General features: G+C 39.8%; 1 protein-coding gene across 1 annotated transcript; it reads left to right on the forward strand.

The window, feature by feature from the left end:
* The first annotated feature begins 1435 nt into the window (after positions 1 to 1435).
* Positions 1436 to 58542, forward strand: LOC140190420 (claspin). Its single transcript, XM_072246981.1, has 26 exons — positions 1436 to 1622; positions 5260 to 5371; positions 11819 to 12300; positions 12429 to 12596; positions 16854 to 16922; positions 23072 to 23153; positions 25058 to 25166; positions 29028 to 29644; positions 30564 to 30755; positions 31734 to 31906; positions 33709 to 33787; positions 34230 to 34329; positions 35695 to 35765; positions 39997 to 40214; positions 40633 to 40784; positions 41114 to 41337; positions 41961 to 42078; positions 42214 to 42280; positions 42405 to 42499; positions 42818 to 42979; positions 48457 to 48578; positions 50586 to 50713; positions 51702 to 51792; positions 53239 to 53312; positions 54322 to 54486; positions 58315 to 58542. Exons 1-26 carry the CDS (start codon positions 1596 to 1598, stop codon positions 58429 to 58431), a joined length of 4014 nt encoding a protein of 1337 aa, XP_072103082.1. The 5' UTR covers positions 1436 to 1595; the 3' UTR covers positions 58432 to 58542.
* Positions 58543 to 72089: the final 13547 nt, after the last annotated feature.

The raw sequence follows: 72089 nt of genomic DNA on the forward strand, positions 1-72089 counted from the left end.
TGATGCTTTGTCTGATAAACTTTTAATAGTCACCAGAAATTTTGCAACAGAAACAGAAACACATGTATGACCTGTCACTGGATCTTTTGCACCATCTGTGCAGATATGTAGGAATCCATAATATCTGCCTTGCATAATTTGCTGAACTTCCTGTGCCAATGATAAACAATCAGTCCTCATCTTGATCTTTCCTTGAAAGCCCAAATCAACCAGAGGCAAAGGGAAAATCCATGGTGGAGTGACAGAAAGGGTACACCAGGACCATAATCCACATTAAACAACTCATGGTTTTGTGCCCATTCACACAAAACTTGTGAATACAGTGCTCCCAACATTCTACTAATGTTGGGTGACCAACTTTATTTCATCTTATGTTAACCCAATAAACCATCGCTAAATGTAACTTACGTAGATTTCTACCAGTTTGCTGAAATTGGGTGTAAAAATGGCCTGAAGAATCATCGGGACCTGAGTCGCCCCAACCACAAACTGTTCCAGCTGCTGCCATCCAGGAAACAGTACCGCAGCACAAAAGCCAGGACCAACAGGCTCTGGGACAGCTTCTTCCACCAGGCCTTCAGATGGATTAATTCATGCTGATACAATTGTATTTCTATGTTATAGTGACTGTCCTGTTGTACATACTATTTATTACAAATTACTATAAATTGCACACTGCACATTTAGACAGAGATGTAACATAAAGATTTTTATTCCTCATGCATGTGAAGGATGCAAGTAATAAAGTCAATTCAATTCAATTGGGCATGATTTAATAGCACCACCACATGATCTCAATGCTTGAGCTTTATCTAGGGCAAGAGTTCCCAACATGGGGTCTATGGCATAATAAAGGGTGGGAACCCATGATCTAGCGGCTTTAAGACTGCTGATGATATAAGCAACACATCTATAATCAAAGAATGATCTGATTAATGCAATGTACATTTGTTTGAATGACCCACTATTTACACCCAACTAAGCACTGGAGCACATTAAGGGTTTTTTTTAAAAAAACTTCTCTAGGATTTTATTCACATGCACCTTCCATGTTAATTTTGTGTCCATTCACATATCTAGAAACTTTACCACTGACTCTTGGTTAAAAGATTTACCATATAACTTGAGATCAATAGTGGGTGTAATGCTCCTTTTAGAAAAACAAATACTTTGAGTCTTTGCAGCAGAAAGTTTAAACCCCCCCACCAACATCCTCATCCCTCTACTTTGTTGATAGCAGCCTGTCTTTTCCTTACTGAGTAATTTATATTCCTGCCTCTCTTCGGTGGGCGGAGTTTCGCGCTCGGATGTCATTTATACCGGCGAAAAGGGGCGGGCCGCCGTACGTAGAAGCCAATCACGTCGCGAGGGGGCGGGGCTCCGCGCGAGGCGCCTGCGCACTGCAGCCGCGCGGGAAGCTGATTTGAATCATCGGTTGTGTTGTTGCTGCTTTTCCCGCTGCCGAGCTCAAAATGGGGATGGGAGCTCTTCTGCTTTAGGTGTCCTGACCGGATGACTTGGATATCGCCTGCGAGCCCAGCCCGTGTGCGTTTACGTTTTAAATTAGCAAGCGCGTCAGCTGCATCTGGGCCGAGATGTCTGTGGCGGAGCCGCGCGGCGAGGTAAGGAACCGAGCAAAATGGAGCCGGGCGGTAGCGGGCCCGCTCCCCGGATCCCGCGGTGGGGTCGCCGCTGCCGGAGCCCGGCCCAGGCAGCCTCCCCGACAGATTCACTACCGCTGTGCGGACCGATGTGGCTCCTGCCCTTTGGCAGACCTGTCACCTGCCGCCGGTTTCCTTCCTGCCGAGTTTAAATGTGCCCTGTTTAATTGTGGTTGTCCTTATTTTGTCCCCCGGTTCCTTGCAGATTATCTGCGATATCCCCAGTTCACATCTATGTAGCATTAACCTTTGTTCAAGCTTTGGCGGCAGGTTGGTTGGCAGTTAGTTTATGCTTGGCGGTTTACTCCTAATGTGGTTAAGTAGAGTACAGTATACACCCTTTTTTTAATATCCTGTATTTTAACTTCTTAAGCCATTGGCGTTATTGTAATGCAATCTTGAGAGCATTTAACTTTCAAATAACATTTCTTTTCATGGGTTAAACTAAACTGAGCAATATGAACCTTAATCTTGTATCGCAATATGGAAGATTAAGCATGAGATGGCTGACCTGGAGAAAAGTAATATTTAAATCTGTTGTATTTCCTTTTGATGCCCAGATGTACAATAGTTTGTCTCTCCCAATTGATACTATCAGACGTCGTGTGTTTGTTGTCCAGTATCACATTAATTCTATTATTGGAGTGTTAAGAAAGCCCACTATATTTTTTTAAAATTTGGTTTCCTTTTGCATTAGATGCTCTGTATAATAGAGGTCTGTGACATCCCAAGATCTTTGCCCAGGTTCAGAGTATTCGACCTGAAGCTAACTTTGTTACTCTTTCTGACCTGCTGTGTTTTTCTGACACGATCTGGTTTTATTTCAGATTTCCAGCATTTGCAACTTTTTAATTTCTGTTTCTGATGTGCTTTATTTCTAGTTGGGATTTTAATTTGGTTTCTGTTGGAAGGTGGACAGGGAATGTGGGTGTGATGGGTTCAGCTGCCTTTGGAAATCACTTTGCTTGACGTTGATCTTTTTTGGCGGACTTGGCAAAGCAAGTGAGCATCCTGTGCAGCAAATTTCTATGTAACAAGCAATAACAATACAATACTGTGCAAAAGTCGTAGGCACCCTAGATTTTTCATATAAATTTTGTTTTAAATGTTTACGTTTTGTCTTCTGCATTCAGTGTCAGTAGAAAGTAGGAAATTTTAGATTTCCAGAAAAATTAGGTGTCACAGAGAAACGTTTGTATTTTGTTAAAGAATGTAACATATTAAGTGATAGGCAATTTTTTTTGTAATTTATTTTTATTGAATTTCATCATCAAACAAACATTTCCATAAGATGTATTTCAGATACTGTACATATATATCATATATTTGTCACAAATCTCCACATGATATTTATCTGAGGTATCCACTTATAGAAAAGAGAGGAAAGAAAGAACAATCGAAAGAAGAAAATTATGTACAGAGTAGGGAGTGTTTTTTTTCAACATTCATTGACTTGTGAGAATAAAATCAGGCCTATGAGGTGTTCTGTAGTTAAACCATTGTTCCAATTTATGATTAGCTGATGCTGTTATCTTCTCCATTTTGTAAATGTCCATTGTAATTTCCCTTTGTGGTATATAGCTCAGTGTATGATTAAACAAAGATAACAAGGAGGTGCTAAATATCAAATCACTTGAGTTGACTGAACTAAACTGATTAACTAACAGAAATGGGTGTAGAAGGAATGGAATTGGGTGAAGGAGAATCAAACCAAAAGGCGAAGGTGTGACAGTTTAACCTTCAAATCATCAATTCTTCCATTTTGGCATGGGAAAAGTGAGCATAGCAACAAGATACAAGGTGGTCGTCCTGCATCAGCAAGAAACCTTGCAAGCAGAAATATCAGGGCAGACAGGAGTTTCAAGATATGCTGTCCAAGCTCTTCTGAAGAAGCACAAAAATGGGCAAAGTTGAGGACCAGAAACGCAGTGGCCGTCCACAGAAACTGAGGGCAGCAAACAAGAGATATATCAAACTGATGTCTCTTCTGTATCAGAAGAAATTCAGCACTGCTATCAAATCTGAAATCACAGAAACCACTGGAACCCAAATACACCCTTCTTCCTACAGTCTGGAGAAGTCTTATCAAGTGCTGTTATGGAAGAGTTGCTGCCAAATGGAAACAAAGCCAAGAGGCTTGCCTGTATGCACAAAAAAACCCCACAGGGACTGGGGTGCTGAATAATGGCAGCAAGTGATCGTGACAAACGAGTCAAAATCTGAAATTTTTGGCTCAAACAGGAGGCAATTTGTCCATAGAAGACCTGGAGAGTGCTACATGGACGAGTGTCTGCAGCAAATAGTGACACAAGGCGGATGCTCCCTGCAGGGTTAGCACTGTATTTCTGCAAATGGAGTTGGTGATCTTGTCAAAATTAATGGAATTGTCGATACTGAGAAATGCAAGCAGATTCTCATCCATCAGGCAATACCGTTAGGGAGGCGTCTGACCAGTTCCAACTTCATTCTGCAGCAGAACAGTGACCCCAAACATGCAATCAAGGTCATAAAGAACTATTTTCAGCAAAAAGAGGAACAAGGAGTTCGGCAATAGATGGCATGGCCTCCAGAGCCCTGATCTCATCATTATCAAGCCTGTCTGGGATTACCTGGATACTCTGAGCAAGCGAGACAGCCAGAGCTTGCAGAGGAACGATGGCCAATTCTCCAAGATGCTTGGAACAACCTGCCAGTGGGTTTTCTTATAAAACTGCAGGATAGTTTACCGAAGAGAATCGATGTAGTTTTAAAGGCAAAGGGATAGTCACATCAAATATTGATTTCATTTAATTTTTTTTTACTGTTTACTGCTTTTATGATAACTTTTTGATATTTAGGAACATTTCAATATTTTTGAAAGCATCTTCACTTTACAGAATTTTTTACATGGGACGAAGACTTTCACCGTACTGTAAATAATAACAAGAAATAACAAGCATTTCCATTTTTTGATAAATACTAAAACTCCAACACTGAATTATGGATTAGATGCACTTTACATTACTGGATTAGAATATCAAGGCCTGCTACTCTTTAAAATTTGGAATAAAAACATCTGGTATCATAATGGTGTTCACACAGCCTTCAAGGAAGGAAATATTGGTCCTTGCTAACATGACCGAGGCAGTCACAAAGCAAGCAGTTGATTCTTTTCTCTTATCTGAAAAACCTGGAAAGTTAGCCTGTGGTGGGGTGATTGGGCATGGAAGCATTGCTGCTTCCAGCAAATTCGACATCCTCCGAACGTTCACAAAGCTTGGTTAATGTTATGTGTACAACATAGTGTGCAGTGCTATTATGAATTAAAGCACATTTCAAGATCTTATATAAAAAGAAACATAAATCTCATTCTAGCATGTGCTTTCATCTGTTGATTTTTTGCAGATACTGTAATGAGTTACAGTAGTAAATTTGGTTACTTTTCCCAGAATAGAGCGGTTATAATGCCACAGTAATGAGAGAGACATTTGCAGTCTGAACACAGCACTCACTTTAAGCCATTTCTCCATCAATAGTTCAACTCAATATGTCAACAAGCAGGTGCTGTTTCTGTTGTGACCAATGCTGAAATAGTCATTCTGTGTTTGTCCATTTCCAGCTGAATCTTGGCAGTGAAGAGAAAACAATTGACAGTGATACTGACAGTGGTAAAGGAAGTTGTGGAATGGACTCCCTGCATTCCAACAAGGAACTGAGAAATTTTAATGGAGGTTTGTGTTCTTTCCATACTGTATGACTTCAAGTTATCAACTCCCTGTTCTCATCTAATCTAAAATTATCTCATTCGTGTTATGGAATTGGATTATTTCTGTACAGGAGGCAGCTATTTGGGTCAGTGTGCACATATTGATTCATTGTAGGCTAATCCAGTCAGTTCCATTCCGTGCAGTCCTGCTATTTAGTTACTATTTGAATTTCCTGATTGGCTTTTCCTTTCACTGTAGCAGGTATAGAGCTCCAGATTATCATCACTTAGTTTTTTGTTGTCAAACAAATAAATGTACATGTATCTTTTGCTAATTGTTTTTAATCTATGACTCTTGGTTCCTGAACCATTCAGAAGTAGAATTTGCTTCTCTTTCTTTAACATCTCCCATTTGTGGTCTTCTACTTCCAGCATGGGTTCAGAAAGGGGAAATCATGTCTTACTAATATGCTGGAGTTCCGTGAAGAGGCAACTAAAATTTATGATAACAATAGAGTGCTTGATATCATTTACTTGGACCTGCAGAAGGCTTTTGACAATGTACCCCACAAGAGGTTAATAATCAAATTACAGGAGGTAGGGATTCAGGGTAATGTGTGCGAGTGGGTGCAGAATTGGCTCGAAAACAGAAAACAATGAGTTATGATGAGAGCATCATTTTCACACCTAGAAGATGTTAAAAGTGGAGTTCTGCAGCGATCAGATTTGGGGCTGCAGCTGTTTTTAATTTACATTAATGATTTGGATAAACACAACAAATAAACTAGTAAAGTTTTCAGATGACACAAAATTGCGGGGTGCAGTTAATATTATTCAGGCAGCAGAATCAATGCAGTTCAATCTAAACAAAATCCAGAAATAGAAATATTGGATATAAATATATAATGGGGGGTGGTCTTGAGTCAGAAAGTGCACTGTGAGAAGGATTTAGGCGTCCTGATAGACTCAACACTATCAACATCTGGACAACGCACAGAAGTGATGAGGAAGGTTAATAGAATGTGGAGCTATATAATGCGCTCAGTGGAATTCAGGTCTAGAGACGTTCAGTTTTAGCTGTATAATGCGCTTGTGAGGCCACACCTTGAGTACTGTATACAATGTTGGTCTCCGTATTTTGTGAGGGATGAGAAGGCACTGGAGAGAGTTCAGAAGGGTGATGAGACTCATTCCAGGTCTGCAGGGTATGATCTATGAAGAAAGATTGAAAGAATTAAATCTTTTTAGCCTAAGTAGACATAGAATGAGAGGAGACATGATAGAAGTGTTCAGAATCATTCAGGGTATAAGTAGATGTCAGCTGCTACTTCAAAATTAATCCATCAACGAAGAGACAGGGCCATAGGGGGAGACTGGTTAAAGGGAGATTTCAAACTAACATTGGGAAGCATTTCTTTACACAGTGAGCTGTGGACACGTGGAACAAACTACCTAGTTGTGTAGTAGAGAATAGTGCCTTAGAGACTTTCAAATCTAATCTCGATAGTTACTTCAACACACTATGTGAATAGGAATTTGGCAAGCTTTGTTGGGCCAGATAGATAGATATGCTTTATTGATCTGTAAAGGAAATCACAGTGTCACAGTAGCATTACAAGTACGCAGATATAAATATTAGAAAAGAAGGAAGAAAGAATAAAAAAAGAAGTTACATCAAGTATAACAGGAGGGGATTATCACTTCCCTGGCTATATGTTGACTCATTACAGAGCCTAATGGCTAAGGGTAAGAACGACCTGGTATAGTGCTCTTTGGAGCAGTGCAGTTGTCGTAATCTATTACTAAAAGTGCTCCTCCATTCAGCCAAGGTGACGTGCAGAGAGCAAGAAACATTGTCCAGCAGTGCCAGGATTTTCCGTAGAGACCTTTGTTCTACCACAGCGTCAATGTCCAGTTGACTTCTATAACAAAGCCAGCCTTTCTGATCAGAGATTGAGCCTGTTGGCAGCACCCATGTTGCACACCACCGCAGGAAAGATTGTACTGCTGACAACAAGCTGGTAAAATATGTGAAGGAGAGGCTTGCATACGCCAAAGGACCTCAGTCTCCTCAGGAAATAGAGGCAACTCTGGCCCTTCTTGTACACAGCCTCTCTGCTGGTGCTTCACTCATGTCTGTCACCCAGTAGCACCCCCAAGTATTTGTAGGTGCTCACCACATCCACGTTCCCACCATCAATAGTAACAGGGAGCAGAACAGGCTTAGGAACAGGGAGAATGTCCTGTTCTTGTCAAAAACTTCCTGTTCCTATATATATATTGATTGTACTTCTATAGAGTGAATCTAGGCACAGGAGTGTCTGTATATAAGATGACCCTGACAGGAAATGATAAAGTATTGGTGGTGAGGTGGAGGTGCTGATCAGTCTTGCTGCTTGGGGAACATTACTGTTTTTGAGCCTGGTTGTTCCCTCCTCCTTGATCAGAGCAGGACAAACAGTCCATGAGTAGGGTGGGTGGGCGCCTTCGTGATGTTACTGGCCTTAATCACTGTTTTCCATATTTTACTGAGCAGGGAATTTATCCAGGCTGCGACTTTACTCACTGCAATTGGGCCTCCAGGCTCCCCTTCTTCTCCCCCCACCCTCCCCCCACCACTCTCCAAACCCATGTCTCTCAGTCTCCATTGTCACCTCTTGGTCTTTAAGCCTCTATCTTCCTCCCACCACACTTTTTTGAACACCCCAACTCTGCTCTGGCAACACCAACTCTCTTTCCCCTCACCCCAGATCCCAGTTCTAATCCTTGCCATGTGTTTACCATGCCCTCCAACCTTCCCCTCTCTGAGGCAGAGTGTCCTGTCCTCAGCAAGGGCCCTACCTTTGTCCCCCTTCTCTCACTCCTCAGTGAGTTCTGTGCCCACCGAGATGCTGAGCTCTCCTTTTGCCTCTGTCTCCAAGCCCACTTCTTTAGTAAGAATTCCACATCCCGCACTGATGACCTCTTCTCCTATCTTTAACCCTCCTCCTATTGGATACCACACTCTGGTTCTCTGCCTGCTCTGGACCTTTCCATCTTGAAATACCGATGAGACATCAACCATCTTGACTTCAGCATTCCTTTCTCCTCCCCAAAACTTACCCCCTTCTGAATGTGCTGCCCTCTACTCACTCCACACCAATCCCAACCTTGCCATCAAACCCACAGACGAAGTGGGTGCTGTTTTAGTATGGGGCACTGACCTCTAAACTCAGTCACCTCCTCACCTACCTCTTGAAGAGGATCCCACTTCAGAGCATCAGAAAACTGTCTCCTTACACCATCACTGACCTCATCAAATCTGGAGGCCTCCCATGCGCTGCCACCAAACTCCTAGTTCCCTTATTCCACAATGCTCGCTTCTACTTCCTACCCAAGATCCATAAACCTGACTGTCTGGGTAAGCCCATTGTTTCTGCCTGCTCCTGCCCCACTGGACTCGTGTCCTCATATCTCGACTCTATTCTATCCCCCCTTGATTCAGTCCCTTCCCACCTACATCTGCGACACTTCTCATACTCTCGATCTCCTTGGTAGCTTTCAATTCTCTGGCCCTAACCGCCTCATTTTCACCATGCACATTCAGTCCCAAATACTTCTATAACCTATCAAAAAGGCTTCAAAGCTCTTCACTTTATTATCAAAAGAACCAACCAATTCCACCCCCCCCCCACCACCACCACAACCACCACCACCCTACTTCATCTAGCAGACAACAAGAATTCTGCAGATGCTGGAAATTCAAGCAACACACATCAAAGTTGCTGGTGAACGCAGCAGGCCAGGCAGCATCTCTAGGAAGAGGTGCAGTCGACGTTTCAGGCTGGGACCCTTCGTCAGGACTAACTGAAGGAAGAGTTAGTAAGAGGATCTCTTACTCTGTGTGTTCCATCTAGCAGAAATGGTTTCCACCCTCAATTCTTCCATCGACTTCTCGCATTTTCTCCAGACTTATGCCCCTATTATGCTTGCGTAATCATTCGCTAGATAGAACAGTCCATGCTCCAAGCCTTCCCTGGTAATACTCCCCACCTCTTCCTTTGCTACAAAGATGACTGCATTGATGCTGCTTCATGCATCCATGCTGAGCTTGTCAATTTCATCATCCTTGCCTCTAGCTTCCACCCTGCCCATATATTCACTTGGTCCATTTCTGACACTTTGCTCTCTTCTCTCGAACTCTCTGTCTCTATCTCGAGACAAACTGTCAACCTACTTTTCATAAACCTACCAATTCTCATGGTTATCTTGACTGTACCTCTTCCCATCCTGCCTCTTCCCTTGTCTGTTTATCCCTTTCTACTGTCTCTTGTAAAAAATGCTGTTCCCTTTTCTCAGTTCCTTCTTGCTCCATTGCATCAGTTTCCAGGTTGCAGCTTTCCTTTCCAGGACATCGTTGATGCGCTTCAAAGAGTGGGCTTACACTTCCTCCACTCTTGATGCTGCCCTCACTTGCATCTCCTCCATTTCCTGAACATCTGCGCTCACCCCATCTTCCTGCTTGCTTAACAGTGAAGTTCCTCTTGTCCTTGCCTACCATCTCATGAGCCTCTGCATCCAACATGTCATTGTCCACAACTTCTGCAATTGTCAAAGGGATCCCGCCACTAAACATAATTTTACCTCACACCTTCCACTTTCCACAGGGATCGTTCCCTTTGTGATTCTCTTGTCCATTCATTCCTCCCTACTAATCTCCCTTCTAATACTTATTCCTCCAAACGGCCTAAGTGCTAAACCTACCCATTCATGTCCTTCCTTACTTCCATTTAGGGCCCCAAATAGTCCTTCCAGGTGAGGCAACACTTCAACTGCAAATCTGCTGGGGTTATCTATTGTGTTCGGTGTTCCCAGTGCGGCCTCCTCTACATTGGTGAGACCATCGCAAATTGGGAAAATACTCCATTGAGCACCTCTTCATTGACTACATCTGCCAAAAGCGGAATTTTCTAGTGGCCAACCATTTTAATTCCGATTCCTATTCCAATCTGACATGTCAGTCCATGGCTAACAGCTTGGGAGACCGCTTCGTCAAGCACCTCCGCTCCGTACGCCACAACAGACAGGATCTCCCAGTAGCTACCCACTTCAACTCCGCTTCCCAGTCCCATTCAGATATGTCCATACATAGCCTCCTCTACTGCCATGATGAGGCTAAACTCAGGTTGGAGGAGCAACACCTCATATACCGTCTAGGTAGTCTCCAGCACCTTGGTATGAACATAGAATTCTCCAACTTCTGGTAATTCCCTCCCCCTCCCTTCCCCTATCCCTTTGTCACTCTGCCCCCTCCCCCAGCTGCCTATCATCTCCCTCATGGTTCCGCCTCCTTCTACTACCCATTGTGCTTTCCCCTATTCCTCCTTCACCTTTCCTGCCTATCACCTCCCTGCTTCCCCTCCCCCACTCCTTGATCTTTCATCTTACCAGTTTTTCACCTGGAACCTTCCAGCCTTCTCCTTCCCACCCTCCCCCCACCTTCTTTATAGGGCCTCTGCCCCTTCCCTCTACAGTCCTGACGAAGGGTTCCAGCCCGAAACATCGACTCATCGTTTCCACGGATGCTGCCCGACCTGCTGAGTTCCTCCAGCATGTTGTGAGTGTAGCTTGTATTCCATCTGGGTAGCCTCCAACCTGATGGCATGAATATTGATTTCTCCTTTCAGTGAAAAAAAACCTTTCTCCTGTTCCCCACTTTGGCTTTTTAACCTCTTCAGACCTGCCTCTCATTCACTGCTAGATTTTTGAGATCAGCAGACACTCTAAAAATTTAATACTGTGCCTTTTCTTAAATTTCTGCAACCAACCTGCTGAATGTTCACATTTCAATTTTCAGTTCATCGTGACAGATCTTTGCTTGTTTCATGATCAGCATACCGTAAAATGGCATATGTTCACTCAGACCTGATGATCCATGATCAAGATCCTTAATTTTCACTTTATGCAGTGTTTTCCTCTTTTTTCATTAACTTCTGTTCATTACATGTATGGGAACCTTCCCAATACCTTGTTGATTTTTCCACTTGTGATGTCATATAAGTTTTTAAAAAAAAATCAGATTTCAGAGGTTTACAGATTTTATAATTTTGAATATGGGATACTTAACCTGTATTACGAAGACCTGCTTCTGACAGTTTTAAGTGGATTCGCACTTTTAAATTTGGGAACTGTTATTTTTCTCCTTTTTTTCCCCTATCAAATGGTCAATTAGAGGAATGATAATATACTGTACATCAAAGTGCAAATTAAATCAACATTCCTATCAATACATCTTTGTCCCACTTCCAGCATGTTCGTGTTCTGCATTTAGGTAGATCAGAAGACCCAATTTAATAACAAGTTTTTTAAAAAAGTCTAAAATGCTGAAGTATTTGCATTTATTGATAAAGTACATTGATAGAGAATATAATGTAACTAATACTATTAAAAGAACATATCAAGATTTGTTTAACTTAAGTGTGCTTCCTTCCAGATTCAGATGAGGAAATTTTTGCCTGCAAAAAGGTGAAGAGAAAACCTCTACAAGACAGTGATGGTGATGAAGATTTAAGTAATGTAAAAAGTGTTAGCAGTTCCAAGTTGGATAGTGCGACTGATAATGAGGAGCAAAACCAGAACAGTAATGCTATAGATAAACGCAAAAGCAAAAAGTTACATCGAGTTCGGAGGGTGACAATGAACAGTGGTGAGAGTGACTCTGATGCTGACAGTGACTGCCAATCTACAGTAACAAAACCATGTTTTGTCAGCAATGAAAATGAGGAAGCAGAAGACCTACAACCTGGAAGTTCTCATTTAGATCATTCTTCAGGTAGTCAAGAAATTCATAAAAGTTCAGTGTTTCATGAAGAACAAGCAACTCAAAAGAATAAATCCCAGCGAGCACGAGACAAAAAGAAGAAACAACTAGAAACAGTTGAGAAACTGAAAAGAAAAAAGAAACAAAAAAAGCAGGTATTGAAATGGATCCTTAACACCAATAAACCAACTAAAACTTGTGTTTATCTTTAGGTTTTATCTTGGTTTTTGGAGTAATTTAGCTAGGTTAATCACGTTAAGTTCTCTAAATACCTTAATTCTAGGAAGTGTCTGCAGATTTGAAGACTGCAGATGATAGCGGCTGTCTACTAAACAACAGTGATCTGTTTGAGACTGAAATGGATGATGAGAATGAACTCCTTGGAGAGGAAAATGAGTTTTCATTAGATGCCATACGAACAGCAGTGAAAGAGAAAGCAAAGCAACCTAAAGTGAGTGAAACTTGATTGTTTTTATATGAACTTGCATTTTTGTAAATCTTGTGGCATATTAACTTGTTGGAATATGGCATCTCTATTTTTAAACTGATATCTAATTGTGTTTTGTTATACACCTTAGTTTTGCAGGTTCTGGACAATTTTAGATATGAAGTAAAATTGAGGTTTGCATTATTTTCTTCAGAGCAGGGGTGGGAGGTGGCATGTATTTAAGATGTTGAGTAGAAAGGTAAAAGGAGGGTAGAGGATTTATTTTCTTCCAATTTGGCTAATTAATCTCTGGTTAAAGGGTCCTGGAGGGTAACAATTCTCTTGTTTAAGAGGAATGTAGATTTAGCTGTTAGTATCTCATAATTTACTTACCTATGATACAAGACCTGGGAAGAATAGCACCTTTACAAGGATGTAATTAACCAGATGATTATCTTATGTGTTGTAAATATTTTTGCTTCTGTAATGTTACTCCTAGTTCACAATATTTAATCCCATTGGCCAGAGAAACGTGCATCAGTTTGTTGACTTTAAATATAATATTGAGGAAGAATCAAGGCTAAGATTAAACAGTGCATGCAATGTACTTAGTATATTTTCATTGTGATGTGGTGTGGCTATTTGGCCCATCCATTCAATGCTAGCTCTAGGAACATTCATCACTTGTTTCACCGAAACCAAGTGAAGGTTACTGAGTTTTCCTCAATACGTAAAAGGTGACTTAGAATCAAAAGATGTGGAATCTTTGTGGGTAGAGTTAAGAAACTGCAAGTGTAAGAAGACCTTAATGGGAGTTATTTATAGGCCTCCAAACAACAGCCAGGATGTGGTCTACAAATTACAGCCAGAGATAGAAAAAGCATGTAAAAAAGACAATATTACATTAGTCATGGGGCGTTTCAATAAGCAGATAGATTGGGAAAATGAAGTTGATGCTGGATCCCTAGGGAGAGAAATTGTGGAATGCCTCTGAGATGGCTTTGAGGAGCAGCTTGTGGTAGAGTCCACAAGGGGATCAGCAATTCTGGATTGGGTGTTGTGTAATGAACTGAATATGATTCGGGAGCTTAAGGTAAAGAACCCTTAGGAAATAGTGATCATAATATGATAGAATTCACCCTGCAATGTGAGAGAAGTTAAAGTCAAGTGTATCAGTATTACGGTGGAGTAAAGGGAGTTGCTAGAGCATGAGAGAGGAGCTGACCAAAGTTGATTGGAAGGGGACATTAGCAGGGATGACGGCAGAGCAGCAATTGGAAAGGTACAGTATAGATGCATCCCAAAGATGAAGAAGTATTCAAAAGGCAGGATAACACAACCATGGCTGACAAGGGAAGTAAAAGCCAATATAAAAGCAAACGAGAGGGCATATATAATTGAGCAAATATTGGTGAGAATTTAGAGGAATCAGAAATTTAAAGAAAACAACAGAAGGCAACTTTAAAAAAATGTAATACCCCATATGAAGGTAAGCTAGCCAATAATGTCAAAAATTATACCAAAAGTGTTTTTTCAGATATATAAAGAGTAAAAGAGAGGTGAGGTTAGATGTTGGACTGCTGTAAAAACAATGCTGGAGAGATAGTAATAGGGGACAAGGAAATGGCAGACAAACTGAATCAGTATTTTCCATTGATCTTCACTGTGGAAGACACTAGTAGTATGTCAGAGGTTTGAGTGTGTCAAGGGGCAGAAGTGCTTGGGAAACTGAAAGGTCTGAAGTTAGATAAGTCACCTAAACCTGATGGAATACACCACAGGGTTCTTAAAGAGGTAGCTGAAGAGATTGTGGAGGCATTAGTAATGATCTTTCAAGAATCAATAGATTCCAGAGGACTGGAGAGTTGCAAATGCAACTCCATTCTTCAAGAAGGGAGGGAGGCAGATGAAAGGAAATTTTAGGCCAGCGAGCCTGACCCTATTGATTGGGAAGATGTTGCAGTCAATTATTAAGGATGTAGTTTCCGGGTACTTGGAAGCACATAACAAAATAGGCTAAAGCCAATGTGGTTTCCTTAAGGGAAAGTCTTGCGTAACAAATGTGTTGGAATTCTTTGAAGAAATAACAAGCAGGATAGATGAAGGAGAACCTCTGAATGTTGTGGTACTTGGATCTTCAGAAGGCCTTTGACATAGTGCTGCATTCGAGGCTGCTAAACAAGATAAGAACCCAGGGTATTACAGGAAATATATTAGCATGGATAAAGCATTGGCTGATTGGCAGGAGGCACAGTGGGATTAAAGGGATCCTTTTCTGATTGGCTGCTAATGACTAATGGTGTTCCACAGGGGTCTGTGTTGGGACTGCTTTTTGTTTTGCATTGTATATCAACGTTTTGAATGATGAAATTGATGACTTTGTGGCCAAGTTTGCGGACAATGTGAAGATAGGTGGAGGGGCAGGTAGTGTTGGAGAACCAGAAAGGCTGCAGAAGGACTGCGTCAGATTAGGATAATGGGGAAAGAGGTGGCAGTTGGAATACTGGGTCAGGAAGTGCACAGCCGTGCACTTTAGTAGAATGAATAAAAGCAAAGATTATCTTCTAAACGGAGAAAATTAAAAAATCCGAGGTGCATAGAGATTTGAGAGTGCTTGCAAGATTCTCTCAAGGTTAATTTGCAGGTTGAATTGGTGGTATGGAAGGCAAATGCAATGTTATAGTTCGTTTTGAGAGGACTAGAATATAAAAGCAGGAATGTAATGCTGAGGCCGTATAATTCAGTAGTGAGGCCTTACTTGGAGCATTGTAAGCAGTTTTGGTCCCTTTATTGAAGAAAAGATGTGCTGACATTGGAGAGGGTTCAGAGGAGGTTCACAAAAATGATTCTGGGATTGAAAGGAATCATGAGAAACATTTGATTGCTCTGGGCCTGCACTCACTGGAATTCAGAAGAACGATGGGGGAATCCCTTTGAAGCCTATTGAGTGTTGTAAGGCCTTGATAGAGTGGGTGTGGAGAGGATGTTTCCTGTGGTGGGGGCGTCTAAGACCAGAGGGCATAGCCTCAAAATAGCAGGGCATCCATTAAGAATGGAGATGAGGGATTTCTTTAGCCAGTCGTGGTGAATCTGTGGAATTCGTTGTCCCAGGTAGCTGTGGAGGCCAGATCACTGGGTGCATTTAAGCCGGAGGTTGATGGGTCCTTGATTAGTCAGGGCATAAAAGATGGGGAGAAGGCAGGAGAATGTTGTGGAGAGGGAAATGGATCATCCAGATGAAATGGTGGAGCTGACTTGATGGGTCGATTGGCCTTATTGTGCTCTATTTGTTTACTAGACATTGTGCAAAATACAAAATTCCTGTCTCTTCCTTGCATAAGTTGGATTTGGACATTTTGGATGACTCTTGGGAGCCAAGGGTATTGTTCCAACAACTGTCTCAAAAGTGAAATTATATTATTTATCTTTGTACCCTATCAGTATTACCTGACTAGGCTTGGCTGTCGTGGATTCCAGCTGTGTGAACTTGAGTACACTGAGGAGCTAGAACCTTTGATAATTGACATTATTTTTAAAAAATGAAATAAGTAACTGATATTTGGAGAAAGGCTGCTAAAGCATCTAAAGAGAAATTGATATCACATTAGACTGGAATATTGCAAAGCTTTGCTTATCATAACCTTGCAATTCAGGAAGAAATAAGTACAGACATGGACCAAAACGCCAACTGTATCCTTTTCCATAGATGTTGTTGCCCTGCTGAGTTCCTCCAGCATTTTGTGTACGTGGCTCAGATTTCCAGCATCTGCAGTTTTTCTCTTGTTTGTAATACAGACATAGATCTTCACTTCTGACTTGAGCACAAATTTCCATAGCATAAATACTGTAGAATTTCAGCCAGGTGGAGGTCTGTTACTGAACTCCTTGTGGGATCCAGTGTTAATGTTTTGAATCTGTCCATGGGTTTAGAACGTTGCTGTTTGTTTGAAATTTGCTTAAATTTAAAGTTAAATGCTGAAGGTTCACAATTCCCTGGGTTTCCTAATTTTCCCTGGTTAGAGCTGGTATTTAGATTTTCTTGTAAGATAAAGATTGCAAGCCATCTGGGCTGATTCTGTCTTTGATTTTCAGTTCCTAATTTGTGATGGTTAACAGTTTGTCCTATTATAAGTTGCTTTGTTGTTGAAATGCTTGTATTCCATTTTAATGAGGATTCCTTTCATGTAGTTTTTAGATGTCCATGGACCACAATTAGATTGCATATTGAATCATGAAATGTGATGTGCTGCTGCATTTCTCAGTTTCTTTTTCTTATTCTAGAATCTTGGTCCTAATGAAAATCTCCATGGCTATGACTGTGAAGAGCAAGGGCAAAAAGATGGGAAAAAGGTGATAGCATATGTGAATTTTATTTACTTCATTATCCAACAGTGTAGTCCTATTGCATCCAATCTGCAGTTTAGGAAAAAGACGATTAAGCATCTGTCAGTCAGGGTTGACCATGGACGTTGAGTCTTAGCTGTCTAGATCCACAAGCCTGGGCAGTACAATATGGAGAGCAAGCTGTTGCCCATGTAGCAAGCAGCCCCGCCGCACAATTCTGATGAACCCAAGGAAAGGCAGAGACCGATGCAATTTGGCACCAGCAGTATGGCAGGAGTTGCCAGTCAGCATTGAACTCAATGTGAGATTCCCTTAGGGACTCCAGCTCCAGATTTTTCCCTCTGGGTTTGCTCCCGAAGTCTTCTGCATGAGTGGGCATAGCCGCAAGGCAGCGGAGGGTTGAGATCAGAGTTTTCCTTCTCCTAGATGAGCTGCCAACCACAGCTGACAAGCCCCATCTGCAGGTTTTAAGTTGCCTGTAACCTGCCTCTGCCCCTTCCCCTGTCTGTAGAAGCAGTTCCACCAGACATAGTAGCTGAGCCATACGTGAAGGCCAGGAGCTGAACTTGGTTGCCAGAGACTATTTGAGACACACACCATGTTCAGCATTTAATAGGTAGTGGGAGCTTATCCCCACCACCGCCCCTGGTTATAACGATCTTAAGGAACCATTTAAGAAAATAACCTCTCTAAAATTATGTCAATAGTCAATTTTAAAAATGTTGATAAAATTGCAGTCCAAGTCATTTAAAAGAACTTTAACGTGAGCCCTTTTGTTTCCCGTTACAATAATTCCACTGTTGATCTTGTCATTACTCATTACAAGTTATATTTCTACATAACTGCCTAATATGATGGTTAGTTCTTGTATTGCTTGCAATGTTAACAAGTTAACTGTGCTACTCTCTCATGTTAAATACTCACCTTGAACTAGTTGATATTTTCCAAGTAAATCTCCAATAATCTGCTACTTGACCATTTAAAAATACATATTAGTTCAGCATTTTCCTCATCAAGTTGTTTCCGACCAAGTTCTGGTTCTGACACTCCCTTTTAAAATCACTAGGTTCAATGCAGCAGTTATTATTCTGCTGGTTAACCTCTCTTTCTAAAAAAAAATAAGGTGTCTTGGAGTACTAATACAAATTATAATCAAATTTGCTTGTTCAACATTGCCAGAGTCTGGAAAGTGGCAGGTTAATTATGGAGTTATACTAGTTGAGCTACAGCTGCAGTATCACAAAGAAAAAGTAGCTGGTATTTCAAATTCACTTTTTTAATCATGCTTGTCCTTTGCTATGATAGCTAAGTACAAGAGAAAATCTAGAGAAGCTCAAGACAATTCTTTGAATACAGTCTACAAATAAATGACTTTTATGCCTGCTAGAACTTGCTTACTATGTATTAAATAAAAGGAGTGTTCAGCTTTCTAAACAACTTCCTGAAAGTTCCAGAGTCTTACATTGTCCTGACATTTGTAATTTAAATCTATGATTCATTTGAGACTGCTGAGTCTTTAGTTTGAATACCTGTAATTTAAAAAAAATCTATACATGAGACCATTTTGATTCTCCAGTTTAATGTTGAGCATTTTAAAATGTTCTCCAAGCCATGGCATTCATCATATTTTGCTTGGGATTTAATCAGATCATTGCATTCTTAACATCAGAATACTTTCAGCAGAGCAAACCTTTACTTATTGTCCAAAGTATTTCTGCAGAGGCTCATAAGTGTGGATTTGGCTTTCCAAATATGCTTATCTGATCAATTGGTAGTTTATTAATGAATAGGGAAGGAATAAATTCCACCTGCTCCATTATGCATTCAGTCTTCCAGCGTCAATTCACCTTAACTTGCCCATCAATCTTCTGCTTGCTGACTTTCATTTATTTCCATCCACCAACACATAGTTTTAAAACCTGCTTCTCTTTTGCTTTTTTTCCCTCTTTCTTTCCATCTCCCCTTTTCTTTATTCTGTCCTTACCTAATACCAACTTTTTTAATTCGTCAATCTTAAAAAGGTTCTTTGTCATTTGTTAAGGATGCTATATATATGCAATAAACTGTGGTGTTTGTTAAAACTGCAATCGGGTTCCAGAAAAATAAAGTAAATGACCAGCAATTGGGTATTGTAGCGGTTTCTGATGTTACGAAATAACATGAATATTGGGGGGGGGGGGGGGTTTAAAAAAAAAACAACATAGGATATGTGTAACTTATAAAACTTATAACTAACTACAGGTATTAAATCTGGTCCATCATTTACCATACGTTATGTACAGTATGAAGTTTTGCATAGCACCTTCATGTTCTCATATACTGTATAATGCAGAAAGAATGGGTAATATGACTGATAGATCTGAAACTTTCCCTGGGCTATAGTTGGTCAGTCTTTGCTTATCTTAGCCATATATAGAACCCCTTCCTTCTCACATCCTTATCTATTTCCTGGACACTGACTCACAACACAAACTACAACAAATTCAGAGAGGATCACATTATTAATGCATTTATTACTTGCAGGGGAAGATATATTTCCAGCCAAGTTTTGTTTGGAGAAATAGCTTCGATCTTAGGTTTCAACCAAAGTACTTTTTTTTTTACAAGAGAATAGTAATTAGGTTGCTCCATTCCATAACATTGCATTCCTCTGTTTATCCTTATCGCATTCTCATATTTGTTCTTCAGAAGCTCTATCCTGTCGACTTTTGTTGTCAAAACATCCCCTCCGGCCGTAAAACAAAGTGCCTATCATTTTAAAAAAAAAAGCTTCCTCCCGTAAAATACACAAACTTGTAAGTTTTCCCATCCAAATCAGCAAAGCACCATGGGATTTCATAGACTCTACTTTGTCACATTACATTTTACAAAGGTTACAAATTCATAAAGACCTCAGGGTTACAGAAAAACTCAGCAGGTCGGGCAGCATCAGTCGGAAACGATGAGTCGACATTTTGGGCCGGTACCCTTGATGCTTCCCTTCCCCCACCCTTTTGTCTTTCAATTTTCTGTTCTATCAACTGACGCTACAAGCATTCTTCAAATCCTTCCCCGTCTTTCATTCTTCAGTCCTGACGAGGGTTCCGGCCCAAAACGTTGAATCATCGTTTCTGACTGATGCTGCCCGACCTGCTGAGTTCATCCAGCGTACTGAAAGTGTTGCTTTGATCTTTTACAGCATCTGCAGATTATTTTGTGTTTACAGGGTTACAGATATATTTCCATACTTGAGTGTGGATATAAACCTTATTGAGGACAAGATTAAGAGATTGCTGACATACAATGCTAGGTCAATATTCAGGAGGGATAGACATGAAAGAAAAGGAGGTGGGGTGGCGTTACTGGTTAAAGATGAAATTAACGCAATAGAAAGGAAGGACATAAGCCGGGAAGATGTGAAATCGATATGGGTAGAGCTGCGTAACACTAAGGGGCAGAAGACGCTGGTGGGAGTTGTGTACAGGCCACCTAACAGTAGTAGTGAGGTCGGAGATGGTATTAAACAGGAAATTAGAAATGTGTGCAATAAAGGAACAGCAGTTATAATGGGTGACTTCAATCTACATGTAGATTGGGTGAACCAAATTGGTAAAGGTGCTGAGGAAGAGGATTTCTTGGAATATACGTGGGATGGTTTTTTGAACCAACATGTCGAGGAACCAACTAGAGAGCAGGCTATTCTAGACTGGGTTTTGAGCAATGAGGAAGGGTTAATTAGCAATCTTGTCATGAGAGGCCCCTTGGGTAAGAGTGACCATAATATGGTGGAATTCTTCATTAAGATGAAAGTGACATAGATAATTCAGAAACAAAGGTTCTGAACTTAAAGAGGGGTAACTTTGAAGGTATGAGACATGAATTAGCTAAGATAGACTGGCAAATGACACTTAAAGGATTGACGGTGGATATGCAATGGCAAGCATTTAAAGATTGCATGGATGAACTACAACAATTGTTCATCCCAGTTTGGCAAAAGAATAAATCAAGGAAGGTAGTGCACCCGTGGCTGACAAGAGAAATTAGGGATAGTATCAATTCCAAAGAAGAAGCATACAAATTAGCCAGAAAAAGTGGCTCACCTGAGGACAGGGAGAAATTCAGAGTTCAGCAGAGGAGGACAAGGGGCTTAATTAGGAAGGGGAAAAAAGATTATGAGAGAAAACTGGCAGGGAACATAAAAACTGACTGTAAAAGCTTTTATAGATATGTAAAAAGGAAAAGACTGGTAAAGACAAATGTAGGTCCCCTGCAGACAGAAACAGGTGAATTGATTATGGGGAGCAAGGACATGGCAGACCAATTGAATAATTACTGTGGTTCTGTCTTCACTAAGGAGGACATAAATAATCTTCCAGAAATAGTAGGGGACAGAGGGTCCAGTGAGATGGAGGAACTGAGCGAAATACATGTTAGTAGGGAAGTGGTGTTAGGTAAATTGAAGGGATTAAAGGCAGATAAATCCCCAGGGCCAGATGTTCTGCCTCCCAGAGTGCTTAAGGAAGTAGCCCAAGAAATAGTGGATGCATTAGTGATAATTTTTCAAAACTCGTTAGATTCTGGACTAGTTCCTGAGGATTGGAGGGTGACTAATGTAACCCCACCTTTTAAAAAAGGAGGGAGAGAGAAACCGGGGAATTATAGACTGGTTAGCCTAACGTCGGTGGTGGGGAAACTGCTGGAGTCAGTTATCAAAGATGTGATAACAGCACATTTGGAAAGCGGTGAAATGATCGGACAAAGTCAGCATGGATTTGTGAAGGGAAAATCATGTCTGACGAATGTCATAGAATTTTTTGAGGATGTATCTAGTAGAGTGGATAGGGGAGAACCAGTGGATGTGGTATATTTGGATTTTCAAAAGGCTTTTGACAAGGTCCCACACAGGAGATTAGTGTGCAAACTTAAAGCACACGGTATTGGGGGTAAAGTATTGATGTGGATAGAGAATTGGTTAGCAGACAAGATTCAAAGAGTGGGAATAAACGGGACCTTTTCAGAATGGCAGGCAGTGACTAGTGGGGTACTGCAAGGCTCGGTGCTGGGACCCCAGTTGTTTACAATATCTATTAATGACTTGGATGAGGGAATTAAATGCAGCATCTCCAAGTTTGTGGATGACACGAAGCTGGGCGGCAGTGTTAGCTGTGAGGAAGATGCTAAGAGGATGCAGAGTGACTTGGATAGGTTGGGTGAGTGGGCAAATTCATGGCAGATGCAATTTAATGTGGATAAATGTGAAGTTATCCACTTCAGTGGCAAAAATAGGAAAACAGATTATTATCTGAATGGTGGCCGATTAGGAAAAGGGGAGGTGCAACGAGACCTGGGTGTCATTATACACCAGTCATTGAAAGTGGGCATGCAGGTACAGCAGGCGGTGAAAAAGGCGAATGGTATGCTGGCATTTATAGCGAGAGAATTCGAGTACAGGAGCAGGGTGGTACTACTGCAGTTGTACAAGGCCTTGGTGAGACCACATCTGGAGTATTGTGTGCAGTTTTGGTCCCCTAATCTGAGGAAAGACATCCTTGCCATAGACGGAGTACAAAGAAGGTTCACCAGATTGTTTCCTGGGATGGCAGGACTTCCATATGAGGAAAGACTGGATGAACTGGGCTTGTACTCGTTGGAATTTAGAAGATTGAGGGGGGATCTGATTGAAACGTATAAAATCCTAAAGGGATTGGACAGGCTAGATGCAGGAAGATTGTTCCCGATGTTGGGGAAGTCCAGAACGAGGGGTCACAGTTTGAGGATAAGGGGGAAGCCTTTTAGGACAGAGATTAGGAAAAACTTCTTCACACAGAGAGTGGTGAATCTGTGGAATTCTCTGCCACAGGAAACAGTTGAGGCCAGTTCATTGGCTATATTTAAGAGGGAGTTAGATATGGCCCTTGTGGCTACGGGGATCAGGGGGTATGGAGGGAAGGCTGGTGCAGGGTTCTGAGTTGGATGATCAGCCATGATCATAATAAATGGCGGTGCAGGCTAGAAGGGCCGAATGGCCTACTCCTGCACCTATTTTCTATGTTTCTATCTCCTTCTAGTATCCAGCCCCTGAAAATATTTTTCATTGTTCATTTTGAATCTGCTTAATTTGGTTACTTAAAGTCTTGAATTATTCTATTTTTATTGGGCTTTTTTTTCTCCAATAGGAACGTACAGAGAGGAAAGCAGCAAAAATGAGTAAGGAGGCAATGCGCCAGATTCATAGTGAAACACAACGATTGTTGCGAGGTGTGTTTTCAGAATATAGATGTATTATAAACGGCATTATATGTGAACATTGTTAATTTAAAGTTTATACTTAAAGACAAGTAATATATATGGAAATGTGGTAACAGTGAAGAACATGGCTAAATGTGTTTTCCCTGTGAAAATATTACATGATCCAAAATTTGATGTTTCATATTTTTTGTTGCACTAGTTGTTTTGATTTTGCTTTTGGAGTGCCTTGTCAGTTAGGAAGCAATGCATAAATGGAATTGTAATGTTTACTTAAAAATAAACCAAAGCCACTGAGAGACTGAGTTCAAGATTTGACACTGTATGATGCGCCTCCAAATAACTACATTTCAATTGAAATGAGTACATTGATCCTTTGTTACAAACCCAGTAAAGATGAAAGATTTTATAGCAATTTTAAAAAAAGCTAAATTAATGATATAGCAAAATAAAAATAACTAGTGTAATTAAAATGTAATTTAAATAAATGTTTCAATTAGCGTAGCTAAGCATTCAAATTAGTGGTCAACAAAAAAAAATCACCCCGATTGCCTCTAATTAACTAAGACAAAGCATGAATACATCACTATACTCATTTGCTTCTACTGCACCCCACCCACGTGACAAATTACCCGTAATAAACGTACAATACAGGATGCAATACAGCCAGAAAATAGAGGCTTGGCTCCTACAGGAGCATTATCAATGAAAGAAGCCTATAAGCAGTTTAGGATTTTTGTGGATTGAAATAGATTGCAAGAAAGTTTTCAAGCAGAGAATTGAAGAAAGATTCAATAGGTGATCTGTGTCTTACAAATTCGTTTTTAAAGAGGAATAAAAAGTAGACACTTGAAGGTACATTTGTACAAATCTTGCTTTTGATCCCTAAGTTAAGAAAAGAACGTGTAAGATCTTGGTTTAAAGGTAATGCTGAAACTGATTTAAATATTTAAAAATTATTTGCAAGCTTACAGATACTGTATAAAACAAAGTTTTGGTTATATGCTTTAAGATTGAAATCAATGCCAAGGAGGAGGGTAGTAATAATATTTTAATAAGATGATACCAAGGTTTTAGTCTTGAGGAGACTTGTGGAGGAGGAAGGAAAGTTCTGTTTTATCATGTCAGTTTTGTAGCAGCTTTGAGAGGCATGCAAAACTGGAGTCCTTTCCTCATTTGCATTATTGAAACCTATTTGTCCAAACATCAATACATGGTCATTAACTTAAAATGTTAAGTTAGAAAGGAGAACGGTTAAATTGATTTCTTTTCTGGAGGACATGCCAAGAAGCTGTCTTGGCAAAGCGAATAAATATTTGTAAAAGTTGTGAGTTAGATAGTAGGGCTAGTATGAATAACTTTCAGAAAGCATATATAGGGAGCATGGATTATTTGGCTTTTCTTCTGCTGTAAATACAATGCTTCTGGATATCAATAACTCAATGATAGCTGATAAAATTTGGGTTTGATATTAAAATTGTTTCAGGAAAATTGATAGTACTTTTGATTTTCTCTCCCCAATATATTTTGAACCTTTGTGAGCAATTTTTTTTGTTTATTTCAACATTTTGTACCCAATTGATAACCTGAGGAGTGTTGTAGTTGATTTTCTTTTTTAAAAAAATTCAAGTTTATAGACTTCTTTCTCTGTCATATTGGTTGTTTGCTTAGTCAAAATTCAAAAGCAGCAGTCAAAAGATTTATCAACTAATTTCACCATTCCATTCAATCATTTGGGTTCTGATGGGAGTGGGAGGAGGGTTGAAGGAAAGAATGTGGAGGAGAAGCAAGATGACGCTATCGATCCTCTCAATAAGCCTTATTTTTTAACCCTGAAGCCCCATTGTTTAGAAGTTTGTAAGTACTGTTAATATTGCGAGCAGCTAAATTTTAGTAATATTATCTTATTTTCCCAGAGGCAAATTTATCTTTGCCCTATCATCTGCCAGAACCACAAACCATTCATGATTTCTACAAGAAACGTCCACGACCAGCCTGCCAAGGAAGTGCTATGTCATTGCTCAAGTAAGTTGTTTTAAAGCAAACATAACTAGTATGTTTGGAGTAAAACTCCAACGTCAGAAACATTGCATACGGCACTTTTGATTTGCTTCATTTTTTGTCATTTACAATTTTATGATATTTCTAGTGGCTAAAATTTGTCCTGGGTATGACTCTAAACTGCAACCGATGATGAGGCTCTGATTGGGGACTTTCAGAGCTTTGGAGAAAGTGGAGTTACCCCTTAGTCATTCTTTGCTCCCAGGACCACTCTGACCTGGAACGGTAGCACCTGCAAGAGTTCCTGCTCAGTAACTGAACTTATGACGGAGAAGGCGGATGAGCTAGGACCTCAAATATCAACAGCTATAGTACAGGCGGAAGAACATTTGGGAAGAGAAATGGCGATTTCTTTAGTTCGCCCAACGGTAGACAATACCAAGCCACCGTTGCTAGGTACTAGGTTTCCTAGAATCTATTTGCTAAGAAAACCATGGTCAAACTCACAAAATGTATCGCACAACAACAGCGTCAAGAGGATCTTCAAGACAATTCTGAAGTAGAGCTAATTCTGGTCAGCAGGGGATCCCTGACCGTCATCAAGCTACTGCTCATAAAATTCAAGTAACACAAAAGAAAATTATTGCCACTTGGAATGTGAGAACCCTATATCAAGCAGGAAGATTGGGCAATATGATAAATGAAATGGAAAGACTAAAGATTAACATCATGGGAATTAGCGAAGTTCATTGGATAGGTGCTGGAGCATGTCAGAATAGAAATAAAACACTATTCTTGTGGAATATCCCATACTAATGGAGTAGGAATTCTTATGGATGAAAGCATGGCAAAAAGTGCTTTAGGACATTGGGCAATATCAGCAAGAGTGTTCCTTGTTAGATTCAGAGGGTAAACATTTGATTTAGCAACTATACAAGTATATGCACCAACAACAGGTGGAAAAAATGAGGATATAGATAAATTCTATGAAGAGCTTGAACAAGCAAAAAATGGATGCAAATCTCAAGATACTGTTATTGTCATGGGAGATCTAAATGCTAAAGTAGGACAAGGTGCTGATGGAAATACCATAGGAAAATTTGGACTAGGGGAAAGAAATGAAGGAGGTGAGAAATGGGTAGAATGGTGCAAGATGAATAATCAGGTCATTATGAACACCTACTTTAGAAACCATCCAAGACGCTTGTGGACCTGGAAAAGTCCAGGTGATAACACTAGAAATCAAATTGACTTTATTACTATAAACCAAAGATTTAGAAACTCAATGCAAAACATATCCAGGTGCAGACTGTAATAGTGACCATGAGCCAGTAGTATGTCATGTAAAAGTAAAACTAAAAAAACTAAAGAAGCAAAAACCTGAACAATCCTTTGACTACTTGCAATTAATTGAAGAAAACTTAAGACAAAAATTTACAATTGAAGTAACGAATAGATTTCAAAGTCTAGAAATAGAATCTGTTGAAGATGACAGAAATCATGCAGAAATGAAATTTAACTCTAAAGGATGCCTTGGTAGAATCAGCAAAGTCAGCGATTCTTAAAGAAATAAAAAGCTCAAAGAATAAATGATGTTATTTGAAAGATTACAGAAAACTCTAGATTTAGATTCGAAAGACCTCTGCCTAATCAGAAATCTGTACTGGGTACAAACTGCCGCTGTAAGAATAGATGGAGAAGTGAGTCAGTTTATGAAAATCAAGAGAGGTGTTAGACAAAGGTGTGTTTTCTCCCCTGATTTATTTAATGTGTACAGTGAAACAATGTTACAAAATATAAGCGACATCTTGGGAATCGAGGTTGGCGGTGAAGACATCAATAATTCCAGATATGCAGATGACACTGTGTTAATTGCAAGTATGGAGGAAGAACTACAAAACTTAATTGATATAGTTGTTGAAGAAAGTACAAAAATGGGTCTATCTATCGATTGCAAAAAGACAGAATGTATGGTGATATCCAAAAGGAAGGAGAACCCTATCTGCAGGCTGAGAATAAATGGGGAAGACATAAAACAAGTACAGAACTTTTGCTACTTAGGAAGCTGGGTGACATCAGATGGCAGGTGCAACATGGACGCCAAAAGAAGAATAGGGGTGGCAAAAGACACCTTTATGCGAATGAAGAGTATACTGACCAATACTCAACTAGGCATGACAACCCACCTCAGAGTACTGAAATGTTATGTTTATCCAGTTATGTTATATGGCTCAGAATGTTGGACAATATCTAGTAACATGAGGAAACGAATTGAAGCAGCAGAGATGTGGTTTTTGAGGAGGATGCAAAGAATATCATGGACGAAATGAATATCTAATGAGGATGTCATGAACAGAGCAAACACAAGAAGAGAAATAATGTATGAGATCATGAAAAGGCAACGTAACTTCATTGGACATGTGATTAGGAAAGAGGAGTTAGAATGCATGGTAATTATGGGAAAGATTGAAGGGAAGAAAGCAAGAGGAAGACAAAGACAAATGATGATGGAGACAGCAGCCAGAGAACTGGAAATGAATACCAATGATCCACTTGACCCGAAACAGGAGTGTGTGGGCTATGGCAGTCAAAGCTCAAACTGGGCACGGCACCTGATGATAATGAGTGGCTAAAATAAGTTACTTTGTTTTGTATTTAATACTCTCCAGGAAACTACTGTGAATGACTACAGTGGAAAAACAAGCTAGTTCTGTGCTATAATTTTTTATAACAATAGATGTTTTGTACATCAATGCTTCCAATTGCAGAGGTGCAGTTGTCCTTTAATTTGGGTTCTAACAGGAAAACTGCAAAGTGCTCATCCACTGCAGTTGCTGAGTTTGGATAGACTTCTCCCCAGGATTAATTTAAAATGCTGTTTTTATGGTGAAATAATCATGGTGCAGTGAGATTTAACTGAAAAGATACAAAACTCTGAAAAGAAAATGACTTACTTGAGGAAATGGTAGATAGAGTAATAATTTTCTGTCTGTAGATGTATTTTTCAACCATGTAACCAAATATTCCTGATCTTGTACTTATTTAATATGGATTATAAGTACATCAGAACACCTTTTTCCAACTATTTTCAAAACTCCTCATAGTTATTTTATTTGATTTGTAATGTCTGCTACAGAAAAACCTGCTTTCAAAACCCATGACAGAATTTTATCATGTCATGCCAGGCTTGGCATAGTGATAGTCTGCTAACTTGTGTCAACTAACTCCAGATGTTTCAGCTTGTTATATCACCTGTCACCTAAATCTAGTGTTGAAAGCAGGAAACATTGTTAGAGATTTTCTTTGATATAGATCTGCCTTGCTGCAGATGTGACTGACATGATATGATTCATAATACTTGTTGTATACTTAAGGCTTCGCTACCACATTTCCCTTCATTACCAGTACCTGCAGGTCAATTGTTTCTCATTTGTGAAGGATGTGTAAGATGGTGTAAAATGCATTTTGAGTCTGTCATTAGATACTGGTTGGAATTTTTAAGTTGACTTGGACGAGGAAAAAGTTTACATATACGGATAGATGCTGAAGTAGTTTGATATTTTTACCATTTACCAATTTAGATTTAGTATCCTATTTGGTGACAAAGTAAATAGTGCTAACATTCAGAATTTTCTATTTTTACTAATTATTGCCCTTTTCTTCCCCAAGTCCTAAACTTCTTTTTTAGCTGCTTTCACAGGATTTAAAAAAAACTGAATGTATACAACAATTATTTTTTCTCATTTCTGAACAAGGGTCATCAGCCTGAAATGTTGATCCACAGGGGTGCCTAAATTGTGTTTTCAGCGTTCTGGTTTGACCTTATTAGATTTAAACGTGTTTACTTTTTACGCAGTGGATAAACAATACACAATTTTCTTTCAGATCAGCGAAGTACCAACCTTGTTTACAGCAGGAAACAACTGATTCCACAATGGATGAAACATTAAATAGCATCCCGCAAGATGATATGCCTCTCAATCAGTTGGTGCCAAGCAATAAAATACCCATTTCTACAACAAATCCAGAAGTAGAAGAATCCCATGTAAATAATTTGGATAATAAAGAAAATACATGCCCCAGCTGGTCTGGGAGTGAAATCCATATTGAAAGGAATGAAGGACAAACGGAAATGGTCAAACAGTTAAATTTCTCCACTGATGTGGAAAGTGTAGGAAAAGATTATGAAACGCTCGAACATAACACAGAATCTGATCATAACTCTTTCTCTTTAAAACTAATTGAGGAAACTGGGCCAAATGAAAACCTTGCAAGTATGTCTGAGGATCCTCAAACAGATAAAAGAGCAACTGAAAGCATGGTAAAGCTCTCCAGTGATGCAGAAGAAGGACAACAGCAGTTGGAAACAACTTCAATGAACAAGCAAAGAAAATCCAAATTGGATAAATTACGTGTGCTGGGAGTGGATCTAACATTGAAACCTCGCCTTTGTGCTGATGAAGGTGCATTTGTGAACCTGGAGGAGCCCAAAGTAAACAAAGGTTATCTTTTTCATATGTTGCATTTAGTAAATAGTCCTGAAATTTTAAGTTGGCATTTTTTTTTTAAATCTTGAGGAGGTTTTGTGAGAAATTAGCTTTTAGTCTTGGCTATTATGTTGTCACATTTGGAGGAGCTGCCAGATTTAACACACTGTTACATCTCATTTTCAAGGAATGGTAGGGTACAAATTAGTGCTTCTGAGTTTCCCACAATAAACATCTGATCAGTCAAACAATGAAAGAGAAGCTCTTGTTTACATCTCTAGAAGAAAGGTAGTTCAGGGAACTATAGCTTTAATCATCATCTAGCTTCAGTGCTGGAGAGTAGATCTGTTCAAATATAACTGCCAGGAATGTGCATAGCAATATTTAAGAAAGTTTAAATCATTGAAATTTTTAGCAAGTATTTTACTTCCTAAAATAGTTATGTCCAGTTATACAGCTGAATTAAACCCACCAATACTACGATTACAGTAATATATATAGAAGGATGGGTGAAATAGTGGGTGTTAATGCAGCAATTGTAGGAAGTTGCTTGTGCCAGCCCTTGAAAAGATTCATTCCAATTGAACCAACTCCTTGCTTTATCCCAGAGTGATACAGATACTTACCCTCCAATGAGTTAACCAATTTCCTCGACTGAATGCTGCCTGTGTTTTTAAGAAAAGCACTTCAGATTGAAATATGCCCCCATCTCTTTCTTCTTGCCATTAACCTTAGATCTCTGGCTTGACATTTCCTCTTGAGGAATGTGTTTAATTTTATTAACATTTTTGATTTTTCCCATACATGTTGTTGGGTGCACTTGTGCTTTTAAATTAGTCAGGTAAATTTCAATTGAGCAAAAGTGAATTCCTTTATATTCTTAATAAAAACTTCGACCAGCATTTTGTATAAATGAAGTTGTCTTTGTTTTCAGAGCTTCAAGCATTAAAGGAGCGTTTCCTTAAACATGGCATCAAGTCTGCTAAACAAAACCAAGAACGGCGTGTTGAGCTTAATATTGTTCGGAAAGCAATCACTGCTGAGGGGAAGGAGGAGCTCAAAGCAGATTCCGTAACAGTGACTTTGGGCAAGAAGGAAGTGGAAGAATTTGTACCAATGAAACCAGGTAAGTAAAATACAGATAGCAGTTGGTCAATTTGAGCATTTGTTTTTAGCCTGGGTTTAATGTTAATCCTGAGCCATGATCAGTACCCCCGCTCAGATTTTACTCCAGATGTTCGATACAGCATGTAAAATTAATTGCTTTCAGTAACTGTGTTGGCAGTAATTCATGGGGTTTACTCTTGATTAATTTTGACATTCAAATGCAATCTGTTCCCATTTACAATATTGATTGATTTATAGTTTTATTCTAAAATTATTTTGATCCCATTTTTAAGCTAAAATTTAAATGTATGTCTTCATCCACTTTCTATTCTCTAAGCTATTAATTACCTTGCTAAACCTAAAATTGAAAAGTTACCCTCATACCCAGTTGTTATGAAATGGTTTGGGAACTGGAAAGTGATTTATTTATTTGAGATACAACGCAACCTTTGAGCCGTGCTACCCAGCAATCCCCTGATTTAATATGAGCCTAATCACTGGACAATTTACTATGATCAATTAACCTACCAACTGGTACATCTTTGAACTGTGGGGGGGGGGGAATTGGAGTACTCAGAGGTCAGGGGGAAAACATACAAACTCCCTGCAGGCAGCGGTGGGATTTGAATCCATGTCGCTTGTACTGTAAGGCGCTGTGCTAACCACTATGTTACCATAAACAGCAAAACATTTCAGCAATCTAATACTCATTATTTCAAGGTTATTGTATTGTGCATGAAATAGCTTGCAGCTGCAATATTTTAGCTTTGGTGATTTTTTTTTCTAGCTAGATCTATACATCTGAATGCAAGCAAAAGATTCTTAAATGTCTTGCAGATCTTCTAGATATAGTTTCTGTGATTCAAAGCCATACAACTAAAAACTTGACAGGTACTCTATCTGTAAACAAACCTTACAGGAAATGAGAGTAGGTTGTATTCTTGAGCATTATAATAATAACCTATCCCTTGCCAACTAATATTTGTGTATTTTACAGGGGAGAAACTGCAGGCTTTGAAAGCCAAACTCCAGGAAGCTATGAAATTACGGCGGTTAGAAGAGCGCCAGAAACGAGAACTCTACAAACTTAATGATGAGGAAGCTTTTGAGGATGAAGATGAAGAGGATGGGGAAGAAGAACTGACAGAGTCTGAAGAAGAAGAGTCTGAGGTACACTCAGTCTGTACATTTTCAACTTAATGGACAAAAGAAAATGAAAATATAGCAAGGAATCTTGCAGTGCAGAGTACATCCCAATCTATATTAACATTGAATAAAATAAATCTTAATTGCCCTTTCCACATTAAAAGGCCATCATTCAGGTCTACTCTAACTTTGACTATTATGCTGATGTCTATCGTGGAGAGGCATGGATGAGAGAGGAAGGATAATGACAGAGATTCACATTCTTCCTGTAACTTTCTCTCTCCTTTGTCCTGCTGGTTCATGTAAAATTTTAAATCTTGAGTTAGATCAGGTTAATACTCCCAGCATCAAAATAGCTCTACAAGGAGTAAGTGAATTATCCTAGTATGGAAATGACAGTGGTGTGGGTGTGCTTTGGGAGGAGGGTAAATTCGGTCATGAATTAGATAATAAATGAGGAGATGCTGAAAGAGCAGAAGAACGGCAAGAGTTTGAAGTGTAGTTTGACAAAACACAAGATAGCAGGAGGTTGATAGGTTGGGAGGTCTGTCTGGAATTGTAAAGAGCAATTTGGTGAAGGGTTATAATACAGTATGGTGTATATTTCTTGCCAACACACTGCAAAAAGTGTGTGGTAGCATACTTTGTTTTATGACAACATTACCGGGGTGTAAGTTCAGATATGAGGACAGTTTGGAAATATTTTCTGTGGAATAGAGGAAGGGGAGAGGATTTAGATTACAAGAACACTCACTCCTCTTTTATTGTCATGTAGAAATGCATACATGCATTAAGAAATGATACAATGTTTCTCCGCAGTGATATCACAGAAAACAGGACAAACCAAAGACTAACACTGACAGAACCACATAATTATAACATATAGTTACAGCAGTGCAAAGCAATACCATAATTTGATGAAGAACAAACCATGGGCACGGTAAATAAAGTTTCAAAAGTCCCTGAGTTGATCGACTCCCGAGTCCCCAATAGCGGTGGCAAAAGGGAGAAACTCCCTGCCATAAACCTCCAGGCACCGTCAACTTGCCGATGCCTTGGAAGCAGCCAACACTGAGTCCATCCATCCAAAAACTTCGAGCTTCCGACCAGCCTCTCCGATACAGTCTCCCGAGCGCCTTTGACCTCGCCCTGGCCGCTGAAACATGCAAAGCCGAGGATTTCAGGGCCTTCTGCTGCGGAGATTCCGGTTACCACACAGTAGCAGCGGCAGCGAAGCGGGCATTTCAGAAGTTTTCCAGATGTTCCTCTGTACTCTCATGTTTGTCTCCATCAAATCAGGATTGTACACGGTCCCCTGCTTGACAGATAACAGACATCACCACCAAAAGTGGCCACGTGCGCTGCCGTCGCGTTGCCATCTTCTCCTCCAACTTTAAATGAGATATATGAAGCTAAGATGCCTACACAAGGTGACCAAGAAGGGCCCAATTCCCAGAGAAGAGATCAAAAACTAGTGAATACTGACTTAAGGAAATTTGTGGAAAGATGATGATTAAATATTTTTTGTTCATCCAGTATATAATAGTCTGGAATTGGCTTCCTCAATTGTTGGTGAAGGCTGAAATACGGGGCATGTGTTAAATAATCTGATTGAATATGTGAAGTACTGTAACCAGAGTTTTTGATAAGGTAGAAGGTGCAAATAGCATTTTTTCAGTTGTGTCAGCAGCAGCAAGATGGACCAAATCAGCCTTTTCTTATTATGAATTACTTGGGAGTATTTGACATATGAATGTTCAAGGTGGGCTTGTATGTATTTGTCAAGTAATTATTCTTGTATTAACAGCGGATTATGTTTTTCTTAGACTGTAGAATTCCCTGACGATGAAGAGGAGCCAGCCGGAGAAGTAGATAATGATTCTCAGTCTACAGATACAGCACAGAGTAGGTGGAACCCATTTAAACAGCACATCGCCAATTGAATCAATCTTAAACTTTTCTTCTCAACGTGATCAACGTGTGGTGCATGCTTTTATATTTAAAAAGGCTGTAGATGAAGATTTGCATATTGACTGGCCACTGGCCTGTTAGAGAGAAGTGACTGCATTGCAGTATAAGTTTAAAGACAAATAATCCTATCAGGAAAGTGAGAGGGTGTGCACTCTTTTTAATGGGTTGTATTTGTCAAATCTTCAGAGTATTTTGATATGGCAGATTGTTTAAATGTAATGGCTCACAGTGAAAGGCGTGCACTTTATATTTAGAAAAAAAAAGTGGTTGAATTCAGAAAACTTGAATCGGTCTTTAGGTAGCAGATTGGTTATAGACTGCATTTATGTGGAACAAATCCATATAACACTGATCTTCTCTTGATGCTTTATTGCAGATCCAGAAGCAGTGACCCAAAACGAATCTACACCAAAACCTGTCACATCAGATTTTTTACAGTCCATAAATTCTGGTACCAGTTCTTCTTCTAAAACTAGGTAATTTATCGATATTTGTAATACTACGTTATGTGGAGCATCAAAATTATATTCATTCTCGTCTGATGAGGAGCCCTAGATTTGATTTGATTTTAAATAGATTTAAGTGGGAAGTCAATTGCTACTATTTCTGTTTTTTTCCTTGCCTATCTGTATTGTCTAAATCTTTTTATCTTGTACCTAGACGTTTAGAACTTAGAACTACTTGATTCAATTTGCTTTCCATTTAGCACTTCTGCATGCTTGTGAAAATGTATTCGTTCAGGCTGTGATATGTGTATATTCAAGTCAGTAAATCTATAGCTTAGGTTTGTAGGAGAAGCAATCATGGCAAATTGTGTGCAGATCCTTGATCAGGGGTCCCCAACCTTTTTTGCACCGCGGACCGGTTTAATATTGACAATATTCTTGCCGACTGGCCAACGGGGGGGTAGGTGTTCAAGTAGGGTTAAACTCACCTCAACATGTCTTTTACAGTTAAGGTTGCCAACTTTCTCACTCCCAAATAAGGGACAAAATTAGCAGTCAAATCCCGGGATGTTTGTGTTTACCCCAGGAAAGACTACCATGACCATGAAGCCTTGCGCGGACACCTGTGTGCGCATGCATAACGTGTGCATGTGTGTACGTGCCGTTTTTTTTTCCACAAATCGGTTTGGCTTAATCTTCCCGACTATACTGTACATACATTATTTCTACTTTATATAGGCTGTGTATTTATCATATCATTCCTGCTTTTCCTATATGTTACTGTTATTTTCAGTTTTATGTGTTATTTGGAATGATTTGGTAGGTTATTTTTTGGGTCTGGGAATGCTCAAAAATTTTTCCCATATAAATTAATGGTAATTGCTTCTTCGCTTTGTGCCATTTCCGCACGAAAGGTTTCATAGGTACCCTCTACCTTAGTGGGGGAAATACAGGACAAGGATGGTCCCGTATGGGAAAACCAATTTAGCCCAATATACGGGATGTCCCGGCAAATACGGGACAGTTGGCAACCCTGTGTTCAAGTTCAACAGTGCGTGACAGGGAATGAGGAAAGGTGCAGCTGACTCATATCATTTCCTCGCGGCCCGGTAGCACATGCTTTGCAGCCCGGTGGTTGGGGACCACTGTCCTTGATTATAGAAGATGAGCAGATGCCGGTCTTCTAAAACACTTCCAAATTTTCATTGTGAATTTATGGTACTCAAATGGCTTTCTATGTTTGTGCTGTGTGTTGACATGATAGTGCCACATCTAGAATGGGATTTTCAATTGAGTTCATTGTTGAATAATACCTTGCTGCTGGTTTTGGAGAGAATTAGCATTTCAGTAATCTACAGTTACACCAACTGCAAATTGTGTGGATTTTTTTTTTAGTGAACAGACTTCTGGCAACAAATTGAGGCTTCAACTTCAACAAACACCACCCAAAGGAGATAGCAAACTTGGTAAATAATTCTGCTTTTTGCACATCTCACTATTGCTAAAAAAGCAACACAGCACATTTAATTAAAGAGGTGTTCTTTCAATATCTGGAAGCAGAAATAGTTCTATTCTCATGTCCCTTATCTTTGCATCCTCCACTTAATCATTCAAAAAGAAATGTAATAAATTTTAGTTAATTGGGGCACATCAGAACCGGTACATTTTGGCCCAGTTAAGCAGCTACCCCAATGAGCTGAAGCTTCATGGAAATAGTTAAAAAGTCTAAAAAAGACAAAATGCCATTTAACTGAGGGACAATTTATGTATTTAAATGAAATATAGAACAAATTAGAATGCTACCAATATCACTACAGTACTATAAAACAGTATTAGTTCCTAATAGTTATTGATGGAGGAATTCATCTGTCGTGTTCTTTTGAATGACTGTGAATAAACAAAATCAGTGAGACATCAAGTGCAGATACTGCTTTGGACAATTGCAGACACCTAGTGTAGATAATCGACTGCCTTTATATCATGCGTTAGATGATTACAACCTCCAAATCTTCATTTTTATTGTAACATTACGATGATTAGCGATACCTTCAAATTCTTCATAATATAATTCCTAACTTGTTGAAGCAGTGAATTCGCTCCATTTTCACTCCCAGCTGTTTCTGGCATTTCCAAACTTAAGTGCTTGGAACCACGGTGAGCAAAACTGTTCCGAGTTGTCTCGCTGCTTATTTCTCGCCAACTATCAGTGAAAAAGTCACTGCTTTCTGAACACAAACACATGAAACTGGCGCTTTTTAAAAACTGATCGCTCTAAGCAAGGTGAACTGTCTAATGGCATGAAAGTGCATGCAACTGATGCTAGTTAGAAACTGTTCGACAAGTCTCCTACCCCAATTAAGTGAAATAATATCTCAAATAAGCGAAGGGAATCCCAACTATTTTCTCAAGTTAGTTTTAGAACATAGAATAGTACACAATGTGCCGATCCTCAAACCCTGCCTCCCATATAACCCCCCACCTTAAATTCCTCCATATACCTGTCTAGTAGTCCCTTAAATTTCACTAGTGTATCTGCCTTTATCACTGACTCAGACAGGGTATTCCACGCACCAAACATTCTCTGAGTAAAAAACCTTCCTCTAATATCCCCCTTGAACTTCCCACCCCTTACCTTAAAGCCATGTCCCCTTGTATTGAGCAGTGGTGCCCCGGGGAAGAGGTGCTGGCTGTCCACTCTATCTATTCCTCTTAATATCTTGTATACCTCTATCATGTCTCCTCTCATCCTCCTTCTCTCCAAAGAGTAAAGCCCTAGCTCCCTTAATCTCTGATCATACTGCATACTCTCTAAACCAGGCAGCATCCTGGTAGATCTCCTCTGTACTCTTTCCAATGCTTCTACATCCTTCCTATAGTGAGGCGACCAGAACTGGACACAGTACTCCAAGTGGGGCCTAACCAGAGTTTTATAGAGCTGCATCATTACCTCGCGACTCTTAAACTCTATCCCTCGACTTATGAAAGCTAACACCCCATAAGCTTTCTTAACTACCCTATCTACCTGTGAGGCAACTTTCAGGGATCTGTGGACATGTACCCCCAGATCCCTCTGCTCCTCCACACTACCAAGTATCCTGCCATTTACTTTGTACTCTGCCTTGGAGTTTGTCCTTCCAAAGTGTACCACCTCACACTTCTCCGGGTTGAACTCCATCTGCCACTTCTCAGCCCACTTCTGCATCCTATCACTGTCTCTGCAATCTTGGACAATCCTCTACACTATCCACAACACCACCAACCTCTGTGTCGTCTGCAAACTTGCCAACCCACCCTCCTACCCCCACATCCAGGTTGTTAATAAAAATCACGAAAAGTAGAGGTCCCAGAGCCAATCCTTGTGGGACCCCATTAGTCACAACCCTCCAATCCGAATGTACTCCCTCCACCATGACCCTCTGCTTTCTGCAGGCAAGCCAATTCTGAATCCACCTGGCCAAACTTCCCCGGAACCCATGCCTTCTGACTTTCTGAATAAGCCTACCGTGTGGAACCTTGTCAAATGTCTTACTAAAATCCATGTAGATCACATCCACTGCACTACCCTCATCTATATACCTGGTCACCTCCTCAAAGAACTCTATCAGACTTGTTAGACATGATCTGCCCTTCACAAAGCCATGCTGACTGTCCCTCTCTGATCAGACCATGATTCTCTAAATGCCCATAGATCCTATCTCTAAGAATCTTTTCTAACAGCTTTCCCACCACAGACATAAAGGCTGATTTATACTTCTGCATCAAGTGTACGCCGTAGGATGACGTGCACCTCCCCAAAAATGTAACTCGCGTGTCGTGGCGACGCAGACAGCAACAACTGTGATTGGTCCGCTTGGTAGCATCGCATTTCCAGTTGTTTTTCTCCGCCGTGTCTGTACGCTGATGCTAAATAAATGGTTGGAGACGATGAACCAAATCGTCAAATCTACCTGCCGACATCCGAAAATATTTGAAATGCATTTCCTTGTCCGTGTCTCTCACGAAGAAACTCAACACAGTGGCATAGAAACCCCACCGCCAACTAGCGTTTTGGCGGCGAATTGCAGAGTGATACATACACAACTACGCATGCTCGCTATGGCGTAGGGCTACGCAAAAGTATAAATTAGGCCTAAGGCGTAGCCTGTACGCACAAGTATAAATCAGCCTTTAGGCTCACTGGTCTATAATTACCCGGACTATTCCTACTACCTTTTTTGAACAAGGGGACAACAATTCACTTCCCTCCAATCCTCCGGTACCATTCCTGTGGGCAACGAGGACATAAAGATCCTAACCAGAGGCTCAGCAATCTCTTCTCTTGCCTCGTGGAGATTTGCAGACGACACAAAGGTTGGGGAATATTCCGTCAGGCCCCAGGGACTTAAGCATCCTAATATATTTTAACAACTCCAACACCTCCTCTCCCTTAATATCAACATGCTCCAGAATATCAACCTCACTCATATTGTCCTCACCGTCATCAAGTTCCCTCTCATTGGTGAATACCGAAGAGAAGTATTCATTGAGGACCTCGCTCACTTCCACAGCCTCCAGGCACATCTTCCCACCTTTATCTCTGATCGGTCCTACCTTCGCTCCTGTCATCCTTTTGTTCTTCACATAATTGAAGAATGCCTTGGGGTTTTCCTTTACCCTACTCACCAAGGCCTTCTCATGCCCCCTTCTTGCTCTCCTCAGCCCCTTCTTAAGCTCCTTTCTTGCTACCCTATATTCCTCAATAGACCCATCTGATCCTTGCTTCTTAAACCTCATGTATGCTGTCTTCTTCCACCTGACTAGATTTTCCACCTCACTTGTCACCCATGGTTCCTTCACCCTACCATTCTTTATCTTCCTCATCGGGACAAGTTTATCCCTAACATTCTGCAAGAGATCCCTAAATATTGACCACATGTCCATAGTACATTTCCCTGCAAAAACATCATCCCAATTCACACCCGCAAGTTCTAGCCTTATAGCCTCATGATTTGCCCTTCGCCAATTAAAAATTTTCCTGTCCCCTCTGATTCTATCCTTTTCCATGATAATGCTAAAGGCCAGGGAGCGTGGTCATTGTCCCCCAGATACTCACATGTTTTTGTTCTCCAAGAGTTGTCCCAAATAAACTGCTGCCCCAATTAACCAATGGCCCAAATAACCAGAATCCACAGAATATGAAGTATAGAGCAAGAAAGATGGGCTTTTGGCTTTGTCTGACCTGGTAGAATTCAATTTGATAAACTTGATTTCTTTATATTTGAATGAGCAGTGTCTTGTTACTATTCTAAGACTGCAGCTATGATTGGTACCTAGATTGTCGATGCTGAGAGAACCGAATGTAGCAACAACTAATCCTGCCCGCATTCTCTTATACAATTTACTGAGTTGTAATTTGGACTTTTTTTTCCTTCATTATTAAGTTACCTTTCTTATACAAGCACCAAGTCAGTCCTAATATCTTCATTGCCAAGCTGGTTTATCTGACATGGTAATTTTGTAAACCTGCATTTTCATCAAAAAATTAATAACCGCATATTTCCTAAATGTGCTTTGGTGAAAACTTTTGTGCATTTCCTCGTGAAACTTGAAGCTAGCTCAAGAACAGACTGCTAAATAAGGCAGATTTCTAGTGGCACATCATTGTCTTAACTAGGTATTAATAATTGTCGTTTGAAAATATATACATCAATGTTTCAGATGAAGATGATTCCATCTCCCAGGCATCCACAACAAAGGACAATAGCCACAACAGTAGCTTTGAGCTAATTGGATCAATGATTCCTTCATATCAACCAATTAACAAACAGCCTGGCAGATTTGGAATTGCTATGCACGGAGGATTCCGATCACCATCACCTAACCTCTTTAATCCAAATAGTCAGTTCAAAACAAGCTTCATTAGTTCAGCATCAAAGGTAAGTTTGAGATGTAAATTCAGATTTATCAACTTGTTTTTTTACAATTATTGATCTCCTGGATTGTAGGGCTATATTATAAATCTTGAATTCTCCAATGCTAGCTGTTACAAAGACGAACAAGTACATTTTTCATAAGGCTACAAATTGGTCTAATTGCCCCAAAACAGAAAAAAAAGTGAGGTTATTTTTACTGTTAGGAAAGACCAACTAAAACACTGTGCCTTTAAAACTAAAATAGCAACTATTTTGTACATCTAGTGGTACATTAAACTAAACCTTGCTAAGCAGACAAAAAATTGAAATTAATGTTTGTCATCATGTGGTAAAAGGCTATGTTCTCTTAGGTGGGGTAATGAGTACTGTACATGCTATTTATAGCGAAAATAAAATTATCAATGCATTTTTATGCCATCAGAGTTCTGGGAAGTTGTCTGAGCCTTCTATGCCAGTAGAAGATTCACAAGACTTGTACAATGCATCTCCAGATCCCAAAAATTCAGCTGGTGAATCTCAGTTCAGGTTCTCTCTTGAAGATGAAACACAAAGTCAGTTACTTGATTCAGATGGGTAGGTGCTATGTTCATTCAAAAGGTCAGAGTTGGGAGAATACAAGTTTTTAAATTAATAATTTACTCTTGCTTGGAGTGTGGAATTTTACCTATTGTATATTGAGATACAAGTCATTGAAACAACAATGTTTAAGTTCTTGAATTTAGCTGTCCCATACCATTTTGAATAGCTTTTCTGTTATTTTGGAATCTATAAAGCATCTGTTGTGTAGTGAAGTCATGAATATCTTCTCTGATTTTCGCCTTGTATGAAGAATTGTATTTTTAAACTTCAAGGTAGTTATTATGATATTGCAGAACCTCTGAAATTGTATTTGGTTTAACTAGGTTTCTGAATGTGGGTCATCACAGCAATCAGAGGCAGCCATTAAAGCGACAACTGATCTTGGACAGTATGGATGAAAACGCAATGGATGCCAACATGGGAGAGTTGTTGGGCCTTTGTTCAGGAGAATTTAAATCTCAAAATCTTGATACACTAAAAGAAAACAAAGAAAAAGAAAATATCGATGAGCTGCTTGGACTTTGCTCTGGCAAATTTATTTCTCCAGGTATGCTCTTGTAATTTTAACTTAAATTCTACATGCATAGAGAAGAACCTGGTGTGTGTATTATACTGATAGTCTTCTGCTTATTTTTGCACAGGGTAATTGGGTAGGTGTGAACTTGAAATGAGAAAAATCTAGTGCAGTCATTCCTTGAGGAGGAGAAGGATGGGATTTGAGGAAGCATATTTTCATCAAATGCTGTTTGTAATTTTGGACTAGAGGCAGCATAAGAAGGCTTAATGATTAAGAGAAGTGCTGTAGCAGATGGGACCATAGGTCAAATGCTGGATGTAAATAAGTACTTGATGGTTGGACAGAAACAGTGGAATGAAGGCCCTGCTTTCATGCTATTCGGACTCTCACTCAATTTATGAAAAGGTATATTCTTTGGAAGTATTTTGCTGTGTGAAGCGATGCAAAATTCAACCAGGCTGGTGAAGTATTTTATGGACACCTTTGGATAAGGTGATTAATATGTGCAGATATTGATAGTCTATTCATAAACTAAAAAAAAATTAGCTTAGTAAATTGAAGATGCATTCAATTATCTTACAGCAGAAATTTGTAAATTAAGCAATTACTCTTATCATTTGGATTTATTTTTAAGTGTTTCTTTCACTCTACAGCAGATTCATTGTCTTCCATCACTTCTACTGTAAAGCAACAAAAAGACACAACCACAGTATCTGATGATCCTATGAATGAGGTGCTGGCTCTTTGCTCAGGCTCTTTTCCAACAGACAGGTAATCTTTTCATTTCTGCAAAACAGTATTAATCAGAACTTTGGTAGTTTTGCATTTGTTTCAATATGCCTTTTGAAATATTTCTAGAATGAAAACTACTTTTTATTATCCGTTTAATTTCTATCCTCTGTCTAGGGAAGGTGATGAAAATGAAGATGATCAATTTCAGCTGCTAACTGATGATGAAGTTTTTGAGAATGAGGTGAGAGAATGTATGAATTCTGGTCAAAAAGTAATCTGATGGGTTCTACTTGTCAAAAAATAGATAAGAATGCCATGTAGTAAGTGTTGCTGAAGAAAAGCTGATGTCAAATTTCTCTAATTAGGATGATGAAAGTGAAGATGAAGAAAACAAAGAAGGTGAAGAAGAGGAAGATGAAGAGGAGCAATTGGCTCAACAAATAAAGAGAAAAAGCAAATTGTGAGTGTATCCCACGTTTTATTTTTTTTCTTCCTACTAAGTCACAGCTGTGCCTTTGTAAATGTTCTGTGTTTTTCCAAAATGTATCATTTTCATTGAAATATTGCAGTGTCTGTTTTCTAAGTTTTGGACAAGCAATGGCTGTCAACAATGATCTACCACATGCTTCCCAACCATTGTTCCAACTACTCAAATTGTTTTATTTCTTCTGAAGAAATTGGCATCTTATCCTGGTGGTTGTATAAAAATATAAAGTAGATTATTCACTGTTTCAGTTACCACAACCCAAATATGACTAAATTGAAATTATTTGAATAGAAAACTGGGAGACTTTGTAGAAGATGAGGCTGAACTTTCTGGCAGCGACGTGGCAAGTGATGAGGAATACGATGCAGAATCTGACAACTACGAAGAAGAGGAAATCGAGGAAGAACTGCCATCAGATGAAGAACTGCAAGAGCAAGTCAACAAAATTCACATGTGAGTCTTCACAGACAAACAATATTAATTTTATCTGGGATCTTGGTTTTGGTTGAAGTAATTGAAATATTTAATACGATCTAATTTTAGAACTTTGGTGCTACCTTAACAAATACTATATATGCACTGCCTTTAAATTGCATGAGTGGTTGATTTTGTTCAATTTTTTTAAAAAAAAACTGCTTTTAAGAGTGAAAGATCTTGTTATTTAATCTAATAACTCAAATGTCAATTGCAGTTGACCAAAGAACAATAAGTAGAATCATTAGCATGTAAGTCGAAGTAGATTTGCCTTAAATTTGAATTCGCATTCGGTGACTCTATCAGCATGTACTCTTGCACACAAATACTTCTGCAGATTGTAGAAGGCGGGCAGATGAAGTGGTAAAGAACACGCCTTCATGGGCATAAAATACAAAAGTTGGGACAAAATGAGCAACTTTATAAAGAACTGTTTCAACAGCACTTGAGGTTAACTGTGTGTGGTTTGTGTTGACTCGCAAAAGGAAGGAGACAGTTGAGCTGGTGAAAATGCAGAGGAAGTTTACTGGAAAATGCTTGGATAGAGTACTTTTGTTTAAGGCAGGGGTCCCCAACTTGATGTCTACAGACTCCTTGGTTAATGGTAGGGGTCCATAGCATAAAAAAATTTTTGGAAACCCCTGGTTTAAGGAGAAATTAGATCAGTTTTTTTTCCTTTCTGGAGTGAAGGTGCTAAAGGGTGACATGATAGGCATGTGTATGAGATCATAAGAGGTATAAATAGAGAAGATAATCCATCTATTTCCAAAGCTGTGGGTATCAAAAATAAGACCATAAGAAAAAGGAGCAGAATTAGGCCATTTGGCCCATCGAGCCTGCTCTGTCATTTCATCATAGCTGATCCATTTTCCCCTTCAACTCCATTCTCATGCCTTCTCCCCGTAACCTTGTATGCCCTGACTAATCAAGAACCTATCAACCTCCATAATATACCCAATGACTTGGCCTCCACTGCTGCCTGTGGCGACAAATTCCATAAATTCACCACCCTCTGACTAAAGAAATTCCTCCTCATCTCTTGTTAATGAACACCCCGCTATTCTGAGGCTGTGCCCTCTGGTCCTAGACGTCCCCCCACTATAGAAAGCATCCACTTCACATACACTCTATGTAAGCCTCTCAAAATTCCCCTCCCCCAATTCTTCTAAATTCCAGCAAGTACAGGCCCAGAGCCTTCAAATGCTCCTCATACGCTAACCCTTTTATTACCGAAATCATTCTCATGAACCTCCTCTGAACCCTCTCCAATGTCAGCACATCCTTTCTTGGATAAGGGGCCCAAAACTGCTCCCAATAGTCCAAATGAGGCCTCACCAGTGCTTTATAAAGCCTCAACATTACGTCCTTGCTTTTATATTCTAGACCTCGTGGAATTAATGCTAACATTGCATTTGCTTGCCTAGCCATCTCAACCTGCAAGTTAAACTTTAGCACACAGAATACCAAGTCCCTTTGCAGCTCAGGTTTTTGCATTTTCTCCCCGTTTAGAAATTGGTCTATACTTTTGTTCCTTTTATCTAAAGCGCATGGCCAAGCTCTTCCCAACACTGTATTCTTTTTGCCATGTCTTTGCCCATTTTCCCAGTCTGTCCAAGTCCTTTTGCAGTCTCCTTGCTTCCTCAACATTACCTGTCCCTCCACCTATCTTTGTATCGTCTGCAAACCTGGCCCCAAAGCCATCGATTTCATCATCCAAATCATGGCATACTGTATAACGTACAAAGGGGTCCCAACACCGACCCCTGTGGAATACCACTAGTCACCCGCAACACTCAGAAAAGGCTTCCTTTATTCCTACTCTGCCTCCCGCCCATCAGCCAATGCTCTATCCATGCTAGTATCTTTCCTGTAATACCATGGGCTCACTGCTTGTTAAGCAGCCTCATGTGCGGCATCTTGTTAAAGGCCTTCTGAAAATCCGAGTGCACAACATCCACAGATTCTCCTTTGAATATTCTGATTGTTATTTCCTCAAAGAAGACTAACAGATTTGTCAGGCAAGATTTTCCATTAAGGAAACAATGCTGACTTTGGCCTATTTCATCACGTGCCTCCAAGTACATTGAGACCTCATCCTTAACAATCGACTCCCAACATCTTCCCAACTACTGAGGTCAGACTAACTGCCTATAACTTTCTTTCATCTGCTTCCCTCCCTTCTTGAAGAGTGGAGTGATATTTCAACTTTTCAGTTCTCCGGAACAGTGTCAGAATCTATTGTTTCTTGAAAGATCATTACTAATGCCTCTACTATCTCTTTCCTGCCTCTTTCAGAACCCTAGGGTGTAGTCCCATCTAGTCCAGCTGAGTTATCTACCTTCAGACGTTTCAGCTTCCTAAGCATCTTCTGTTTAATATTAGCAGTGCACCCACTTCTGCCCCCTAACATTCTCAAACTTCTAGCATACTGCTGCCTGAGTTCCACAGTGAAGGCGGATGCAAAATACTTAGTTTGTTGGCTTTCTCCATGTCCCTCGTTACTACCTCCCCAGCGTTTGATGTCTACTCTGGGCTCTCTTACACTTTATATATCTGAAGAAACTTTTTGTATGCTCTGATATTATTGGCTAGCTTACCTTCATGTTTCATCTTTTCCCCTATGGCTTCTTTAGTTGCCTTCTGTTGGTTTTTAATTAAAGTGCAATTGTTTAAGGTGAGAGAAAGCAGCTTTAAAGGGTACTTAATGAGGATTTTATTTAAACTCCGAAAACTGTTGATATCTGGAACTGGGCTGATCGAGGATGTGGTAGAGTCAGATACAATCACTATGTTTAGGAAACATTTGGATAGACAGTTATACAGGTAAGGCTGAGAATGATTTGGACCTGATGTGGGCAACTGGGATTAGTGTGAATACTCTCATGAAGGTCGGTACGGATGTGGTGAGCTGAAGCGCCCATTTCTGCAGTGTGCAACTTGAACTCTATGCACAGTTCATGTCCCCATAACCATGAATGTAAAAAATTCAAGTCAGATTTCCAGTTATATTCTTTTCCATTCAATCTAAATTCTCCCAGAAATCTTGTTTGCTACTTTGAAATGTATCCTTGGTCAGTAATTTCTCTATTTTAGTTTGAAATAATAGCATTTAATTAGACAGAAGCTTATAATTTAAAATAACATTTTGCTTGCTTCGTATTTAATTGGGAGTGCTGAATGATTAATTTAAAGAATTCAACTTTTAGTAGCAGTCTGACATTGAACTTGAGTCAATCTAAACAAATTATTCCAGAACTCCAGAAACAGACTTATTCTAACAAGTCTTCAGACCAAGGCTTATTTTATCATGACTTTAAATTCCATACCCCACCATAAAGTTCATATAGAAGGCTAGGGGCGAAGAAGAAAGATATGCCAGTGGCACACTGACCTCTACCTTGCTGAGGCCAGGCTAGAAATCTCAGACACCTCCTCTAACCTATCCCTTGAAGAGGGCACCACTTTGGACCATCGGAAAACTTGTTTCTGACACCATCACTGACCTCATCAACTCTGGAGACCTCCCATCCACTGCCACCAAACTTACCCTGCACTGCTTGCTTTTACTTTTTACCTGAGATCCACAAACCAGACTTTCTGGGTAGGCCCATTGTCTCTGTGTGCTCCTGCCCCACTGAACTCATGTCCACATAGCTTGATTCCATTCTCCTTCCTCCCACCCCCCAATACATCTGCAACACTTCTTATGCTATTGATCTCCTCAGTAACTTCCAATTCCTGACTCTTACTGCCTCATTTTCACCATGGATGTCCAGTTTCTTAGTAACAGAACCAACCAGTTCCCCTCCTCCACCACCCTCTTCCATCTGGCAGAACAGGTCCTTGCCCTCAATAATTTTTCCTTCGGCTCCCCCCACTTTCTCAAGATTCAAAGGGTGGCCATGGACTCCTGCATGTGCCCCTGCTATGCCTGCCTTTTCGTTGGCTACGAAGACGGTCCATGTTCCAAGCCTTCCCCAGTAATATTCCCCAACTCACCTCCACCACATTAATGACTACATTGGTGGTGGTTCATGCACCCATGCTGAGTTTGTCAATTTCATCAACTTTGCCTTCAACTTCCAGCTTGCCCTTAAATTCACTTGGTCCATTTCTTACACCTCCCTCCCCTTTCGTGATCTCTCTGTCTCCATCTCTGGAGACAATTGTTAACCGTCATTTTTTTATAGACCTACCCATTTCCACAGCTATCTTGATTCTACCTCATTCCACCCTTTAAAAATGCTATTTCCTTTTCTCAGTTCCTTCATCTCTGCCACGTGTTCCCAGGATGCTTTCTTTTCCAGGACATCAGAACAGAATTTCCCTTCCTCCACCATTGATGCTGCCCTCACCTGCATCTCCTCCATTCCCCACTCACCCCGTCTTCCTGCTGCCTTAATGGTAATAGAGTTCCTCATGTCCCATGAGTCTTCACATCCAACACATTATTCTCTGCAACTTTCACCCTTCTTCACTAGAGGGATCCTACCACCAACATGTCTTTATCTCTTCTTTCTCTTCTCTCCCTACCTGCCCTCTTTCTGCAGAGATCACTCCCTCCATGATTCCCTTGTCTACATGTCCCAACCCTCAAATCTCTCTTCCCGGCACTTATCAGTGCAAGCAGCCAAAGTACTACTCCTGCCCATTCACCACCTCCCCTACTCCCCTGCTTCCATTCAAGGCTCTAAACAGTCCTTCCAGGTGCGACAACACTTCACCTGCGAACCTGCTGGGGTTGTCTGTTGTATCTTGTGCTCACGATGCAGCTTCCAGCGTAAACTGGGGGAGTGCTTCGTCAAGCACCTTCGCTCCATCCGCCAAATGTTTTAATTCCAATACATATTCCCATTTTGATATATTGGTCCACGGCCTCCTCTTGTGCCATGATGAGGCCATCCTTGGTGTATTTCATCTGCGTAGTCTGACCTAATGGCATGAGTATTGATTTCTTCTGGTTTTCTAAAAAAAAAAAAAAAAAAAACCCTCCTCTTCCCCCCTTCTATTATTCCCCACTCTGGCCTCTTGCCTCTTCTCAGCTGCCTATCACCTTCCTGTGGTGCGCTTCCTCCTTCCCATTCTCCTACAGTCCATTCTCCTTTCCGATCAGATTCCTTCCTCTATCACTTTCTAGCTATCCTTCTTCCCATCTCCCCACCTTTTTTATTCTGGCATCTTTCCCCTCCCTTTCCAGCCCTGAAGGGGTGATTCGCCTGAAGCATTGATTGATTGTTCATTTCCATGGATGCTGCCTAACCTGCCGAGTTCCTCCAGCATTTTGTGTGTTGCTTCAGATTTCCAGCACCTGCAGAATCTCTTGTTTAAAGTATACCAGTTTTTTACTTATTCTCAACCTTTTGCTGCTGGAGTACAGCTGGATGGGAATATAGGTTTGATTGATTACTTATCTCTTTTCCTTCCTCCACCACAATCCCTCCCTTAACCCTTCGCAGGAAGGTGTTGATGGATGATGATAAACGACAACTGCGTCTTTATCAGGAACAATACTTGGCCGATGGGGACCTGCACAATGATGGACCAGGACGTGCACGAAAATTCCGTTGGAAGAATATTGGTGAGCTTCAAAGTAATTTTTTTCAAGTACAATCTATATTTTGGTATTTTTTCCCTTTTAAGTAAGCTGTCAGTATTTCATGTATTTATTCTCGGTTTATCTCAAGTTCGTAAGTTATTCAGCACGGTTATAAAAATAATTTAAGATTTTATGTCAATAACTTGAGTTTGGTAATGGAGTAATGTTTATGTGTTTTGGTAGCACTGGGTCTATTAATCCTGTGGAATTTGTTTTTTTATATACAACTCAAACTTTAGTTGATTTTATAAGTAGATTGTGAGTTGTAGTTTGAATTAATTTTAATTTCTGCTTACAATAGTAGACACAGTGTTCAAGAGTCCGAAAATTATGTTCCATTTATTATAAACCTCTGGTTAGGCCATTTCTGGAATTTGCATTCGTGGTCACCACGTTAAGGGAAAGATGCGGAGGCTTTGGAGAGGGTGCAGAAGAGGTTTACTGAGAAATTTAGGATTAGAGGCTATAAGTACAGGTTGGGCAAACTAGGGTTGTTTTCTCTGGAGCAGCGGAGCTGAAGGGAGACCTCAGTGAGATTTGTAAAATTGTGAGATGCATAGATAATGTAGAGAAGTATCTTTTTCCGAGGATCAAAATGTCTATTAGAAAACACGCATTTAAGGTGAGATGGGGCAAGTTCAAAAGTGATTAGGTGGGGTAAGTACTTCTACACAAAGTGGTGAGTGGAGGAGGCAGAGTACATTAAACCTGGGTTCTTCGATGGGGGCATGAATATGGAGGGATATGGACCATGGCTGAAGGGATTAGTTTAATTAGGCAGCATTAGCTTAATTAAGTACAACATCGTGGGCTGAAAGGCGCATTCTTGTGATGTACTCATCCATTTTCTATGGTTAAGGTTTATGTTTTTTATTTTTGTAGGAAGGAATTAAGGTAGTGCATGTTTGTCAGAGACATTATTATTGTTATTATTACTACTATTGTTGTTGACCAACAAGCATTTCAGATCTGAGACAGTGAGCCAGACCATATCATGGTATGGTCTTAAGTTCGCAATGTCCCAGTTGATAATGTCCCTGTGGAAAGGCAGATAGTGAAGAGAGCTAAATTTGAGGAGTTCTTCACTTGTTCAAGTCAGTACTTGTATTTTCAATCTCTCATAAATTTAAAGTGCCACCCAGGTGTAATTTGATAAAATTCCCACAGTGTTCTGCTTTACATATCCTTGAACATTAATCTCTGAAAATTATTCACTTTTGTAGATTAATGTTTACTCTTTTCTTTGTTCTGCAAAAATGTAAGTACTCTTCTAAAATAAAATAAACCTCACTGCTACTCTGTGGAAATGAAAAGATCATTAAGTTTGTTTAAGAAAGCCATTATGATTGGCCTCTCATTTCCACTATTGTAAGTGTCCTGTTAATTCATTTTAATTTTTATTATTTCATCTTGAGCACTTAATTTTCATATTGAGTATGTAAGATTAAAAATTGATTTTGGTCTTATCTCCACCAGAAAAATTTTGTAAGCTGGGAAAGCAACCAAATTAAGTTAGGGGTACAGGAAGCCAATCTTAATGTTTGCTTGGGTGGTAGTTTTCTTGTAAAGTGCTGTTGAGTGAATTTTAAAATGTACAAGAAAATGTGATTTGCCTAAATAAATAGCAAATTTTAACAAAATGGTATAACCTGATTTAAAGGATCTTCAGAAAACTCAGTGATTTACAGGAAAATGTTTTGTATTTTCAATAAATGGAAAATAATATTGGAAGGATCACGAACAACAAACAGATAATGAGTACGTAAGATCTTCTGCGTGTAACATGCATGAAAGAAATGAATCTCTTGGGCAATTCTATATCATCCTTCCATATTCTCTTTACTACATTCACATCCAGAAGCACCGTGCATCTGCTCAGTATGTCAGTCTGGTGTAGCGCCGTGTTTCTGGCTGGCTGCAACACACTTCAACCTAAATCTTGATTATATCTAAATTCCACGTTGAATGTTTATAAATGTGTTGTTTCAGATGATTCTTCACATGTTGACCAGTTTCATGGAGATTCTGAGGATGAAACAAATGAAGAGGAAGCAGATGAGGCAGAAGCAAAATGGCGGAAAGATCGGTTTGAACGAGAGCAGTGGCTTCGTGAGAAGGTGGTTTTTCCACTTTAGGTCTTTTATTAGATCTATTTTTTTTAAGAGATATTTATTATTTTGCATCCTTGTGACAACCATAATTGGTCAAGTTAACTGTTGTATAATATAAATTTTTGGATCACACTACCGTGATTTGTCAGGCTGCTACATAGCTTTCATGTGGATTTGTTGGAGAGGTAGAAGGAAAGAACATGCAGATTTTTTCTAGTCAAAATGTATCAGATACAAAAGAATCTCAAGAGAATAAATGATTTATTTCTGCTGGCTCAAAGGTCCCTTTAAGAGGCCAAAATTCCAAAAACTACTTTACCAATGGAATCTCATAGAAGTCTCCATTTAAATTCTCTAGTCTTTCAGTTTAACAAACAATTTATTATTATATTAGACATATGGATGTTTTGGAGTGTCTGTTAAATGTACTTCTTAGATGTGTTATACCCCTAACACAGTCTTATGCTTTATACAACGCATCAAGATAACCCATTCCTTCCATATTTTTCCTTATAGTTCACAATATTGGGAGCCTCTGGGCTTGTGCTCCTTAGTAGGTATTTCTGTCTAGAGAAACTGCAAAAACCCAATGATCTAACCCAAGAGTAGTTTGTGGTAATCAAACGCTGCCATTGGTGCAACCAAGGCAAATGACTGTCACCCTTCCACTAGCCAGTCACTTTCCAGACAATGTGTATAAGTGAGAAGTACAGAGAGGAAAAAAATGTTGCATCATACTGTGAGCAATTTTAATTCAAATATTATTGGGCATTATTTTGCTGTCTAATAAGATAAAGGTAGTAGAAGATATATCATTATATATCATTCACAACACAAAAAAAAAACACTTTTGAAATCTTAGGTGTTTGTTGGCTCAAACTACTTTTTGTATACTGAAAGCAAAATTTTTTTTTTTTTTTTAACTTTTTCATTGGATTTGTAAGTCAAATCTGGATTTCATCAGGCAGCAGTGTAATTTCTGCTCTCCCTTCAGTCCCAGGAAGCAGATAGTGAGGAAGAGGTTGGTGAAGAAAGCCAATTCATGAAGCTGGCAAAGAAAATTACCATCAAAGCTTTACATAAAAGTACGTATATCAGTTCAACTTGATGTTCATATCTTGTGCAAAATCAACTTAAAATTACAAAGTAAAATGTAAATACCAAATCACAAGTGAACCATTTCAGTTATGTTCTTACATATATTTCAAGTTTCGTCAAAAAAGTTGACAGGCAGAATAGACAAAGGAGAGTCAGTGGATGTTGCACTTGGATTTTCAGAAGGCCACATAGGTTGCTAATCAAGATAAGAGTCTGTGGTATTACTGGAAAGGTACTAGCATAAAAGATTGGTTGACTGGCAGAAGGCAAAGAGTGGGAATAAAGGGGTTGGCTGCCAGTGGCTAGTGCTGGTTTCTTACTTTTGGGTCCATTACTTTTCAGGTTATTAGTTAATCATCTGGATATTGGAATTGATGACTTTGTAGCCAAGTTTGCAGGTGATAAAAAGATAGGAGGAGAGACAGGTGGTGTCGAGGAAGCAGGGTGTCTGCAAAAGGACCCCCTGGAAGAATGGACAAAAAAGTGGCAGATGGAATATAGTGTAGGGAAGTGTAAGGTCATGTATGTAAATAGAAGGAATAAAGGTGCAGATTATTTTCTAACTGGGGTGAAAATTCAGAAATCAGAAGTGCAAAGGAACTTGGGAGTTCTGGTGCAGGGTTCCCTAAAGATTAACTTACAGGTTGAATTGGTAATAAGGAAGGCAAATGCAATGTAAGCATTCATTTCAAGAGGACAGAATATAAAGACAAGGGTGCAGTGCTGAGGCTTGAAGACATGTTCAGATCATATTTGGAGAATTGTAAGTAGTTCTGTGCCCTATATCTAGGGAGGATGCGCTTGCATTTGAGAGGGTTCAGAGGAAGTTTACAAGAATGATCCTCTGGATGAAACAGTTAACGTATGAGGAATGTTTGAAGGCTGTATTCGCTGGAGTTCAGAGGGATGAAGGAGGATTTCATTGAAACCTGGAGAATATTGAAAGGCTTGGACAGAGTGGATGTGGAGAGGATGTTTCCAGTATTGTCTTGGACTGGAGGACAACACCTCAGGATGAAGTGAACAAACCTGAGGAATTTCTTTACCTTAAGGGTGATGAATCTATGGAATTTATTGCCACAGATGGCTATGGAGGCCAAGTCATTAGGTATATTTAAATGGAAGGTTGATGGATTCTTGATTGGTAAAGGCGTCAGAGGTTATAGAGAGAAGGCAGGAGCATGAGGTTAAGAGGGAATAATAAATCAGTGATGATTGTGTGGAAGAACAGACTCTGGGCTGAATAGCCAAATTCTGTTCCTGTGTCTTGTGTGTGTGCATGAAAATGCTGAAAAATTGTGTTTGTGAATAAGACTCAATTGTATTATAAAATGTAGAATTTATGTTCTGCAAAAATTGCCATGTGTATGAGACACAGTTCTTTTTTTAAAAAAAAATGCTCAACCTAATATGTGCCATGCCTGGGTTTACAGGTAGTTCCGTGGAAGATCCAGCAAGAAAACAGCAAGAATCAGTGGGATTCAAGCCTCAAAAGTCTATTTTTTGTGTATGTAATCAATCTTAAGCAAGTATAGTCCAAATCTCAATTTTTGTTCTGAGGGAAGATGAAGTTTTTTTTTTTAAAAGTGTCTTGATGTATTTTGAAATTACTTTGCCTCTTTACAATAGTGCAAGTGTTTATGGTTGAAAAAATTATTGATTAGATGTACAAAGATTTTTTGAATATATTTGATCCTGCAATCCTAAACTGCTAATGTCATAAATTAAGTGGAATGTGTATTTGGCTTCAATTGCTTTTATGTTTTGACAAGCCTTGGGTACCATTGTAGTGTAACAATTTCCTAATCAAAAATGAACTATTCCTTTGTTGGCTGTTTGATTGTCATTCTAACTGATCTGACACAGATATTAAGGAAACATGGAAACAGCAGATGGTACCAAGTTATGTTTTATTTTGTGTGTGTGATATATTGTGGAGTATTTGATTTTGGTTTTGTAAACCAGACTCCTAACGGAAGCAAGTTCCCCAAGATGTTCAATATCTGCCACGTTTTAGTTGGAGTGATAAATGCATTGAGAATAAGGGTAAATATTTCCCAGTCTGGCGGTGGGACAAGGTGGAATAGGTACTATTGGGTGTGGAGCAAAAGGTGGAAAAATGTAAGGAGTGAATTCAGAAGGTGATGTGGTTGGGTTGTCTAACTCTTAGCAAAATCTATCCTGTTAAATGATATATTTCTGTTTTTAGAAAAGTCTTAATGGTATGTTCCATATATAGGTAATTATATATAGAAAATTATGATTACAATTAAATTCCGGTCCCAATAGCACAGTAAATTTAAACCTGCTTAATTTATTTCAAATTTCAACACTCGTAAAGTTTAGACTGCTTTTGATCCATTTAAACTATAGGAAGAAGTGTCTGAAAACGCATGCTTGCCATTTTATAATAGATCATAAGGATTTCACTTTGATCCATAACTTGAGAATGAAAAGTCTGTTAACAGTAAAGAAGTTAGAGTTAGTATATTCTCTTTTTTTTAAATACACAACAGAGAAAGAATGGATCTCTTCTAAACCAACCTCGAGAGGTACTACAGAAGCTAGCAGCAATATCAGACGTGAATCTAAATGCTCCTCGTGCCAACTCCCGGAATTTTGTCTTCCATACACTATCTCCAGAGAAGAATGATATGAAAAGGATAGAATCAAAGCCACAGGTAAGACTAAAAAGACAGGTGTAGAGGACAGATACCGATCGACTAATGCAACTATATCAAACATTAAGGAGAAATTCCAAAGGACCAATTCTGAATTTGTTCTTGAGGTAAAAAGCTGAGCAGTTTGAAGAAGTATCAGTGGGTTCATTTCGGTGATAAAGATCAAAATTCAGTTAGGCTCTGCAAAATTGCAAGGACCAAATCGGAGAAAATTGGGGCAAGGCTGATTTTACTAGACAGAATGATTGAGTGCAAACGTCTGCAAGTAACTTCTTGGAAGTATATCTATGCCAAAACAATGGTGGGTATTTTACCAAGAGTTTCAATAGATTTGAATCCACAAAGATGCACAGAGTGTGAGATAAGCCAGTCAAGGGAAGCTGATGTCAAACATTTAAAAAAAAGTCTGAATACAGGAAGTGTAAGACTTTAAGAAAGCAAAGCGAGATGATGAAAAACACTGGCAGGAAAGTGCAAAGTTGTTTTGTAAGGACAAAAGCAGCAAGGTGATAACTAAAACAAAAGAATTCGTCATTTCAGGAGCACAAAGGTCCTTTTGGTGGAAGATTATGAGTTTGGTAAAGTTCTTAATATTTTCTGACTACTTTTTGACTATTTACTATTTTCTGACAAAAGGACATAATGCTGATGTGTTAAGGCAAAGGAATGTAAAATACTGGATGAGATGAACAATAAAGGAGACATTAAATACACCATCATTATTGAATAAATCACCAAAAGTAAATGCAGAATTAGCAACAACTGGTCGTTCAATAAAGCCATAGCTGATCTTTAACCTCAGCAGCACTGCCCTGAGTTGGTCCACATCTCCCAATTCCCTTTGTATTTGATTTAGAGGTTGTTAAGAATTTTAGATATAGTCAGTTATTGAGCCTCTACAACTATCTGTGATAGAAAATTCCAAAGGTTCACCACTTCAGCCAGATAAATGAATGGAATTATCGGCTAGATAATGGAACTTGCCTTTTCAATACTTAGTAAATAGCTACTAACCACCACTAATTCTCAGCCAAGTTACACGGAGGCAATAATGGGACTAAAAGAGGTTAGTATGAAGTAACACACATCAAAGTTGCTGGTGAATGCAGCAGGCCAGGCAGCATCTCTAGGAAGAGGTACAGTCGACGTTTTGGGCCGAGACCCTTCGTCAGGACTAACTGAAGGAAGAGCTAGTAAGAGATTTGAAAGTGGTAGGGGGAGGGGGGAGATCCAAAATGATAGAAGAAGACAGGAGGGGGAGGGATGGAGCCAAGAACTGGACAGGTGATATGAGAGGATCATGGGACAGGAGGCCCAGGGAGAAGGAAAAGGGGGAGGGGGGGAAAAACCCAGAGGATGGGCAAGGGGTATAGTCAAAGGGACAGAGGGAGAAAAAGGAGGCAGAGAGAAAGAATGTGTGTATATAAATAAATAACGGATGGGGTTAGAGGGGGAGGTGGGGCATTAGCGGAAGTTTGAGAAGTCAATGTTCATGCCATCAGGTTGGAGGCTATCCAGACGGAATATAAGGTGTTGTTCCTCCAACCTGAGTGTGGCTTCATCTTTACAGTAGAGGAGGCCGTGGATAGACATATCAGAATGGGAATGGGACGTGGAATTAAAATGTGTGGCCACTGGGAGATCCTGCTTTCTCTGGCGGACAGAGCATAGGTGTTCAGCAAAACGTTCTCCCAGTATGAAGTAGTTTTGGTAGCATCAGTAGGTGTAAGAGTGCTTGGTTTTGCTCTGGAACAGTATGTTAATGAAGAATAGGAGTAGACCCTGTTGGAAACCAAATGTGTCTGGATAATTTACTCACAGTAGATCACCCCCAAGATAAAGAACGCCAAATGGAATAGTTTACAAAGTATGTTAGGGTACACCACAACCTAGTTCACTGGTTAGAAACATTTGTAAAGAAAAATATTGGCCCTTAAAGTGGGAGTGGCAGTGTTGAATTCTGACGTGAAACGCTGTTTCAAACTATACAGAATCTTGGTAAGGCTATGCTTACCACACTGCTTTGGTTTTGGGTATGAACCTACAGAGAGTGGCTTCAGAGTGTGCGCAGCCCAGATCTGCTGAATTATACTTGGTCTGGAAAGTCAAACTATAAGCAGAGCATGTGTAAACTTTAGGAAGTTGAGTATTCTAGTTGGGGTACATGATCCTAAAAATAATTTGCTTGGATATACAGGTGGCCCTTGTTTTCCGAACATTTGCTTTACGACACCTCACTGTTACGAAAGACCTACATTAGATACCTGTTTTCACTGACAGAAGGTATTTACACTGTTACAAAAAAAGGCAGCGCACGCCCGAACAGCCAAGCTCCAACCCCGGAACTGCATTCTAGCCGGCATTGCTTAAACAGGTGCTTTACCTGGATTTATTTTGCGCATCCATTAGCAAGATGAGTTCTAAGGTATTGGAAAAGACTAAAAGAGCTCGTAAGGGTGTTACACTTAGTGTAAAACTAGACATAATTAAGCGTTTCGATTGTGGTGAACGAAGTAAGGACATTGTCCACGCGTTGAACTTGCCTGCGTCCACCATTCGCACTATTTATACGCTGAGAGAAAGAATTTTGAAAGCTGCCAATGTTACTGTTGGTTCTGCTCGTAGCAAAGTGGTCTCTCTTAGTCTGCATCCAATAATGGATAAAATGGAAAGTCTATTGCTTAAGTGGATTGATGGGTTTACAAAGCGTGGTGTTCCGTTAAGTTTTCTTATACTTAAGGAGAAATCAGTCAGTATTTTTAATAAGCTGAACCAGAAAGCACTGGACGATGGTGATAAAAGCGTTGCGAAAGTGGAATTTAAAGGTAGTCATGGGTGGTTTGATCGGTTTCTGAGGCGAGGGCAGCTTCATAGTTTAAGCAGTGGTCCCCAACCTCCAGGCTGTGGACCAATACATTGCCGCAAAGAATGCAGTGGTGCAGCAGTAGTCGGAATGCACCCAGCACATCTTTAAGAAAAGAGCCAAAATAAACGAGCTAATTAATTAGGTGCCGCCCGGCACGTAAATGTCGGTCCAGATCAGAGGCGATTGCCGATTGCGTCAGGTGGTTATTCGTATAAGCAAGTGTTTAACTGTGATGAAACTGCAGTTTATTGGAGCCTTCCCGATTCTGGTAAGTGAAACTACGCTGTACATACATTATTTCTACTTTATATAGGCTGTGTATTTTTATGTGTTATTTGGTATGATTTGGCAGCTTCACAGTTTAAAGGTTACTGGAGAGAGTGTTTCTGCCGAAAGTGCTTCCACGAGATTTTCACTGCGCTAGACAGTGCTGCAGAAGAGTATTTTTACTTAATATAGGCTGTGTATTTATATCATTCCTGCTTTTACTACATGTTACTGTTATTTTAGGTTTTATGTATTATTTGGCATGATTTTGTAGGTTATTTTTTGGGTCTGGGAAGGCTCAAAAATTTTTTCCCATATTAATAAATGGTAACTGCTTATTCACTTTACGACACTCCGGCTTACAAACCATTTCATAGGAACACTCTACCTTCAGATAGCGGGGGAAACATGTATGGATATAAACTTCAAGTAGAGAATTCCAATATTTATTGGGAAATTTGGAATTTGGCTTAATTCTGGTGGCTGTATTTGTGGATAAATGGTGAGCAAACAGTGTTGAAACGTGGGCTACCCATGGTCTAACCAGTGAAATGGTTGAGGGACTGGAAGCTTTCATTGTCTGATGTTCCATTAATTGGCTCATTGTTTTTTGCTTGTGTCTTTTGAAATGGTGTATATATTTATACATTTTTTTAAATTGCCAACAAAAATAAATAATCCATTTTGTTTTGCAGACAAAAAGAAAAGCAACTGCTGCTCCAATCACCTCATTAGCAAAGCAACCACGCACTGAAAAGACACAATTAACTAGCACTCATACTAGAAGTATATTTCGATATTTAGAGAAATAATTATTGTAATTATAATATAGCTTTACTGTTATTCATTTTGTTATTGTAAATTAGATGTGTTGTGCTTGTACATGATTATAAATGCTCTTACTAGATTGTTTTATCTGAGAAATAAATACCATTTTTATAATTCTGTGGAGATCTAATTTTCACCAACTTGCACATTGATGTCTTTGGTATAAAAAATACTTAAGCACTGTTTTCCAAAGTGCTATTTGTACACTATGTATTATAGTCTGAATATATTATCCAAATATAAAGTTTTTTTAAAAATCAAGTTTCCAATGGAACAATGAAAAATTAGCTTCATGTCTACAGGGAAAACTTCATAAAGAATAAGAATAGATTTTAAACAATTATGCATTAATAGAACATAGCTGACGCCAAGCTGTTTGTATAGATGGACAAGCAAATCCATAGCTATTATTTCAACAGTTCCTGGTGCCCTTGTGAATTTTTATCCTTCAAGCAACATTAACAGATTATATACGTGTTGAGTCTCTGGATATTTTGAACCCAAATTAGTGGGTTCACTTCCTGGCTATGATGCATTATGAGACATTCTGAACATAGTATGATAAAGGTTGTGTTGTCTTTGTTTTCCATTTGCATTGAGTCCTTTAGGTAACTAAATATAGAAGTGAAAGACATCACAGAATAAACAGATATTATATGTTCTCATTAGATTTTCTAAAAATGCACAGTATGTTTGAAGAATTGCATTGTAGCTTGTGCAGCACAAACTTGCTCTTGTGTGCTCTCAATGAACCTGAACCATCTCAAATTTCCCACTTTGATTTTCTATTTCACTTTTTGGTGCAAGTCGAGCCTTCCCTTAAATGTCTTCATTTTAAATTAGCAAGTCTCGTTCCCTCCATTTTGAACACGTTCCTACTGTATTTAAGTCACTGATAATATGGTGGAGTTATCACCACATACTAAATTTCCAAAAAGGGAAACAATTTTTCATTTCTACTTAAATCCTTCAAAAACTTTTGTTGTCTTTCAATAAATAGATGTCAACATGCTTCATATTCCCCAGCTTGCTTCACCTAACATTTTGGAAGCCATGTAAATCATGATGATCCAGCACTGTGATATTTGTAGTAGTGTATAAACTGTAGCTGCACAAGTTCCTCTAGAGCAGCGGTTCCCAACCCGGGATCCATTTACCCTTCGGTTAATGTTAGGTTCCATGGCATAAAAAAGTTTGGGAAACCCTGCTCTAGAGTAAGGACCTTTTAACCCTTCTATCTATAAATAATTTCTCTCTGTTTCCAGAACTGCTCCTCTACTCAATTTAGTTTGTTACACTGAAAATAACTTTTTCTATCAAACTGAATCATCTTGCACATGAATTAGAAATGTCATTATTCTAATTAGTGCAGACCATTCAAACTGTCTGGGTTACTGAATAATATAACAGCGAGTTACTCCATTTGTCATTCTCCTTGTCCTGTCCTTGCCATTTTACATGATTTCCTTTAAGTATTTATTCAATTTATTTTAAAAAGTAATGTATTGATTACAAAGTTTAATCTGTATTTTCTCTGTAGCTTAAGCATCCTTCATATTGTGGGGCCTGAAGGCGAACAGTAGCGTAGTGGTCAGCATGCTTCACAGTATAGGTGATCTGCATTCAATTCTCACCGCTGCATGTAAGGAGTTTGCACGTTCTCCCAGTGACTGCTTGGGTTTCCTCTGGGTGCTCTGGTTTCCTCCCACAGTCCAAAGACATACCTGTTGGTGGGTTAATTGGTCATTGTAAATTGTCCCATGGTTAGGCTAAAATTAAATCGGGGATTTCTGGGCAGCATGTCTCGAAGGGCCAGTCCAGAATTGATCACATTAATCCAGTTAGAATCAAAGTAGTTTTTTTTAATATATCCATCCTAATTTTTCCTTTTATCCTCAATGCAAGCATTATTAAAATCAAGCTTGAACTGTGTCCTAACTTTCTGTTGGCTTCAAAGATGCAAATATGTATACATGTACGCCAGAAAAATTACGTAATTGACAGAACTGTTGATGCTTGATTGGCATGGTTGAAAGTAAAATGGGAATATTAGATTTTCCATCTGGATGAGTTGGATGAAATGTGCCCTGAATTTAAAAAAAAAAAGATTACATTGGATAGAATAGAAATATTTGTTCAGTGGCATTAATCTTCAGGATAAGTTTAAAGGAAGTCATGATTAAAAAGATTGTGGATTGGGTTTACAAGAAGAAGTTTTTACTGTTTTTCTCTGATGACCAATGCCAAAATATATTCAAGAGTAATGTTCTCTGAAAGCTGTTCCCTAATACTTTTGAATAGCTAACATTCACGGGTTGGTATATATCACTGTTCAGTTTTGTTAAACCAGCTGCTGTTATGACAGGAGATTAACCCCAAAATGTTAAATGTTCCTTTAAGAGAAGCTGGAATATAAACAGTTCAATAGATTTCAACACTAGAGGGAAACCTTGTAGCACAATTTTATAGTTGCTGAGGAGTTTGTACTTTGCAAGATTATGCAAAAGCTGAATTTTCCTGACTGATTACAAGCAAAAAAAAAGTGACATCCATTGTAAATTCTTAGTCTGAATGGTATTAAACTGAAATAAGTAATTTGTATCAATTACATTTTCCTCATTAAACTAAATGTCAGATTATTTTCTATGTGCAGCAGGCTGAAGAAAATTATTATTCCCACAGTGATGGAATTACGACTGTAAGTATACTAATGGGAGCAGTAAAAAGGTGGTTATTAATGCAATTAATGGTGTGAAAGATGTCATCAGATATACCTGCTGCTTGTTAGCAAGAAGATGCATTAAACTGAATTTAACTCTGTTTCGAATGCTGAGCACATCATTAAATCAGGGCAGATTAAGACAACTCGTTAATCTCACTCTGTGTATACAACGCTAATATTAATAGGTACTGCCCACTCGCTGTGTTGCTTTTCCTGCCCTGGATTTCCATAATTTTGTTTTTAATATAACAGCCAGAGCAGAATCCATGTATCTTTTAATTTCACAAACAGTAAATACTTTATAAACGAGAAAATCTGCTGATGCTGGAAATTCCAAGTATCACACACAAAATGCTGGAGGAATTCAGCACATCAGGCAACATTTATGGAAATAAATAAACAAGTTGATGTTTCCGGCCGAGACCCTTCTTCAGGACTGGAAAGGAAGGGGGAGGAGACACCAAAATAAAAAGGTGGGGTGAGGGGAAGGAGGATAGTTAGTGATAGATGAAGCCAGGTTGGTAGGAAAGGGAAAGGGCCAGAGATGAAGGAATTTGATAGAGGAGAGTGGATCAAAGGAGAAAGGGAATGAGGATGTGTAAATGGGGTAGATATTTATCTCAGGTTAAAGAATAATACTCTAAATTATCTCATGAATCTTTAGTATTTGCTGTACTCATTCTGCCATTGGAGATCCCACATCACTGCCTTTTGAGTGATGCCAGAGCTTTTACCTTTAACTGATCGGCTCATTCCAGACTAATGTTTGCTTTAAACACTTATTTACTGTTTGCCTATTATACACCGATGCTGAAGAGTATTGATGATGGCTGGGGTCACCTGTCTTGTAAATTCACTGCCCAGATGGCAGCCACCTATAGACAATCTTGCCAAGAACAATCATGATCGTACCGAAACTATGATTGCCAATGGCATTGCAACACAGCACATGATGATGATAATAATACCCATGCTAAATCATCAATCTCTGGATTTATTGTGCATTATTTAGCACTTGTCTTGTCTATCAATCCCAGGTTGAGGAATGATTGGAGAAGATTGGGCTTTCAGACTTGAAATGAACCATCTGAAGAGTGATCTTATAGTAGCAATAGATGGAAGCATATGTTATGTAAATAGTTAATCTAGAACACTATAAACAGTGACATTGATGCTTACTTTATGACCTGTGTCATGAAATTTCCTAGCGAAAACAATAAAAAATTTGCAATGTTGTTCCAAAGTGTTAACAGATTAAACAATAGGTAAATGGCTCTCTTTGTCCATAAGGGGGTGGAAGCTTGGCTCATACAGGAACTGACTTTCATGACTTTGGGAGTGGTGAAAGCAAAGGGCAAAAAATTTGTGATAATTAAGAGGGCCGCTAAAACCAAGCATCAGAAAGTTCATAGGGAAGCAGATGAATTCAAATAAAAAGGGGGCATAGCCTCTAAGCAAAATTGAAATAATCAAGAATGAATATCACCAGGGTGGCTAAAAACTGAAGAATTGAAAATGGTGAAGCTTGGAACAAAAGTGTAGGTAGAAATATGGATTTTAAAAGCTGGTTAGGTACATTAGAGAGGTGATGGTGCTAGGGAAGTTGAGGATGAGGCTAAATGTATTAAAAGCCATGTTATACTTTCAATCCCTTCCTACCCATGTTCGTGACACTTCTCACACTCTGAAACTTTTCAACTATTTTAAGTTCCCTGGCCCTCACCGCTTTATTTTCACCATGGTTGTCCAGTCCCTATATACTTCCATTCCCCCATCAGGAAGGTCTCAAAGCTCTCCGCTTTTTAGATTCCAGACCAAACCAGTTCCCCTCTACCACCACTCTGCTCCGTCTAGCAGAATTAGTCCTTACTTTTAATCATTTCTCCTTTGGCTCCTCCCACTTCCTCCAAACTAAAGGTGTAGCTATGGGCACCCATATGGGTCCTAGCTATGCATGCCTTTCTGTTGGCTTTGTGGAACAATCTATATCCCAAACCTATTCTGGTATCTGTCCCCCACTTTTCCTTCGCTATATCAACTGCATTGGCGCTGCTTCCTGCACACATGCTGAGCTCGTTAACTTCATTAACTTTGCCTCCAACTTTCACCCTGCCCTCAAGTTTACCCAGTCCATTTCCAACACCTCCCTCCCCTTTCTAGATCTTTCTGTCTCTGTCTCTGGAGACAGCTTATCCACTGATGTCTACTATAAGCCTACTGACTCTCACAGCTATCTGGACTATTCCTCTTCTCACCCTGTCTCTTGCAAAAATGCTATCCCCTTCTGCAAATTCCTCCATCTCCACCGCATCTGTTCTCAGGATGAGGCTTTTCATTCCAAGACGAAGGAGATGGCCTTTTTTAAAGAAAGGGGCTTCCCTTCTCCACCATCAACTCTGCTCTCAAACGCAGCTCCCCCATTTCACGCACATCTGCTCTCACTCCATTCTCCTGCCACCCCATTAGGAATAGGGTTCCCCTTGTCCTCACCTACCACCCCACCAGCCTCCAGGTCCAACATATAATTCTCTGTAACTTCCGCCACCTCCAACGGGATCCCACCACTAAGCAATCCTTCCCTCCCCCCCCCCCCCCCCGGCTTTCCACAGGGATCGCTCCCTACGCGACTCCCTTGTCCATTTGTTCCCCCCCCCCCCATCCCTCCCCACCGATCTCCCTCCTGGCACTTATCCTTGTAAGCGGAACAAGTGCGACACATGCCCTTACATTTCCTCCCTCACCACCATTCAGGGCCCCAGACAGTCCTTCCAGGTGAGGCAACACTTCACCTGTGAGCCGGCTGGAGTGATATACTGTGTCCGGTGCCCCCGATGTGGCCTTCTATATATTGGTGAGACCCGACGCAAACTGGGAGATAGTTTCGCTGAACACCTATGCTCTGTCTGCCAGAGAAAGCAGGATCTCCCAGTGGCCACACATTTTAATTCCACGTCCCATTCCCATTCTGATATGTCTATCCACGGCCTCCTCTACTGTCAAGATGAAGCCACACTCAGTTTGGAGGAACAACACCTTATATTCCGTCTGGGTAGCCTCCAACCTGATGGCATGAAGATTGACTTCTCAAACTTACGCTAATGCCCCACATCCCCCTCGTACCCCTTCCGTTATTTATTTATATACACACATTCTTTTTCTCCCTCTGTACCCCTTGCCCTTCCTCTGGGTTTCCCCCCCTCCCCTTTTTCTTTCTCTCTAGACCTCCTGTCCCATGATCCTCTCATATCCCTTTTGCCAATCAACTGTCCAGCTCTTGGCTCCATCCCTCCCCCTCCTGTCTTCTTCTATCATTTTGGATCTCCCCCTCCCCCTCCCACTTTCAAATCTCTTACTAGCTCTTCTTTCAGTTAGTCCTGATGAAGGGTCTCGGCCGGAAACGTTGACTGTACCTTTTCCTAGAGATGCTGCCTGGCCTGTTGCATTCACCAGCAACTTTTATGTGTGTTGCTTATACTTTCAATAGTTTATCTGAGAAAACAATGGAAAATGTACTACGATTTCATACTAGGTTCAGAGGTAAACTGTCACCTCCTGTGAGCTAAGTTTCTGGTCACAGTGTGGGTATAAGGACAGTAAGTGGCAGGATTTTGATACCTGCTGTTCTTTCACTTGTTAATGAGTCAAAGCATGATTTAAACCCTATTTGAATACAGTTCTGGTGATTGGTTTCCAGATCTTTTCCTCGGTCATAAGAGAAGCTGCCATATGTTTATCAATTCATCTTTTAATAAGAGACAAAATGGGTGAAAACAAGCTTTTGAGAGCTAGCTTCACTTTTCAGAAATGTACAGCTGATATGATAGCAAATGTCCATTTATTGGTATGATTTTATAACTAAAGTAGCACTTTAAGAATGTTACCGATTTTGCCATTAGTATATTTGAGTATTATTCTACAGTAAAGACAGTGGATGTTGTTTCACATGAGAATGCACTTGATTGAAACAGTTTGACCATTATATGCTTTTAATTATTTGAGCATTTACAGTACAAGGAAAGGGGTCAGCTAAGATTGCTAAATGACAGAATCAAATTAGGATAGTAATTCTCCACACCCCATAAATCTGGATGTTTTTTTCCATAAGACATAGGAGCAGAATTAGTCCATTCAGCCCATTTAGTCTGCTCCGCCATTCCATCATGGCTGATCCTGGATCTCACGCAACCCCATACATCTGCCTTCTTGCCATACCCTTTGATGTCCTGATGGATCAGGAAATGATAAACCTCCACCGTAAATATACGCATGGACTTGACCTCCACACAGTTTTTGGCAGAGCATGCCACAGATTCTATACTCTCTGACTAAACAAATTCCTCCTTATCTCTGTTCTAAAGAGTCGCCCCTCAATTTTGGGGCTGAGCCCTCTAGTTCTGCATAGTCCCACCATAGGAAACATCCTCTCCACATCCACCCTATCTAGTCCTTTCAACGTTCGGTAGGTTTCAATGAGATCCACCCCCTCCCCCACATTCTTCTAAATTCCAGTGAGTACAGGCCCAAAGCTGCCAAATGCTCCTCAAATGTTAACCCCTTCATCCCCAGCATCATCTTTGTGAATCTCCTCTGGACTCTCCAATGACAACACATCCTTTCTGAGATATGGGGCCCAAAACTGTTGGCAATAGTCAAAGTTCAGCCATACCAGCATTTTATAAAGGCTGAGCATTATCTCCTTGCTTTTATATTTTATCCCTCTTGAAATAAATGACAACATTGCATTTGCCTTCTTTACCACAGACTCAACCTGCAAATTAGCCTTTTGGGAGTCTTGCACGATGACTCCAAAGTCTCTCTGCACCTCTGATGTTTGAACCTTCTCTCCATTTATATAATAGTCTGCACAATTGTTCCTTTTACCAAAATGCATTATCATACATTTGCCATCACTGTATTCCTTCTGCTACGTTTTTGCCCATTCTTCCAATTTGTCTAAGTCCTGCTGCAATTGCACAGCTTCTTAACTCTCCACCTGTCCTTGTATCACCGTCAAACTTTGCCACAAAGCCATCAATTCCATTATCTAAATCATTGACAAACAATGTGAAAAGCAGTGGTCCCAACACTGACCCCTGTGGAACACCACTAGTCACTGGCAGCCAACCAGAGGAGACCCCTTTTATTCCCACACTGCCTCGTGCAGTCAGCCATTCCGCTATCCATGCCAGTATCTTTCCTGTAACTTCTCCTTCCCTGATTGTTACATGTTTTGTGGCACCATATTCTTTCCTTGCTTTCATGTTCAGAAATTAGCTCCTTCAAAATAACTTTCAAAATTGTGCTCCTGATGCATCTCATAACTGTAGCACTTACCTGACTTGTGAGCACAACAGTCAGATGTGCTCAGAACTCCACTCAGCTGTTGCTGTATTTTGATAGATATCACTACTTTCCCTTTTCACTGTATCTAACTTTTGTGATGAGCGTATGGGTAGAATCCTTTTCTTGATAATTTTTCATCTGCTAATTTTAAAGTGGCTTTCTAGAGGTGGGTCAACTTCCAGTTTGTCACAATTTTCCTCAGACTTTTTAAATACAGGTGAGACAGTACTCCAGATTCATAAATAACCTTACACTGAGACCAGACATAATGTAGTGCACCTTTCTAGAATATCTGGATGTAAGATATCTTCTCAGTGCTGACTATTGGGCAGAGAAATGGCAGATGAAATTTTCCTGAAAATTATGAAATGAAAAATTTTGGGAGATCTAAGGCTACGATTGGGTGGCAGGGTGGAGATATGTCTCTATGAAAAGAGGTGTAAGGCACTCCTTCCCTCCACTAGTCTGGAGGTCACCCACTAGTCTGGAGGTCACTCCTTCCCTCCACTCGTCTGGAGGTCACCTAAGCACCTGCTTAGCCCCTCCCTCAGATCAGGTCATGTGAAGCCATGGGAGCAGACGGTGGATATCGCAAGTCCTGGTTTTGTGACCACTAACACCAGGCAGACAATCTCTGAAGGGTATTGATAATGGCTTGGGTCACCCAGCTTGTAAAAACATTCCCCAGTAGAAGGCATTGGCAAACCACTTCTATAGAAAAATTTGCCAAGAACAATCATGGTCATGGAAGGACCATGATGTCTACATCATAAGACCCAGCACATAATGATGATGAAGCCTGAGATTTACGCAATGAATGGTAAGATCCTAGGGACTTCTGAGGAAATGGGAGCTTGGTGTACGTATCCATGGATACTTGATAACAGCAGCACGTATAATACAGATGGGATTGTGAAGGAGGCGCATGGAATGCTTGCTTTCATGAAAGCAACATAGAATCACCAAGATGATGCCTGGGATGGTGCAGTTCCGTTATGAGGAGAAACAGAACAAGTTGGTTTGTTTTCTTTGTTGGCGGGATGTAGGTGGGCACTTGGCCAAGTGGTTAAGGCATTGGACTAGCTACCTGAAGGTCGTGAGTTCGAGCCCCAGCCGAGGGAACGTGTTGTGTCCTTGAGCAAGGCACTTAATCACACATTGCTCTGTGACGACACTGGTGCCAAGCTGTATGGGTCCTAATGCCCTTCCCTTGGACAACATCAGTGTCGTGGAGAGGGCAGACTTGCAGCATAGGCAACTGCTGGTCTTCCATACAACTTTGCCCAGGCCTGCGCCCTGGAGAGTGAAGACTTTCCAGGCGCAGATCTATGGTCTTGCAAGACTAATGGATGCCTTTATTTTAGGCGGGATGAGGAGACCTGTGGTATACAAAATTAGATGAGCATAGAGAGGGGTCATTAGTGAGAAATGGTGAAGGTTTCTATGAGCCATGGCCATTGTTTTAAGGTAAGGGGGTAGGAGATTGAGAGAGGACCTGAATTTCTTGCATTGAAACTGTGGTTGAAATGCGAGGGAGTTGTGGAGGCAGGTACGACCACATTCAAGTACAGTTGGGTCAGGTTGTTCTCCGATCTTGACAATTTACCAGCAAAAGTTTCATCACCATGCAAGGAGACATTGTCAGTGTGCTGCTGATTGTGGAGTGTCCTCCGAATGATTGGCCATTATGTCCTTTCCAATCAGCTGATTGGACGTCACTTTTGGAGCCCAGTTGTGAAGTGGGGAGGAAATCTCATCGCAGAGGCCAAACATTCGGAGGAAACACCACAATCAACAGTGCACTGACTATGTCTCCTCGCGTGGTGGTGAAATATTTGTGAGTAAGTCGCCAAGATCAGAGAACAACCCGGCGCAACTGTTAACCACCCAAGCAACACACCTTCTGAATTATTTCCAACACTTAAAGCAGAGAAGACTAGAGGTTTGGAACTGGGAAATGCGATTAGTGACTGTGGAAGTTGTGGAGGCAAGTCCGACCACATTTATGTATTTCACTTGAAATATAACGTAGAAGACTACAGGTTATGAAATGGGATTGATATAGAGTGATACTTGATAGCTGGCACAGACAAAGTGGGCCAAAGGGTCTTTTGAGGACGAGAGAAGGAGGTGCCAGCCTGCTCAGTGAAGGACTGCAGAAGGTCATCCCAACACTATTCTAAGCACAATGTGAGTAACAATCTTTGCTTACCTGTGCGACCTCAATGTAATTCATTCTATTCTGTTTTCTCCAGTAAGTTTAGTGTTGCATTTTCATGGATTTACCAGTTTCAGGAAGTCACAAATCAATTGGAATTTAGTCCAACAATCTACCATCTGTACCCACACTTAGCTTTGTTATCCGTAAACAGGTTTGTCTGTGAATAACCTTCATCATTGAGGTGAATCTTTAATTTATTAACCTTTTGCAAATTTTCCAAGGCAATCTTTTCACTTATTTTATTAGTTTTCCTCATGAGCACATTATGGCCTGAAGTCATTTTCTTTGGTTCAGTTCATGTTCCTTGTCATTTTTAACTCTGAGTCAACCACCTTTGTTTTTCTGAGGAATGTCGTAGCCTGCTGAATAAATCCAGATGAGAAATTGGGATTATGAGCTCCCCATTTCAAGCACAAATAAATTTAGAACAGACTTTGGAGAACCTAGACTGATGCAGCAAATTATAAAATGTGTGTTGGAACTGAAGAAAACAGGTTTCACCATTGATTTTTTAGTATTGTTGGGATAATTATATTTTTAAAGATCAGAGATTAGGTTTCTGAGAAATCACCATGTTAGCCGCAGGGCGTGGGACCCAGTGAGAGAAGAGTTATTAAATGTGACTGAGGGTTGTATTGCAGTTCAATCTGTGTACTCTATCTCTCAGCTCAAGTTCAGGGAAAAACTGCAAGTAGCATCTGCACATTTTTACAGCGGTAACATCCCAGAGCCGAGGGCAAGGTCCCTGCAATCGGCAGCACTCCATCTTAACTCCAATTACCACGTTTAATCTGGGGCCAACAATCAGTTAGGGTCTGAGGGGTGCCTGAGGGGAGGAGCTGTGATTGCACAGTCTGATTTGAAGGTTTACAGTACTTAATAACACAGGCAGGGCAACATGAAATTAGAGATTTGTTCAGTCAAGGATTTCCACACATGTAAGCCAATTGCATTATATTCTTCATAAAAAGCACTACCTGCAGAATTATATTCAATACGGCAATTTATAATGGAAGTGAAGACCAAAAGGAAGAATTGCTTCAATTATGTATGCTAATCTCTTATCTGTCAGTCCACTAATTTCCAGACTATTGAGTGCTGTTATCACTCAACACATTAAAGCCCTGTCTGTTTCTGTACCTGTGATGTCATGTGTTTTGTAATGTTCATTTTTTAAAACCATGTTTTTATTCTCTGCATATCTAGTTAATGATTCCGTCCAATGCCCGAAGTATTTTAATCCATGAATTAGAAATTGCTCTGAACTTTTGAATGGAAGGATGGTCAGAAGGCTTAAGGCCTGCTCCAAGGACCAGAGCAGAAATTAAAAAGACATCGTCTTGGCTTTTTTTTTTGGCCTCATTACCACATATCAAGGAGGAGACCCACTTGGGCTTCTTTGATCTAAAAGGACACGACACTCTTTGCTATTTTTAATATTGTGCAGGTAATTCCCAAATTGACTTGTGACAATTGATTCCATTGGCATTTCAGACACATTATTAAAATGCTGTGAGACATTCCTTCCTTTTGGGTTTGTGTGGTTTTCTTGGGGGGGAAAAAGAATCCCTTTTAACTTGCTCCAGGTAGATTTTATTTAATAAGGGATCGTAGATCTGAAATACTTTTGTTTCTCTGTTCATCGATGTTGCATCTTCTGTGTGAAGGTAAAGTGAGAAATTGCAAATACTGGAAATCTAAAGGGTCAATATATGGTCATCAAACTGAAATGTTAACTCTTTTTCTCTCAATGTTTGATACCAAATTGAATAGCTCCATTTTTGTCTTTGATTTTAGCATCCTAACCCATATATGTTGCTCTGTTTTCCACAAGTGCTTTAGCATCCTTTCTATATGTGTAAAGCCCAAAGCTACACGCATCACAAGACTTATATTGAATCACCTTTACATCTCCAATCTTGTATTATATACTTGCTTGGAATTCCAATACTCATTAGCCTTTTATGATTCTGCTGTCTTGAGGATCAGCTATAATGTCTCACCTGTGCAGTGCCAGAATTTTTCAATAGAGTATTTTTAGTGAAAATGTAGGACATCACATTTTAATTATTTCTGATTCACGCCGAGCCTCTTGCTAATTAGAGAATTGTACGGCACAGAAATGGCCCCTTCAGGCCAACCTTGACCATGCTGGCAGTGGTGCCTATATGCACTAATCACTTTTGTCTGCTTTAGACCCATATTGCCCTACGCCTTTCCTAGCCCAATATTCATCCAAATGCCCTTTAAATGTAGTAATTGTGTCTGCCTCCAGCTCCACTTCTTGCAGCTTATTCTCTTTATTCACTACACTCTTTGTGAAAACCTGCCATCAGATCGCCTTTAAGTTTTGTTCTCACCTTAAACCTGTGCCCAATTAACCTACTAACCAGTATGTCTCTGGACTGTGGGAGGAAACTGGAGCATCTAAGCGGTCATGGGGGAGAAGTACAAACTCCTTACAGGCAGTGGTGGGAATTGAACCCTGGTCGCTGGTACCGTAAAGCATTGTGCCAACCACTGCCCTACCGTGCCGCCAAATATGGTCTAACCCATACATTGTACAGCTGAAGCATGACCTTCCTACTAATGCTCCAACCCTGGAAAGGCAAGCTTAACAAGTACCTTTTTCACCGCCCTATCCATCTGTGTCACCACTTCCAGGGAGCTTGCACCCCGAGATCTTACTGTGCATCAATCCTCATTTACTTTTCATTTTCATTTTTAAAATCTTTTTATTGATACATAATCTTCTACAGCTTTAAAATGGTACACAATTTCCACAAATTGATATACATACAGTTAATAAAGCCGAAGAAAAAAACCTTATCAAAAAAGAATAATATATGATAATGAAAAAAAAATTTATAAAGGAAAGAAGGAAAAAGAGAACCCCAACTATTAAAAGGAAAAGAAAACCAGTAACTACAAGAGGAAAAAAAAGAAGGAAAAGAGAGGGAAAAAAACATTAGGAACCAACTCCTGGAGCAATATGACTTAGAATCATCTATATATATAAAGAAGAAAAATCATCAACCGCCAATTCACATTTATATAAAATAAGATTGGAAGGAAACCATATAAATTAATTCAAATTAAATGATAATATTTGGCAAAAGAGCCCCATCTTCTCTCAAAATCGAATCAAGGATCAAAAGTTCTACTTCTAATTTTTTCCAAGCTAAGACATAACATTACTTGAGAAAACCATTGAATTAATGAAGGGACAGAGGTATCTTTCCATTTCAATAACATTTACTTTTGATGTCCTAAGAATTTGACTCCACGGCATCACTTCACACTTGTCTAGATTAAACTCCATCCGCCACAAAACTGCCCAACTTTGCAGCTGATCT

This window comes from Mobula birostris, chromosome 30 (assembly GCF_030028105.1).
Source record: "Mobula birostris isolate sMobBir1 chromosome 30, sMobBir1.hap1, whole genome shotgun sequence".
Taxonomy (NCBI): Eukaryota; Metazoa; Chordata; class Chondrichthyes; order Myliobatiformes; family Myliobatidae; genus Mobula; species Mobula birostris.

Coding starts and splice junctions, on each gene's coding strand:
- LOC140190420 (XM_072246981.1), top strand. CDS start 1,596: ATGTCTGTGGCGGAGCCGCGCGGCGAG. Junction 35,766..39,996: donor CAAAGGAGATAGCAAACTTG/GTAAATAATTCT, acceptor TCAATGTTTCAG/ATGAAGATGATTCCATCTCC. Junction 40,785..41,113: donor CAGTTACTTGATTCAGATGG/GTAGGTGCTATG, acceptor TGGTTTAACTAG/GTTTCTGAATGTGGGTCATC.